We start from the raw sequence: 72,089 nt of genomic DNA, 5'->3' as shown, positions 1-72,089 counted from the left end.
GCTGTTCTGTAATAACATCTTAAATACTGTGTGAATACAGCACAAGTACTGGTTTGAATGCAATACTGGATGAAGTTCCTGAAGTCACCAAGTAATGCCAAGGAATATCTTTGTTTTAGACTATGAGACAATCAGAGTTTAAAGAACTGATCACAGCACTGGTCTCTAGTGGCTGTTACCTAATGCATTAGAGAGAATCCTGAGGTGTCCAAAGTATTTTTTTCTCTACCCTTATGTAACTCCCTGAAACACTGAGCGTCTCACTGATCAACCTGAGTTTGTTAGGTGCCCCAGGTTAGCTTGCAGACATCCTCAGAAACACCCAGAATGGAAATTTTGGTGCTTAATCTCTTGCCTTGGCTACTTTCTGTTGCAAACGTGTACAAAGACACCTAAGTCCCCAAAGAAGAATTTTCATTCTCTCTCTCCCAAAAACAAAATCAAAACAATTTGCAAGAACATTCTACTCTCCCTGATGAAACCCTAATAATTAAGTTGAACTCCTTCACCCTCTTGCCATCCCACTTACTAGACCCACGTAGTTGTAGTCCTGTCCCAGCATCAGGAAGACAGATGAAGAACATGGCTACTGAGGTGACCTCAGGATGTAATATTAAGGCACTACCCTGAGATGTGGGTGCTCTGGGTTTAAAGCTTGTTAGAGTCTCCTCATCCTTGTGGGAGTGCTGTGAGCACTGTAGAAATAGAAGAGAGAAAGCCTTCACTTGTGTTTCAGAGTGAATGTTGTCTGAATCTATGTTGTTTCATTTTTTGACTGATGTGGTGTGAGCAGGAGGCCTCCTCACGGTCTGCTGGGTGCCACTTCTCCAAAATCGGCTCTGCACTCTGGTACCACAGCGGAGCGACATGGCTAATGTGCAGTGCAGAGGTGGGGCCTTCCACCTACAGATGCGGGTGGGAGCTCAGACAGATCTCTGTTTCTACTGCAGCCATGGATGGCTCCCTCCTCAGAATGTAGGCTTTGGAGATCAGCTTTCTTCCTCCCACTGAATTCATAGGCATCCTATGAATCCTATGCCTGCAGCACCTAACTGGGTGGATTTGGGTCCCTCTTTTTCATGCCAGCTACCTGCAATTGCAGCACTTCACTGTAGGATCTTACCGTTTGTGTTCCCATAGGAGGATATATGAACTCTCTTCCTCAGTGATGCCTTTGTTGCTGGTTTTCTGACAATTACATTATTTTCCATTAGAAAGATGAAGCCAAATAGACACATACAAAGAGAGTACATCTTACACTATGTCCATCTTACACTATGTATGGGAGTACTTTGGGGAGAGATCTTGGGCCTCTTGGGTGATGCAGAACTGGCTGGTGTGCCCTCTGCCCTCGGATAACCCTGCCTGGAATAGCCTAGCCCAGGTGTCTGCCAGGACCTCTGTGGCTCTGAGACATCACTGTTCCTAGATATTTGTCCATTTTTGTAGACTTTCAGTGTAAAGTGCTAGAAATCATCAGGTGCTGGGTCAGAGCCTGCTAGAGAGGAACATCCTAGGATTACACTGGCTAAATGTATTGTGTGACATAGGAGGGGGCATGACGACATGTGGACGCCAAGTTGTGCAAGGATGTCTGGGAGAGTTTTATAGGATGATCCAAGGCAGAGTGAACCAAGCTTGGTGAAGCCCACACCCAAATGTTTATTTGTTGTGTATCTCACAGCAAACTACCCCATCAACTCTGCTCAGCTCTCCCTCCACAGGAAAACAGTTGACTGTTGCAGGGAATTGAGTGTGAACTAGTATGTGTGCAACAGGGATGATGAAGAAGAGCACGTTCAGGGAGTAAAACTAGACTAGTGATGTGGACACAGCCTTAGTTGTAGAGTTAATCCTGGTTCCTACACTCCTCAACCCTCCCACCCATCCTCCTGCATTTGATGGTGCTTTCAACTCAGGCTGATAAAGGTTAAAGCCTAGCTTCACTTTCCCTTCAGCTGATGATCAGCCTACTCTGCAGTGAGAAAGGACGTTAGGAAGTACCATCACCTGACGCTGATGCTCTTCTAACATTTCATGGCAATTATTCTGTGTGTTACAGAGAAAAGAATCATGGAGAGGGTCAAATTTTTGTAGCAAAAAGAACAGTGTTCACTCAGAAGTCCTAATGGTAAGAGCAGCTGCAAACCAGTGAAGACACTGTGACACAAATACGTCTGTGCAGCACAGTTATGTACACCCTGAGTCAGCTAGCTAGGTACATCAACCTGGCGAGAGCAGGCTTTAAGAAAGCCAGGGACCATCAAGTGAGGGCAAGTCTCACAGCCAAGACATGTTGGTATTTATGAAAACTGTGATAAAGAACAGCGTTTTTGAGACCAATTAGCTGTAGTTTATGTTTACAGTAACATTTTTTAGAAAGAAAGGTATCAAATTAGGTGCATGGATACTGTATTTTCTGTCTTCAACATTTTGGGATCACAACATGCAGTTACCGTGTAAATGAGCAGTGAAATAACAGATCCTTTTACACTATTTTTTTAAATAGCCAGGATTACAGCTCAGACTGCGTTGTGAAACAAAGAATAGCTCCACAGGAGCCATGACTCTTTCTATGAATCATTCTCCCCCCCGTCCCCTTTCCATATATCCTTTCTTTTTGTATTTTTTCTTAAAGGTAAACGTTTTCTAGATGGGAATGCCATACTAACTGGATGGGTAGACTTAAAAATGGTTAAAGTTGCCTGTTTACTAGCTACAATTTTGTTTAATAAGTAGTGACTGATAATGGTTATTTGCCTTCCTACTTCGAGACAGAAAATGTATTTTAAACATAAGCACATACATTGTCAAAATTATAAACACACCTTTCCCTTAAACTACCAAATAGAAATAAAAGTCATAATACACCTCCAATATCTGAAGAGAAATTGGGGTGGAGGGCCTGGAGAGATGGGGTATATGTTTTTTCCTGAGTAATAGTATGTTAACAACAGCTATGAATGAAGAGAAATTACATATGGAGCCATGCTGACATTTACAGGAGCTGTTGTAAAGAACCTGAAATATACAACAGAGGAAAAAAAGTGATTTGGAGTTAAAAGGATACATCTCTTTTAGAAATCAAAGGAAATCAATGTTGTGCTTCAGGATAATACACACGGAGAAAGGATTACAGGTGCATGTACGGACTGCTTGGAGAGCATTAAAGAACATTGTTTCCCTCTAACTTTCAAAGGGTAATTTGTAAAACACTCCCTGATGTATTCTTGAAGTGAGCGTTTCTTTACTTTTCTTTCTTTGAGTGCTTCTTTACTTTACTCTTTTTACCTCTTTACTTTACTCTTTCTTTGAGTACTGCTTTACTTTTCATCCAAGGTGCTCTATTCAAATCTCCAATGCGCTACCATCCAGGTTTGGGATACATCAGGCGCTTCCTTGGCGTCACAGTGGCAGGCCATCTGCTTACGGCATTTCCAGTGGGTCAGGAAGTTCTCCTCTGGGGACACCAGTGAGCGACACCACCTAGCAGGGAGCAGGAGTGCTGTGCGCTCCTGTGAAGTAGCAATGGGCACTACCTGAGACGGTGGGAGAGGAAAGAGGAGGAGGACGGGCAGAAGGCTGTGGGAAAGAGAAAAAAGCATAAACCTGCTGTATACACCGAGAACTTGTGCTGAACGTTTCCAGAACAGCTGCTGCATGTCTGGGAGAGCATTACATGCTGTAATGGCACAGTCACGTACTTTCCATCAAATCACAGTAGAAAAGTATACACATTTTCCCCGTCATCTTTGGTCCATAGGAGCAGTTTTTTGTAACACTCTTTGCTGCTCTACAAATGGTAAAACTCACTTCCTCCACTTGTAACAGCTGCACCTTCACATAGTCAGCAGCAAAGAGGTGAGGGCACATATGAACCTTCCCAGTGCTTTTCTGTCATTCAGACCTAGGGCTAGTTTTGCCCCCTGGAACAAGGGGAGAGCAACTGCCAGTCTGCCCTGACTTACCCTGTTTGGAGTAGCCTTTTTGGACTCTAATATCCAGCAATTGCAACATAAAGTAACCACAAAATCTTATTTTCCATGTCCCCCTAGCCTGCCCTGCCCTGCCGTGGGAATAGGGAGAAAACAGTCAGACCAGCAATACAGCACAGAAGATTTTTCTACCTGAGATCAATACTATCTAGTTGCTGAAGCCCACTGTTTCTCTCTCCTGCAGTTTTCAATGGCTGGCCAAGATTTGGACTGAAGCATTTTCACTTACTGCAACACTTACTAATATTATGTGTCATCTGCTGCTTCACAGTAATTTCCTATATTCAGCAAAAATTTTACTAATATTTTCTTTCTAGTCTCCAAAAGTGTTTAAGTACCAAAATTTGATTTTTCATGCATGTAAGTAGTCTTGAGGAGCTGTGACACTTGGTACAAAAGCTTCAGGAGCTCACTGTCGGACAAATATGTAGTATAACTATTATTTCTGGGTTTGTGCACATTAAAATGTGAAATGTTAGCATTTCAATACACACATGTCCTATATATCTTTCTGTGAAAACATTTAGCAATTTTTTTTTACTGACATTGAGACTTACACTGTTGACTTACAAATCAGCAACAAACAGGTGGACAAATTCCTAGGAAAACAGAAGAAGCAGAAGACAGGAAAAGGAGAAGAGAAAGGTATCAAACGCACAGAAGAACAGACATCAGCCTTAAAACTGCATAAGGACTGGTTGAACATAAACCACTAATTGGGTATGGCTTTATGTAAAACATACATACAGTCATAAACAAGACACTAAACTCCTTAAAAGACATTTCTGAGAAAACAGCATTCTCCTTTTACTAAGTACATAGCGCATCAAGGCTGATAAATTCGTTAATGGGAATGTTAGGGAGAAGAGAGATTATACCAACGAAAATTCTGACATGCAAATTAATGGATTTCTAATAGACTAAAAGAATACAGTAAAATGGTGTGTGCCTAACTTTATAGACAAAATCTGTATGATTTTGGAGGTGCTTTGTGATTACATAATTAAAGCTGTGGCAGTACGAGCACATCCAGATCAGAATGAGTTTTGGAACTCCTCATTTTGTAAATGTACACTTAGCTAAACTAACAGTTGTAGGAATACTGTTTTCCTGGATGTACAGGATATAAGCTTCACCATTATATAACTTTAAACTGTTTTGCAAAGAAAATCCAGTTAATTTCAGTGAGGATTTGGCACAGAAGAATTGCAGAATTTAGCCCAAATAGTAGTAATCTTTGGGTCCCTGGTCAATTAAGACCCATTTTGTTATAGTAGCAGAAATAGCATTAGACAAAAAAAAGACAGTTCTTGCCTTGAAGAGTATGCACTCCTATTATTATTTTATTTGCATTATTCCTCCTTAAAATTAGTCACTGCTTATAATACAGCCACTATAAATCCAAACAGTGGGCTGGAGACAGAGATTGACTAAGTGAAACCTGCCCTAAGTGTGCACCCAAGAGATCAACAGAAATCAATTGTCTTGCAGAGGTAGGTGGTTATACATAAAAGCTGAGAAAAATCATACTGGAAGCCACGGGAACACTTTCAAGTGGGAAAATTGGGGGTTGCCTACTGCATATGCCCTTGCTACTGGAGAGTGTGTGTATGTGTGTGCATGTGAGTCACAGAGAGATAGATGAAGAGACAGAACAAGAAAAAGAGGAAAAAGAGGAAAAAGGAGAAAGAGAAAAAAGAGAACAAAGATAAATCAGTAGAGACATGCAGATGCAAAAGCATAATGGTTGTATTAAACAAATTATTTTGAGCTTTTTGTACAGCTTACATAATTTTCAAGTAGAAGAAAATAAAGCCATAATTTATGCACAGTTCTCCCTAGCAAGTGAAAAAAAAAACGAAGTTATTTTTACAACCCCCTATATTGATCGTATTTTTAGAACACTTTCTAAAATAAGTGGAGAATTCAATCCTACTCTCTGAGGCATGTCAATTTGTGCCCACATAGTGGATGGAAAGATTGAACCCTAAGTGCAGATCATGACATTCTGCTGTGATAAAAGCTGTTTCTGTTTGCTTTAACACTCATGCATAGTGGTAAATGCCACCTGTGACACATTGGGATAAGTATAACTATCTATATTGCATCCAGAGATTGCAATACACTGAAAGTTATTTCTGAAAGTTATCTGATTCTCTCTGCTTGGATAAGTTAATTTTCTTAAAGTTTTTTAAGATAGGGGAAGGCAGTAGAGCTATAAATGCAAATGAATTTCGCTTACCTGGAACTTCAGAACATAATACCAATTAATAGAAAATAATAAATGCCTTTACAGAAAAGCAGACTGTGATTTATCTAACGCTTAGACTTGTGTACAGCCTGATTCAGGAAAAGCCTTGAACTCTTGCTTAGGTGCTTCTTAATGGTGTCTGTAGGCATTGCTTAATCAGAGCTATAATATCCATTCCTCCAACTACTTCCGCTGCCTCTGTATTTATGTGTGTAACAGCATATATATGTTGATAAGACCTGGGCAGAAGAGTATCCTTCAACCTACCCTACTCCAAATAAGTCCGCTATTCATTGCCTCCCGGACACCAGCATCTTCTTCTACCATCAGATGAACTTGTTTCCTTTATTGTTTAAGTTACTGTGACTATGAAGGCAGAATCAGAAATTGCCAGAACCATTTATATACGCTTAAACCAATCAAAATCTGATCTGTTAAAAAGATTGAATATGTCTTACACCATTGTCTCCCCAAAGATGAGGAATATAAGATCGTCACACTGCCAGTGCCGTATTTCCTTTAGTATAGCATGGACCATCCGTGGTGGCAGCAAAAGGGGAGACTTTCTTCCCGTGAAAACTTTTGCAGCTTTTCATACCGTCTTTCAATCTTTTAGATGTGTCCCAATTCAGAAAGCTACTCACTACTGCTGACCTCCTATAGAAGGAAGCCTGTTTACACGTTTTTAACTGGCTTCAGTGGCTACTATAATTATTATTTATAAATCGGCTTTTCAGGCAGGGAAGCAGCTATTCTGTTTGCCTACGAACTCGCATGCTGAGGTTCTGGTGCACATTTAGGCCTCCTGACCATAATGATAGCCTATGCATTATGAATAAGAAATAACAAGGCAGGAACCAATTCTCTTCTTCTCTATCTGTGCTGACTGTCCAGGTCATTGTTTGCCATAAAGCTGAAGAACTGTCAGATTCCAGCTCCAGAAATGCTTCCTGCTCCCTCCTCTGTGTTGTAGCTCACATTGGCCTGGTTTTGAAGCACGCTGGATAATGGATGGGAGCATCTGCAAACTCCCTGCAATGTGAAAGACAATGAGCCCTTTCTAATATTAATTTCTAGATGCCCCTCAAGCTCTGTAACAGCTTAATAAATTCAGGGGGTGACTAAAACAAGTAGTGAGTGTTGACAGGACCACTACTAGTGTTAAATAGGTAAAAATGGCTGTCCGTTAACATTTTCCTCGGGAATTAATGTTGTCGTTGAGCAACATTCTGCTACCATGTTTACAAGACTGGGTGTGTTTACTGCTGAACTAGCTATATAGTTATGTAGATATAACAATATATGTGCATGCATGCACTATCTATGTATCTCTTGTTTGCTAAACCTGAAGTAATTTATGTAATTATACACATAATGTATTTTATCCAAATACACAAAGAAGATTTTTTTTAAATGCCATTTAGGATCTGGATTTAACTTAAACCACTACTTAGTCTATCTTCCTTAATAGGATACTAAAAAGGAATTTTATGACAACATTATCAGTAGCATTTTGCTGATAATTAGAATAACAATAATAATACTGAGATTTTTTTTCAGTAATAATGGTGTTATTAATGAGATTTTTATGAAAGACAGACTTCTTTGGTATAATTATGAAAATTGATCTTTTGCATTTTACTTATTCACTGAAATCAGATAAGTGGCTTAACTACATGTATTATTTCTAATAAATATTCAAAAGAATGCATTTAAACAAGGCACCTCTTTCTATTCTTGCTCATATTCCTTGCATTTAAATAAAAGTGTAATTGCTCTGCTTTTTTAAACTGCTAGTTTGGATTAGCTGTCTAACCTGTACAGTGTAGCTGTTTGCTGTTTGCATTTTTAATAGCTTTATTACCATTTGGTGAAGCCTTAATTTCTCACTCCCTTGAAGAGTCCTGCCTTTAAGTCAGCTCTACAATTTAACCAGCAATAATCTGTCAAGATAAGATAAAGACCTACACCAGATGAAATGCAGTATTTTTGTGTAGCGTTCTGTCATTGTTAAAGGAAAGATCTGAGTATGTCAAAATGTAACACCTGAAAGTTTAATAAACTTTGCAGCATAATTTTACAGTTCACATTTTAAAATAAATTGTTCCAGAATACATTAGCTTGTTCACTAGTGAAATCAGTTAAATATGTATATAAATATGTTTGGGTGAAGAGAGCTAGCAGTTTCTCAACAAGGATAAAAGTTCTTTCAGTTTTCAAGCCTCAGATTAAGTCACTTTTAAAAATTCTAGCTTCAATTCAGTCATATTAACTCTGCAGTTTCCTTATAACTCCTTCATAATATTTGGCCATAACATCACTGTAGAGTTCCATTAAATATTGCGAACATTTTTTTTTTTCAGAGTTGCAAATACTAAGGTAATTGAAATGACGCATATTTAACTCCTTACTTTCTAGACTGAGGCTGCTGTTCGAATATTCTTGTTTCTTTTTTATTACTCGCACAATTTTTTTTTTTTAAGAAATATGTAAAGATGAGATCTTAGATCCATATTAGGTCAAAGTAGTAAATGAACTGTTTCAGGTATATACGAACTACTATATTTATATGAACAAAGAACCAAGAATGAGATTCACAGTCCAGAGTCGACTGTTCCACATAAAAACGGACATGAATATCTTTGATCTAACCAGACATGGGCATTGCAAATAACAGACGCATAGGCTCTGTCAGCTACTCCTGAGTCCATGTTAGCAGATACAGACTCAGAGATGTCGCTGAGGAAGCAAGGCCAGAGCGCTGTACATGGCAGTTTTTTGGCAGCTTTCTATCCAGACCCCCTGCTCCTTCTGGGTGGCTCAAACTGCGGGGTGATCTTTCTCTACAATATCCAGAAATGAAGGAAGCTTTAAGATTTTATATCCAAGATTTTGTTTTCTTTGACATTTGAAACTGTTCTGTCCAAAACCAGTAACCTAACCCTTTTTAATACTTCCTTATTTTTAGTAAAGAAGTACAGTAGGAGAAAAAGTCCGTGCTAGTAGTTCAGTGTGCAGGCATTCAGTTTAGCTTGCTCCTTGGAAAGATGGCATTTTCTCTCTGCACAAGGACCAGCATTCCCCTCTTAAACTGGCTAAGTTTTTGTAGGGCAGCTTTTAAAACAGACACACTTTCTCAGAAGATTTCATTTTGATGAACCATCCTTTTCCAATGAAAAAAATGGTTTGCTGCCAGCTTCTCTGATCTGTTTAACCTCTCATCTTCCTGGGCTAGTTCTGTGCAGAACAACACTCATAAGTAGCCCAAAATACTCCTTTGGAGGACTCTGAAGGGTTTGCAAGCCCTGTATTAGTTATAAATACCATAGCACAGTGGATTTCCATTTCTCACAGTCAGTGATTTATGAACTACAGAGACATCGTTGAATGGACTTTGACTTACGAGAACCAGGCTGTGCCTGAAACCGCAAAGGTTGTCAACGATTTAGCTCTGCTTTGACGTATACTTAGTAGTTCAATGGGCCTTGATTATTAGTTATGAGGAAAAGAATCAGATTTTTAGAATAAACAGGAAAGCTATATCAGCAATAAATATGTCCCCTGTGTGCTTCATCAAAAATACTGCTATGAGACTATATATTCAATGTTAAGGCTAAGGCTGTAGGGCTATTCTGTACTGCTTACAGGAGAAAGGGCCATAGGACGTGGCCCTTCCAGGACAAGTGTTGAGATATAGGACTCAAATTTTAAAAGTAGTTTCCTCTAAAATTACACTCCTAAGGGGATTGCTAAGGACTTTAAAAAGAAGCTGATTTAGACCTACAAAGTTCTACTTCATGCCAGCCAAGGAGGTCAGCTGAGAGCACAGCATATTTTAAAACTGGCCACTTCATATAGGGAATGGATATAGGAGCCTAGTGGGAGTTATTATCTCTCTTTCATAAATGGTAGCATGTGCTATGTCAGTAGCAATTCTAACACTGATGGTGTGTCCTGGAGAAGTTTCCCATGTTGTGTGGAGAGCTGACTTGTCAAATAATGCTGATTACTGGCCTTGCTTGTAGCTGCTACAATGCACTAAAAAGAAGCTCAAAAGATATAAATTTTCTAATTTGACCTTTCAGAGTGACCTTTTTTTTTTTTCTGTAGGGATATTAGGCAACTGCAAATGAGAATAAAGACATCTTACAAACAGCGTCATGAGCCCACAGCTATGAGAAAGTCTGAGAAGGCCTGCTGTAGACATAGCCCTTTACAAATACTAAATTTCTGTGCGTTTGCTTGAAATACATTTACTACAAGTATAGGTCCCCATTCCTCAAAGCAATTTGTCACATTTCCAAGTCTACAACTTTGCTTAAGGCCTGATCTGTGTCTCAAGGGCTTTTTGGAATCGCAAACGGACATACCTACGCTGTGGCTCGCTGGCAGATGCAGTTTAGATCAGCGAAAGGGGTTATTTGGAAACCGAATGAAAGCTCACAAGACCACAAAGCACACAGGGACAAAAGAGCTCATCTGCCAGCATCGAGTGCACCTGCACAGGTGTTTCTGCCAGGAGCTCAGCATCTTTGGCAAAGAAGCTTGAGGCTATGTAAACTCTTCCAGCTGTACTAAGTGAAGACAGTACTATGTTGAGATGCAGATCCCTGACCAATAGTGGAGGTTCCTGCTTCAGCAGCTCAGGCTGCATGAACAGTCCTGTAAAATACTTTGGCTGAAAGCAGCCAGGTTAATGTAAACTGCCTAACTTGTCCAGGCTAACCCATGCAGCTTGCCTGCAGATAGTAGCACTAATCTCCAGAAATAGGCTGGTGACACCCTCATGTGACGCTGCTCTTTGAAGAGTAAATAAGGACTTTCATTCTGATTTTCTTCACAGTCTGAGGAGATACGACATCTCTGAAGGGATACAAACATCTCTTCATACTAGTAGCCTAAGTCTACCTTAGCCTGGAGAAATATTTATTTATTCATAAATCAAGAGAGAAGGAAGGGCAGCTAGAGCATCCCACTGAGCAGAAGGAATAACATGCCCAACAGAGGTGAACTCAAAGGGACTTTAAACAAGTCTAAAAGCCTTCCTGAATTGCAGCCTTACAGCTGCAATCTCTAAACAGTCTCAAAACCGGGATCTCACATACAATGCTTTAGAGAATTCTCCTCATGCTGAAACAGCCTAAATCTGAGACTGGTCAAAGCTAGAAAAACACATGCACCTTTTAAGATAATGTGATGAGCTTGTTATCTTTATATTCCATGTCGGTTTTGATTTTGTAAAAGGTAGGAACACTATCTCAGATGTGTGTCATATGAGGGCATGTGTCAATTAAAGGTGTGAAAAGTGACAACAGCAAAAGGCTCCGAGTGGAATAACCACAGAAAAAACAAGAGGCTCACGGATCAATAACAAGTTCATTCAGAAAATCACAAGGCAGTGTGACAGCTGCAGTGAGGAAATACTTGTGGCAATATTTTTTTAAGAATTACATGATAAAAAAATAATAAACATTAACAAGGCTTTTTGTTTTTTTTTTTCCCATGATATAAACAATAGTACTCTGGTCATAAGCCAAAACCTGACAAAGCTCCAAGGTTGAAAAGGGTTTCTTTGAGCCTGTCTTCCTGGTATAATTATTGTAGGTTCAGAGGAACCAGATCTGGAGTGTTGTAAAACTCAACACAATGAACTTGACAGACAGCCAGATTTCTGTTTTCAGCCAGTTTAGGGTTACTATAATCTCATTATTATGCTTGAAAGACGACAAGTAATAGAATCTCAGGTAGCCGTTCTGTCTTTACTCAGCCGCATCTTCTCTTTTATGCCGATTTCCCTTGATTACCTGAACTAGTGAAGCTCGGTTTTCAACCACTTATCTTCCAGAAATAATCATCTGATCAGCCTTACAAGGTTCTCACTGCACTCAATGGTTTTAATGGGTCAAGCGTTAAATTAACCCTTTAACCATATCCCAGGAGAATACAAAACTTATTAAAAAGCAATTTACTTTTCAGTCATTGTTAACTTTGCAAAGGAGAAAGAGTTCCTTAGCCAGCTTTGCTGGCTGTTCCCTCCACTTGTGTCCTGTTTTGCTGCTTCTTTGCCCTCAGTAACATACAAAATCTTTTAAAACTTTCTTCCTAAGGAAACATTCTTCTTGTTTCTTACTTTTAAGAATGTGTAAAATGAAGCCTCAGAAAAAGTGGTGAGTATCTTACATTCTCTTTTAAGGTGACTTTTTACAAAAGTTGAATGAAGTTTTAGTTTCCATGTGTGGAAAAACCTATCTACTAGAAATGTGACTCGTGTCAGCTGATGTTGTACTACATGCAGAATTGTAAGGCTTGTGTAACACTTACAGACCCATCTCTGATAGAAAGGGTTTACAGCTCTCTCAGAAGAGAGGAATTATTTGCATCAGACCCAGCTATAGCAGGAAAGCCCCCAGGTAAAAGGCTACTTTCTTGTATAGACCTCTGTTGCGCACAGAGTACAGTCAGCAGTGGTGCTGCCACTTCTACCCTCCTGAGAAAACTTCGGAGTGCAGAGTCCTCTTTGGGGGGGTGGGGGGCTGGAGGCAGGAGCTTGGACAGTCGTCTTTGGCTTTATCTTTCCTGAGAATAGTGCACAACTAGCAGAATTACCTTCTCCCCTGACTCATGTCAAAGTTGGGGAAACTGAGGGAGGTATGAGAGGAACTGACTCTGAAGAAGTCTTAGCAAAGCTGCTCCTATAGGTCTGCACCATAGCACCTGATTGTGCTATCGGAAGGGGCTTGAACTAGAGGCAGAATACACCATGGGCTAGACTAGACCTTTATTTGCTCTTGTAAAGCCAAGGAAAGAAAATACAAAGAAAACTGTTTTACGAGAGCTATCTCTACCCATCCCACAAAGAGACAAACTCTCCCTTTCAGTCTTCATACTCTAACAGCAGAAAGAGATGAGAGCAGAAATATTTCATGTAAACAAAGGCCAGGAAGAACCCTGGTTTGCTAGCTGTTATGGATGAAGAGCATGATCCATTGTAGCACTGCCTCTTACAACAGCAATCTAACAAAACGCATAGCAGAGATGCCCAGAATGTATATCTAACTCTGCTGTCTTGAGACAATCCTTGCTCACACAAAATTTTCACTGCTGTTCACAGAGGCATTGCCAGGAAATGTCTTGAATGAAAGATGGGGATTTTATAGAGAAAGCTCATACAACACTTTCATCACCTTTAGTTTGTACAATCCCAGGTCTGATCTTTGATGACAACTGGAATTGCTTAAGGAGCTTTAGCAGCTCAGGTCAGTAGCAATCAAAGCAATATGAGTACTGTAAAATCCACTGTGTATGTTACTCATTGTGTGTCTGCACAAAAAAAAATGTGGTGGGTTCACTGTATTTTGGCCCTTTACAATGGAGGAAGGGAAAGAACGAAGAAACAGTGCCTAAAAGTCAGATGGTATAAAAATTTTGGGTATACGGGCTTTGAAGTGGAATATGGAATGAACTCTCAGGCCTGTACATAGAGGAGGAAAGAGTCAGTGCCAAGAAGGACATTCAGCACAGCCGTCGTGCTGGCCCTGCTGATAGTTAGCCAGCAGAAACAGTAAAAGGAGGAACACGTCTTCAGTCTCAGTCCTCTGCAAAACTTAAGGACTTCACTCAAGTTTACAGTGAAGCTCCCTCCTTGTCTCTAGAGTCTAGAGTCCTTACCATCATGAGATACGTTCAATTTTTCTTATAAAAGTATTAAAAGTGATCACTACTTCTCTCTAAAACATAGCCATTAGAGAATATGCTATAGGCACCTTTCTATATCTTTCCTTGTGGCTAGAATATTCCCTGTATCTGGATTCAGTGACTTCCTCAGCTTGCAAGTGCTTAGGTTTAGCTCTCCTACCAGTTCTTTGATCACCAGGCTACACAATGGTATCCTACAAAGAGAGGGGCAGCAGCAGGGAAGTTATGTCAAGCAACTTCTTTTTCTCACTAACTGATAAAAGAACATGTACGTCTGGAGCTTTACATGTGAGTAGTATTTGTGAATTGAATCTTTCAACAGTTTCTGTGCAAGTTCTACTTACAAATCTTTATGACAAACTAAAATTGCACATCATATGCTAAAACACACTGAGGATGGGATTTTACTAAAGAAAAACAATGACAATATTAAATTAAATGTAAAACAAAGAACCAATGACCATATTTCCACAAATAAAACTAAAAAGAAAAGGCAAGATTCAGTTCCTAAACATAGACACGTAGTGCTAGCTTAGGGTATTTCCCCTAGTGTTTGGTCAACTGTTTTAGATATCAATGTTCAGATATTGGCAGACATGTGTCCTCCCGTAGTGGCAGATGGAGGCCACTAAAGAGATGCCCTACATGCCTAACGTAGCACTAAGCACTTCTGCTTTGGCAACTGAATCCTACTCAAATCCTGAATTTTTTATATTAATACCTTTTTTCCTAATATTTTGCATCAATTTCCAGTTAAAAGGGTAATATTTTTGTTGTTTCCTCTTCATCAGTAGTATTGCAGCTGATTCCTGCACAGAAAAATGAATGCATTCCTCTAAGACCAGCAGGAACTGAAGTTTGCATGGAGTCCATGTCAATACATGAGAAAAGATGAAAAGAGAGTAATGTCAAGTTTAAAACAAGTTCTGAAGACAAATGAGGTTCAGTTGACTTTGAGAGAAAAAAAGATAAATTTCATTTATACTCTTGGACATATGAATGATTAATGAGGAGAAAGGACAAATTTAGGACCAAAGTAAAACAAAAAGTGGAAAAAACTCCAGACCTTTATCAAATCATGTTTCTGAATAGCCACACTTCATCACTGTAACAGGGCAATTGAGAAAAATTACATCAGTTTGTTGTCAAAGGACTAACCTCTTTCTGAGCTTTTTGGAAGATTCTTAAGATCATCCTATCCAGTGTGTGTGGGTAATATTCATCTTATTTAAACTCAACAACTACGACTCTTCACCCAAGGCTCCACTTATAGTCAACGGACTAAAACAGACACCTCTAGAGAGCAGTTTCTTTGAACCTTTTTAATATTTGCATTAGATGTCTCATGCCCAAGAAGAACAAGGACTAGGGAGAAAGTCACAAAATATTTGTAAGGCCTTGGTCTTGTCAGCCAACCCGTGTAGTTAGTAATATGTAAACTCTGTTCGAGGGGCCCTTTTAATATCAGTCTGCTTTTCAGGGGTACTACTTTGTAGAGCCAGTGCCTGCTGGAGGACCACTGAGAATATTCAGCTTTCCCAAAGGCACAACATGCTTCAAAGTTGTCAAATGCAAGATTCTTCCCTAAAGGATACTAGAGTATACCTCCGAACCACCTTCAGATTAAAAGCAAACATTGTATTTGCTTTAACTCGAACAAAGGTCCTTGTAAATAAAGAGGAATTGCTTATTGCTAAAGAACAAAAAATGACAGTTAACAGCACCTAAAAACTATTTCTGGAAGTGCAGAAAGGGGTGACTTTCTCATGTACGAGGTAGACACCATATAAAGAAGTGAAATCAGTGCAAAATCTTAAAACATTAGCAAAACAAACATATATTGCAGCAGAAAATGTGTGTCTCAGGCAGGATACTTTTGACTTCTAAAACCACTTCTCAGTATTATGCATACATAGAACTCTCTCCAATTTCATCTCACAAGTTAACAGTGTTTCCTAGGTCTTTAAAGGGGATAAAAACATTTATCTGTATAGCTGAATTGCACTTCACCATGAAAAGCAAAATGGGGCTAAAGGAAGTTGTTACTAAATTTAGTGAAATTCCTGCCACTGTTGTGAGACAAAGAAAGAATAGCCTGACAAAACAAAAAATAATCAGTGAAATTATTTTATGTAAGTGGATAGTGGGGCTGATGCCAAATTCGGCTTAAACTGGTGATTTTTGCAGGATTGGCTCCTGCAAAAATCAAGCCCATGAAACGTTTGTATGCATGTTTGCAGCTCTTTGAGACAGAAATCAGATCAGCGTTTATTTGTATAACATCTACATGCTGGCGATCATGCTGTCATAAAAACAGGTGAAAATAAGGAGAGAAATCTTGGCCCTAGTGAAGTTACGGCATAACTTCCAGTGCATAATTTGTCACGTCAAACCTAGGCTGCCTGCAAATTAGCTGTCTAGTCTAAATTACTTATCTAAATTCTTTCTACAACCATTGAGCCTTAGAAGGCAATTCATCCCATCCTCAAACTGGTGTCTAAAATAGACGGCACTGTCTTTCTTCATTGATTAATAAAGAGGCATAGATAGCTGACTTAGACTGGACATCTAGATTTTGATGTCTTAAGAGAGGAGACCTACCCCTATGAGCGTACAATTCAATATCAACCCAATGCAGGCTGAAAACAATTTCAAAAACCTCCAGCAGAAGTTAGTCTTCCTTTAGCTGAAGCTGGATTTTTTAATGTATTTGGTAGTTTCATATAAATGCAAAAACATGGAAACTTTACACAAGCTTCCCACACTCCACCACACGCAAATACCAAATGGCTCTGCTCACTGAGAGATGGGAATGGAAGTAACAGATGGAGGTTTGCCTAGACTTTAAAGTTGCTTATCCCTAGTAAAGACCTACCAGGCAATGGTCTCAGGAAACAAGTCATGATTTTGGGACACAGGGATGTCAGCTCCACTCCTGCTTCTGCTGCTGACTTCCTGAATGGCCTTGGGCAAACTGCTCCACCATCTGTTTCTTCACTCTGCTTTTGTCTGTGCATGGCGTGACTATAGGGCATTTTACAGCCAGATGCAAGCAAGCTCTCTCCATGCCATAACCAAAAGCAGCATGACCAAGGTAGTGTGGTGCCAAGCCAGGGCCTAAATATCTAGCACCTAGAAAAGGCTCTTCAGCTCCACCTCCGTGCTTTGTTACCAGCAGTAACATATCTTCTGCTTAGCTCATGGCAAAAGCAGAGCATAGGTCTTTGCAGACATATCCATAGCGTTAAGCGCCTTCCAGCAGGAGTCCTGTCTCTTCTTATGTGTATGTAGAGCAGACAGCATAAAGACTCTGGAAAAGGATCTGCCCTAGAGATTAAGAGCACTCATTGCACTTGTGACTCCGCTGATCTGTGTAGCCACCTGGTTCACAGACCCACAGGGCAAGAGTGGATGTTCAGTTAGAATGATGGCATTTCTAATTAAGCCTTCACTTCCTGTAAAGAGAAGGAGATAAGAGAAGATTAACTATGGAGATCAAAGTTAAATTGCAAATATAAAGGGAAAGTGTGTGTGTGTGTGTGTGTGTGTGTGTGTGTGTGTGTTTACACAACATACTTAACCCAATTTCCTTATGTGATGAAACAAGAGGCTTCCTTTCCCCTTTCTTTCCTTCTCGCTCTGCTTTCACTTGAGAATTTTGGTTCAGTCACAAGAGATGCAACCATTTTGTCTCTGAAATTAGTAAGTTCAGTTACTTACTCCCCAGGAGGAAAGAGTCCCAGAGATACTGGAATGTAAAGCACTGCTACAAAAAGATACTTAGTACACAGGAATCTTGTGCTTCTCGGCTATTTTTTCAGCTAGCTGGAAATACTTACAAGGAACCAGCTCAACTTAAAATCCACTAAGTATAGCAGAGTAGCAGACCATTTACCAGCAAAAAAATGGCATATTTGCACAGAAGGGCCTCATCTGACGTACTATTCTTATGCCACACTTCAGGCTTGCAGCCTTCCAACAAAGCTTCAAACATTCAGAGGAGGGTCAAATGGACGCTTCTGGGAAATATTCACAAGTGTGACAAAACCTGAGCTTTAAAAGGTCAGTTTAGAGAAGCTGTTAAAAGACATATCTCTAAAACTTCCTATGAAGACTGGTGCTCTAAAGCTCTTTCCAGCAGGGCACATTCAATTACCCTGTCCCATAAAGTAGATATCTACAAGTGTGAGCTTCCAGCAACAAGTTTCTACTTCATACATGAAGAGCACTTTTTATGTTAGAAATCTGGTCTGATTTTCTAGCTCTTGCAAATGAGAAAAAATCTCCTTACTGACCTGCCTCAGGCTCCTACTTCTGGGGCTTCACACAGTTAGGGCATAACTGAAATGCCAACGTAGGTTCCTATGGTATATGGTATGCCATAACATGGTAGTTGATCTGACAGACACTGTAACTGAATTAGGAGATTGTAGAGAAAAGGGTAAGAGTTTCTGCAGTTTGAAAAAAAAGCTTGAGGGAATGTTTGAAAGCCCATCCCTGGAGTCTGCTACAAAATGAATTCAGTTCTGGCCTACTCCCCCACCCCCCCCCAATGAATATTTGTTCTTCCCAAACGGTGTTTATTTAATAACTGGGCCAGTAAAAATAAGTATAGGCTACAGCTTGACCTAAGACTCCATGCTGACAGATGTATTAAGCATATGATATTAAATTTACTGTCATTTGTCTATTGAGCGAATTATGACTTTGCTTGTTCTTTCCCTTGGAAATGCCTGCAGAGGAAGCACAGGAAAGGAAGACCCTTATAAAAACCAAGTACTCTTCCCAGGAACATCTCTTCTATTGCATTTGTCGAAGACAGTCTAGGAAAAGTATGGAGTCTGATTCTCTTCCTTCGAAGACTCAGCCCTCTCCTTTCCGCCCCAGGACCGACGTGCTATATCTATACCTAAACTGTGGGGTCCAGTAATACTTGCTGGGTACACCCTGAGTATAGGCAGCCAAGACAGACTCCTGCAAGTTCCTGCATTTGAAAAGTGAGAGGCTTGCAGCCCAGCAGGCTGGGTAAACCGTAGAGAGCATACATGTGAAGTTCAGCCCACCCATCGATTTTCTGAGGCTTTGAGGTCTGACCTTGACAGCACAAGGCCTCCTCCAGGGAGCCCTGGCCTTGGGTCTCCCACCAGGCACCCCAGTTGCCTGTACAACAAATAGCTGAGGTTCTCCCAACTTTATATAGACTCAGAATTTTTCTTCCCGGGAGGTTTCTCAACAGAGCAGGGGAGCAGTGCCTCCCCCAACCCCACAATCATAGCTGCACAAGCTGAAGGCGAGGAAGGAACAGCAGAACATCAGACCTGCTTTTCTGTATCACACACACATTTCGTCTCATGAGCCTGGGCAGTCACGTTTGACCAACCCATACCATAGCTGGAGGTGAGATACTATAGGTGAAATAAATGAGAGAAACTGTGGGCAAGTCTACTCTGAAGTCTGGAGGGGTGGGAAAGCACAGCCAAGCAAACTTTAATCCTGCTACCCCAGTTACAAGAGACACTGAAGGCACAGCAGCACAAGCCCAGTGATGCTGTGACTTCATCGCTATCACTAACCAAGCTAGCAAGGTTAAAGCAAAGTTCATCAACATCAGAATCCTATTCATGGTCCACCACTCTTTCGGCATGAATCCCCACATGGAGAAAGAGCCCTTTGAAGAGACTAGGGGATAGTAGTAGGATATTACTCCTCTCCTCTACCGCTGCTTGACTTCTAGAGGGGGAGATTTGTTGCAGGCTCCTAGTTAGTGAGCAAGGCCATGACAAGTACCACCCCACTTTGGGGCAGGTCTTCCTTTCTATACAAGGGGCTGAAAAGGCTTTGCGTCAGGGAGAGCAAAGAGTCCTGGTGAACAGATAAGTCCTCAGACCAAAATAACACCTAACCAGCTGCCACCTACACGTGAGCTGAGCCCTGCATCCCTGCTTGCATCTAGCTGACCGGGTGGTGTTTCATCTTTTGGTGCGGCTGATGGAATGCTCTGGCTGACTTTTCATATAGGAACTGTAGAAAGAGGCCCGAGGCTAACAAAGTGTTGAGCTGAGATATCATTTAGAGCTATCAACTCTATCCCCTGTGGTCAGGATTTGTCTCCTTTTGCATCTGGTCTTACAGCTTCTCGAGTACTAGAGTTTTCTAGAAAACAAAAGACTTCAGAAAAGTCTGATGAGCTTAATCGTTAGGCCTCTCCAGTCCTTCCCCTTTAAAACTCTAGGTTGCTGTGGTGACTGAAATAGTTGTCACTGCTTGGATAAACCAGCATTACAAAAAATCTATAGTCTTGTAAGAGTTAAACTTATGAGATATAGATATATGACATAAAAGTATCTGTGTCACTTTTGTAGGGGTGCTCACACTTTCTGCAAAAGGAAAAAAAAACTTTGCAAAATTTTCACCCCTCTCCCACCATTTCCTGTCAAAACTTTTCTCTGGTAAAAAAATGGGTTATCATCCACACAGCTTTACTCTTGCAAAGTCTACTTGCCAGCAATTAAATTTCATACAAAGAGAGATGAATATTATTTAGTGTTCCATTAAGGATCTGGGATTTCACAGCCTTCAGGCCAACACTTCCACACAGCGTAAATTTGTTTGGAAAATAAGTCCATCTTTTATTTGAAGTAGTTAATTACCTTGATAGAGGAACCAAATGAAATAAAAGATTTATGGATCCCTATTTCTCATAGTGAGGGAGAAAGTGATCTGTTTGCAGGAGTTATATTTTCAGGCACTTTGCTGAGACACCCCAACCCCCCTCGGTTGCTGACTGTAAAATAAGAAAACTATTACCCAGCTGGGGTAACAATAGGCTCCCACAGTGCTTTTCTGCTCAGCCCGCAGCTGCCAGTGAAAGTGGAAACTACAGCAGCAGGATAACATTCTTTTCTTACAGCCTGTTTCTATGGGCAAGGAGCCCTCCCACTGATTCAATGTATTTTCTATGCAAAACTGTAGAAGAAGTGACATTTTAAAAGTTTTGACCTTTGTTTTTTTTTCTTCCCCCCTCCCTTTTTTTTTGCATGAACCGAGGCATACATTTTTTAAAACCTTCTGACAGGGTGCGTGTTAGGAACAGCAATAGCCATTACTACAATAATAAAGTGTTTCAAAATTTGAAAATTCTATATTGAATGTAACATACTGGTAACCTTTGTGCAGAAAATGATAGTGATGAGACATACAGAACTCTTTTGGTTATTGTCACAGGCAAACAGATGATTGCAGTAGATCGCAAGCATCTTTGCAAAATAGCGCCTTTGAATGCCACAGTTTCATTTGCTAATTTCACATTTTTAAAGCTAAATTTTGAAAATATCACATTTTGCAGGTAAAGATTTTTTCCATTGCTCTGCAAGGAAAATGAAATATTAGCCAATTTTATTGAAATTGACTTTTTATTTACAGAGTGTTTATAGGCGAAAAAGCAGTGAACAGAATAATACTAGTGAACACTAATGAGCTAGCTACATATACATGTATCCAAATTATATTGATTTAATTTGATAGGAAATTGGCATAGTTTCCAATTAGATTACAAGTACAACAAAAAAATTACCCTTCTGGTTAACTCATAAAATAACACACTAAGTCTTGGGAAATGATAAAGGATGTTAAAAATGTAAAACATGTTTTCCTAAGCACAAGCAAAATAAATGAAAGCTGTTCAAGCAAGACGGGGAGGGGGAAGGGAAGCACATGAATCATTAAAGTGCATACAGAACAGATTCCAAAAACAAGCCTGGCAGGTTAATCCATGAGAGTCTTTCACTCACTACCAACTCCCTTTGCTAGCTACTACCACTGGCTATCACCAGCTTACCCTTACATTCACCAAGGGCACTTGCCCTGCTGTGGGTCCATCTATATATCTATCTCTCTGAGTCTGACCTCACATTCTTTACATACTCCACTCTCTCCCCCCCCGCCCCCCACTGAATCCAATGGAAATTTGATTAATGCAAATGAGGACAAATAGGCCCAAAGGATAGTAAGAGCAATGTTCTGAAATAAGCAAGTTTGAAAGCTGTTTTCAAATTTAGTAAGATTTAGAAGACAAAGCAGAACATTCCTGTATTTTAAACTGGTAGCCCCACTGGTGAATTGACAAAGACCTACAAACACATCTTGGTAACCTGATTCCTCCATCAGAATAAGATAAAATCATCTCTCGCTCTACAACGCACACAGTGTAACCAAATCCATCATTAGCAAACTACATCAAGCTATCATTCATCATTAGGCAACAATCCACTATAAATTACAATAGGACCATTAAAAGATCACCAAACCCAACAAAAAAACAAAAGTCAAAAAACTTCTCCCAGGAGGGTCTATATCAAGACAGAAAGTTCTTTCAAGTCGCTCTGATCTGTGCCTGAGACACTATAACCTCTCAGAACACCTTTCAGATTTCACATCCTGCGCACGACATCCTGAGGTAAACAGAGTGAAGAAAGTCCTAGTTTCTACCTGAACTGTCTGATTTTTTTGTTCCCCTTGGCTGAACAGCTCCTATAGATCTTCAAAATCAAGTTTCTCTTTCCAGTCTGTAGATCAACAGATTAAAAAAAATTCAGAAATGTTTTCATTGCAAGCTGACCAGCTATGACCAAAGAAACAGTAACAGTTCTGGTGAGGCCGCCAGGGTATTTGTACCTTTTCTGAGTGCTCCATGTGGTTTACGTCACTGGGCTCTGAAGGCCAGTGAGTCATACAGCTATTAGCTGGACACCGCACCCGATGAGGGCAAGACTGGTCTTCACATTGGCTTCAGTGCAGGTGTGATCAGGTCAAATCACATTCTGATTCTGAAAGTGCATCTCTCATCATCTGCTGCATTAATAGTTATTTACATGTTATTTCCTGGTTTCTTTACTATAATATGTGAATGCAGACAGAAGAATTGTAAAGGATTTTTAGGCCCATAGTGCTTTCATTATTCAGGATAATGTGCTATACAAGGGAGTCAGCTATTTGGGATAAATAGCATATCCTTATTTGTCCAAAATTGCCAAATGTCTGGCATGAGTCATGCCAAACAGGCAGCTGCTTAGCAGGAGTATAGTACTGGCATACTAAAAAGCAGAAGGTATTGAAGGGGGGGGGCAAAGAAAGTTAAAGGTAGTACCAAGCTACAGTGACAGAAAATTTGTAGGGTCAGTAATACACAGCTATCACACTCATTAAAACCTTCAGACAATGCCATCGTAAAAGTCAGCATTTGCCTACAGTTTGCACATAACAGTATCCAAGCTATCACTGGTCTCATCAGCGCTTACAATGATAAGTACTTTAAATGATAGATAAGTATCTTAGATGCTACTGCGTGGGAACTGCTGACAGCTATTACTTCTGCAATGCACATATAACAAGGGTGGTATTGCTGCCAGAGAAACACACTGGACACGGACAGAATGTATTATTTTGATATTAGATTTGAAAAGAAAGTCTTTAGAAACAATCCCTTTAGTAAGGGTGCCGCTGTGCCATTTGTATAGCACGCAGCATTTCCTCAATAGTCTGAGGTAACTTCCTGGGAACTATTCAGATTTACAAGGAAAAGGACTGATGTTGCAGGATTGAATGTTGCAGGCAAGAATAAATTTCCAGGTGAGTAAAGGTGTCCATGTCCTTGGCTGGCTGCTGGGTCAAATTGTGCACACACTGTTGGCTTTTAAGCACTGCACATGCCCATAGTTTGCAGAGCCACCATTCTTCCATTCTGAGTTCCAAAGTCCATTTCTCTCACAGCACTTCGTGAATACCTGTGAAGTAGGTAATAAACCTTATTTCACAGATAGAGAAACTGAAGCCATAACATTTGTGCCAAGTCCAACACCACAAAGGAAGTACACTGCAAAGTTTTGAATAAAATCAACTACTGAGAAACAGTCTTATACTACACGAGTATCCTTCATCACAGTTATTGCAGTGCAAGCTCAGCAGATGTCATTCCAAATTCAGTATCTTAGCTATCTACATTTATTTTAAAATAAAAAGAAAACAGTCCCTCGCATGTAGTAAACTGCTTGCCAAACTTAGGAATTTTTAGCTTACACTATCTTTAGCACATTTAAGTGCCAAAAAAATAAAAAATAAAACTGGGTAAATGTGTAGTTAGTCATGCTTGTAAAAATGTCAAAGCTGTCAAAAATATTTGTGTGAAATTCATAAACAAAATCTGCTGCCATGAGAAGTTATTTGGTTCTTAATTATGGCACCAAATGACTTCTTTTTCATGAAGAATTAAAAAAAGAGAGCTACCACTGTGATGGAAATATTGGCACAGCCTTAACTCAGCTGCTTCCCTGGGGTAATAAAGTTGCTCCCGGAAAGAAGAGGATTATAATCTTTGCAGAGTACCTTAAAAAAATCCAGTTAGGAGGCCAGGCTGTCTTAGCATGTTCCTAATAGGATGTAGAATCCTGCACCCCTAAGTATGTTTGGAAGGGTTCAGGTACTTAAGGATGAGAGAGGGTTTGTTAGTCCTTTAATTGGTGTTTTTGAGTGGATTTCTTGAACTGCAACTTTCAGATTTGCACATTTGCTTATGGAGGCTGGATAAGCGTATTTTATAACCTGAAAAAATAAACAAAAGCAATAGGTCACCAGCCCAAATCATGCAGGTCAGTGGAGAGGAATATCTACAGCTATCATACAGTTTGTGTTCACTGACCTGTGGGAACAGTTGGTGGTCCCCCTCCATTTCTGAAGGACAGATGTCCACACCAGCACACTACCACAGGTGGCAACGCTGTGGTTGGCAAACCCCACGGACGTGGCCCAGGAATGAACCCCCACAGAGGGAGTTCACTGGGGCCAGGTACACTGGCAGGGCCTTTGGAGAAATTGTCCTGTCTTCTCCTTCTCTTCTTTGCATCTTTGTAAAAACAGACGCACTCTTACACTTACACTTGTACCTAATCTGGCAACCTTCACTGGTAGTAAAAATTCACAGGAAGTGGAAGTGAGCGTTCAATGGTATGGCCTTTCGGGGACTTGTGTTAAATGGGTTGTCAAACACCAGATGACTGCTGGCAGTCATCTTCTCAGAACAGAATTATGTATGTTTGTGCATGGTTGTAAAGTATAGGGCTCACTAAATTCGTGTCAAAATAGACAGAGAACAAAGGTATTTATTTCTCTTACCCTGAATTGCAAAGGCAACTTGTTGAAATTAGTGTCCAGCTATAATTATATGGTCCCATTCAGCAGCGTTCAGATTTCCCAAGAGTCTGCAGCAACAGCACTGAAAAGTCTGTCACAACACAGTACAAAACAAGTTACTAGTAAGAAGTAAATTCTGAAAAGGGCTACAGAATCTGAAGCAGTATTTCCTGTTGTGCTCTGGTTTCAAAGCCAGTTAGAGAAATTGTTTCCCATGCCTTAATTTCCCCTGGAGTTCAGTACCAACGTGTTATACTGCAAACCTAAAAGATTTTTTGAAACAGAACTAAGATTCATAAAATTCATCTTTTATTATTCTATTTCGTGTCTCTCTCTTGTTATCTTCTCTCCTCATAGAATTACAGATTACTGCTTGAAAAAGGTAAGGAAAAACAATATCATATTAATAGATTTATTCATGGGGGTTTACATTATCCTATTATATAATTGAAAACATTGTTATGAAATCAAGATGCAATCAAAAACTCAAGAGAAAGGTAACATTTTTCATGGTATGAAAGGGACAAAACCCTCAGCAGAAAAATGTGACATTAAATGAACAAAGGCCATGTTATGCTGGCTCGTTTCAATCACATCTACCTCCATTCCTCCAAAGGACTCTGCTGAGAGGGTCTTGATGCCTCCTTCTTGCTATTGCCATGTATGCAAGTTTTTCCTGGGAGGGAAAAAAAGGTGAGGGTCTCTTGTGTACTGTCCTCAATGCTTACTCTTCATCAGACATAGGAATTCCTCAAATACCTCTTGTTTCCCAAAAAAAGAGGTAAAACAGCAGGTGGATAAGTTTGTGCCATCAGTTTCTGGTTTGTCTTGAAAAAAAGGACATTGTTTTAATCTTAAATAAGAGCAGATATGTCAGTCCTCTGTTGCAGCGTTCAGGAAATGTGAGGATTAAGGAGAAAGCAGGTGAGGAACAAATAGATTAAAGATAGTCTTCTAAGCAGGAGAAAAAAATATTGCCTGGACACATTTAAATGCTAAGTGATAGAAGCAGCAAACTGTGGCCTGCCATGCACAAAGGGCAGCAGGAAAATGCAAGGTGCCTTCTGTCTTTGCTGCACTGGTTATCCTTAGATGGGGAGAGAGAGGTATCGAAAGCACTGCCTGCCGGTGAGGACATTCCTCCCGCCAGTGGCTCTGCCAATCCTCTGTACTCCTCTGAGCTCACCAGGAGGCTGCACTGTCGTCGGGCCAGCACAAGAAAAGCCCCCTCTGGAGTAAGGCAGTAAAACTACCATTCTCTGACATACCGTTTACTTCCTGGTCTGTTCCTAGGACAGTGCCACAACACGCTGGCGAAGACTCGTACAAGGGAGTTCCAAAAGGCATCAGAATTATTTGTTTCTCCTGGGATACGGACTTAGTCAGTGCCATCTACTTCTAAGATTCCTTGAGCACAAAAGCAAGCAAAGTAGTTTCCTTTAGACAACAAGCAGTGAGAACTTTGGCTTCATCATCAAAATTTAACCTAAATGTGATAAACTGTCAAGGTTCTTTTCCTGCAGACAGGCTCTTGCCTCTTTGTCCTCAGATTGTTAAGAATCTGAAGAGGGAAGCTGACCTCCTTAGCTCTCTGGGATGTCACTTAATATTACAGCACTTTCCTCCTCCTGTTAATTTCTTTGGAGTCCAGAAAACCTCCGATTTCCCTGTCCTACTCCTTTACTGTTAATATTTCAGGGTCCAGAAGCTGGGTCCTCTCTCCTGGACCTGAGCACAAGGCAATGTCACAAAACCAGAGTTACACTTCGTTCACACTGATGTAAAGGAAAACGGGAGAGAGCATGATGTGGAAATATTTCCTGACGGCAAGAGTCGTAGCCAGCCCACTAGCCCATCCAGTATCCTGATGAGCCCACACGCATGTCTAGGAGTAAAGTTCTTGCTGTCATCTTGTCCCATTCTTATATTGCTGTCTCACTTCCAGGCTGGATATTAGAATGGGTGTCTGCAGACACCTTCAGCCATCTGTAGCCACTTGAAAATCAGGTAGAAGACCCCCATGATCAACCTCAATCCTACTAACTCTCTTCTTCCAGTGCGCTCCTGTGTTACTGGTAAATGCAGATGTCTGCCCCTTTCCTGTGCGAGACAACAGTACTTAAATCTGCACTTGGCTCTGTAACCGTCTAGGTAGATATAGAGCTACCTACCTGGAGTGCAAACAGAGCCATCCTTGTTTTTTATCAGGAGTGCAAAGTGATAATACTGCTGTTTCACTGCTAGAAAGTGCCAGTATCTACTTCCAGGGCAGGCTAAGTTTGAATGAACTCTAAGCAGAGGAATGAACATCTAAAATTAAAATGCTACCATTGTGTGACGGTGTTATAGCGCCTGCATCTCTGGTTTGCAGCATCACTGCTCTTTTCACCAGTTAGTTTACTAGTTTCAGTTTACCTAAAGCACTGTAATGTCAAACATCTACAAAATTTAGACCCCTGCAATGAACAGAACTGTCTTAGGCGCGTCTTAAATGCGAGTCATGTGACCTGCACAGCTATCTACCTTAGTGCGAGCCAAAATCACTCTTGGGAAGTGCTTGCACCTTTTGGTTGACTATAATAGGGAGGAAGGAGAGGTGGACTAGTTCAGATGTCTGCAGTATAGATGTCTTAATTTCAGTCATTCATACCTATATCCGAGTCACTCAATTCCACCACAAGTCTCCTGATGTTGTCAAGGGTTCCCACAAAAAATATATCCTTCACAAATGGCGCAAGCATGAAAGGTAAAACAGTGAGTGAGGGGTGTGCAAATTTTTCGCAGTCATAGGTTTAAGCTCACTTCTGTAACAGTTTAGGATGAAAAGCAATCTCCGACCAAAATGCAGAGGTTGCTTGTTTGGCATAGATTTCCCCCAGTAAGTAACAGATAGAAAATTAGCTAGTGAGGGGGAAAGGAAAAAAATAGATCATTTGCTCTGACTAGCAAAGCTTTTAAAGCATTCAGAACAATGTAAATACTGAGACAGACAGAGACTGTACTCTACAGATGGGCATTGGGCACCTGCAACAAAATACGGTTACGACCCTACATACGAGTCTCTGTGAAGGGCCATTAGATTGGAGACAGCTCATTGTGTGCACATGTGTTTGGAGAAAAATGAGTCACTCCAAACTCTGGATCAAGCAGGTGATGTAAAGGATTGGCAGGAAGAATGATGCAGACAAAGGCCTGGCTTTCTGAAAAGCACTGACTCACGTCCTAGAAAAAAGCATTAAAAAAAGAAGGCAAAACTGGATGCATCGATACCAGCTGAGAGCTGTGAGCACGGACGAGCAACACAACCGCTCTGCTACATAGGACGCACACCTATATAAACCAAGGAGTCTATACTACACTATGTTTTGCAATAGCTTCTGCAGGGCTTTATGGTTGAAACTTCCTGTCTGTACCGTAGCAGTTTGTTTAAGAGCAATCTTTTCATAATTTCACTTGTCAAAGCTCAGGACAACGTAAAGCTTTTCTGGCAAGTATTTTAGGGAGGCAGAAAGTTGCACGTGGAGCTTAGAAACCTGGACGACAAATTCTTCACGGCAGAAACCTGGTGATAGGACTGAAAAGAAGATGTCTGCTGAAACGGAGAACCAGATTCACCATTTTTCCAATTTTTCTCTATCCTTCTTGGCAATATTTCTAAACTGATCTCAGTGCAAACGTAATCAGGAGACATGCCATTGCATTTGCAATATGAGAGACGGACCGTGTGACGTAATGGATCTTCTAGGACTAAAAAAACTATTAATACAGTAAACTCTTAATTCCCCTGCTATGTTTTACCTGGGTCGTAGAGCAGCAAGGAGACAAGTAAGGTTTGTCAGCTCGAGGCTGAGAGCCAGTCCTCCTGGATCTGGGCTGCCTTTGTACTGGACTGCCCAGGTATCCCTCCTGCTATCCTCCCCAGCACCGGTATTATGCTGACATCCTGGGTCCCTTATATTTACTATGGGTGGTGGAGATCGAGACAGTTCAGTTTACTCAGTTAAGAGAACCCAGCTCACACTGTGACACCTTTAAAAGAGCTGGAAACCTCTGAGCTAGAATAGGGGGGGGCAGCCAACCCACTCTAGCTCCACCTTCTTGGGTATTGCAAGGAAGTTAGCTCCAGTTAGCCCTTCAGGGGACCAGCTTCCAAACAGAAGCAGATTCAGAAACTCGATTTCTGAGCTTAGGATCCCTCGGATGACACAGTAGATACCTACCTTTTAGGGCAAAGCCAGAAGAATCCTGCAGGGCAGCTCCTCTATTGTTTTACCAGCTTCTTTCCCTACCCGTATGCAACAGTTGATATGGCAGATGCTCTGGGAGGTAAAAGTGACCAGGAAGATGAATATAGATCAAATTAAAAATTAAACCAAGAAGTGGTGTTCAAGCAGCATAAACTGACTTAGCTATATTTTAAATTTTCCTACATCTCAAGTCCTGTATCCTCAAAATTCTACTCAGTTTTCATTAATACTTCACCAGGCCCTGAGAAGATCTCAGCCTCCTAACTCTGCTTCAGTGAAAGCCATTTTTGTGTATTCTGGGAAACAGACGTAAGTAAGAGATAAATTTGGCACTTGAAGTTTGCCATACACTTGACACTTTCCTGAAAATTCAGAGAGGTACTTGTCACCCGACCCCAGCCTTTGGGAAGAGACATGGGCGAGTTTCAGGACACTGCAGATTTTCTCTGGGCTTTCACAGCTGGCCTTTGAAGCCTTCTGGAGGGACCAGAATAAAGCCCAAGATCAGAGTGTTACACAAGACAATTAACATGTTAGACCTCCCCATCTCTCCCACCCCCCCGCCACTGCACTTTTGTCGGCCTCTCCACGTCTCTTCCCAAAAGAAAGGGGGAAAAACATCCTTTTTGTAGTGGCTGCTCATTATATAAGGCAAATCAAGAGTGAAGGGAGGGAGCAAAGAGATGGCACAGAGCCTGATAAGTGCACCCTTAAATCTATAATTAAAACCAAAGGCAAGTTCCCAATATAGCCAATTCAGTTATATAAGATCTTACAAAAGCTTCACACTGTTTGCTGGGTTTTGCTTTATTACTGTTCCCGCTCGCTGGAGTTCACTTCAGGTCAGTAGCAGATGAGGTTTGTAGTCAGAGTTTATGGCAGGGTAGAATGTAGCAGTGCCCTTTTTGTAAAGATATGCAAGTGTGCACCCAGAAGGGAAAAATAAAAACTGGCTCTACTTGAAAGAGACAAAGTTAATGGTCACTGTGGAGCTCAGTTCAGGCTATCTCTAGCTCTGGAAACTGATTGCTGGTTACTTAGAAATTACGTTAAGTGATGTTCTGAGAGTCTATAAAAGACCCTCCTTGCCCACCAGTCAGAGAAATGTGGTAGAGCTATGTGTAAGACAAGAAATCAGTCTGGATATAGCAGTACTAGTTGGTCAGACCAAGTCATGGGGATACGTAAGTGCCTCAGAAAGCCCATGACAAGCCTATGCGATATTTCTTCATGCCTACTAAAAGCAGCGTGCAGGAGAACACAAATTCAGCTGGCACTTTTGTAAGTGTAGGCAGCTTACTGTTCTATGCAACTGTACTGGGAGCAGCTATCTCTAAGTGGGAGTTAGAATAGGTATTAGAAAAATAGTATGCAACCTAGGTTTCAGAAATATAAATAAAAAGCCATTAGTGATAAAACCCTTCACTGCTGCTTCCTCCTCTTGCATTCTTTGCAGCAGGGGTAGGCAGTAGCATTCCTTGGAAGCGATAGCGTCCTAGGGCCGTACAGAAATTAGGCTATTCCTCCACATAAAAAAACCCCAAGAACACGGTGTTTAAACACAGCAGAAGCACTGAACAGCAACCAGCACTGTGCAGGCTTTCATGTATTTCTAACATACCAGATTTCCAAGGAGGAGGGAATATGGGTGCCAGAGGAGGAAGATACCACTTCCTTTTCCACTTTCTGGTTAAGTTACAATGTGTGGGCACATGTGACAAGTGCAACCTCCAATTTCGTCAGTTAATGCCTTTTGCCAAAGTCCCGTATCCCAAGGTGATATGTGCCCTCCAGAAGACCTTAACTGGAAGAAGCCAGTGATTACTGAATCTAGCACCAACATTCACAAATCTAAATAGCCTGTGGTTCTTACACCCAATTATATTTAGATTAATTTGTCTACAGAAGTAGACCTGAGGGAAAATAGAGCTTTTTCAAAAAAACCTCAAAATACTCCTTTTTTGCACAGTGACATTCACAAGCTTTATCACTTTTGACCAACATGATAGCTAGCACAAAAAAGGGAAGACTTATTTTCAGAAATGTTTGTGAAATCTGTGATCATCTTTTCTTTGAAATGTGAAACTTCAAAGAAATATACCTTTTAAACACTAGAAGGAAGCCAGATCTCTTAAAGTAACACGTTAATTGTTTGAACTGTGCTGCCTCTTTGGGGCCCTGAGAGTTCCCAGCTTGTAAATATCATATGCAAAGTACAGAGAAAATCCCCACAGACGGAATTATTTTGCTCACATAATATAATCAAAATATCATATCTGATTGGATTCAATTCCAGTTCTACTTGCGTGCTTTTATCAGAGGACTTTTGTGACTAATATTTGCCAATTGCAAGCACTAAAATAACCATCCAAACAATATTGTTTAAATTCCACTGGTTAGACAGCAGATACTCAGCTCTGTGAAGGTCTCTGTGGAAGTGCTGAGGGAAGGAGAGGCTGAGGAACTGTGTTTTCCTTGCGCACCTGCTGGCCTCTATGGCAATATGATGCAAGGAAAGCTCCAACCTCACACCAAGTAATTCAAGGCTCTTTGGTTGCTTGATCTTTTCAGTGCAGTGGCTCTACACCTCCCACGCAAACCAGCAGAACTGATGCTATGCCTTTTTATCTATCCTTTCAGAAGCTAACACTCAGGCAGTGCCATGCAGAGACATGCCAAAGGGCATTTGCACACAGCGTAAATAAATTAGTTTCACAAAGTTCTGTGAAGTCATGTCAGATGTACAGGCTGTAAATGAGAAATTGGATCATTAAATTTCATTGGCATGTAATATCAGCCCAGGCTGTATCTGCTGACACCACTCCGACCAACAATCATCACCAGGTAACTCTCCACAAGAAAGCTAACATCTCTAAATTAAAACAGAGGAGAGGAGGCACTAAAAGACAAGGCTTACATTGTTGGTATTTTCTTCATAGGAGTGTTTCATAAGCTGTTGCTTTCTGAGAGGAGTCAATGTTTAGACAAGTTTTGTGATGCTGTAAATCCAGGTTGTCTTCCAGCTGTATATTTAATACGACGATTACCTGCACTTATCTGGCGTTATCCATTTACCAGTTAGTGTTCTCAGAGAAAACTCAATTTTTACCTGGGGAAATAAGAAAAAAGATATGTACGACACAGGCTCATAACACTAGAGCATAGCACTTCTCCCTGTCTTTGGAAGGGTACCACATATTGTCTAACAAGAACCTTTATAAGCGCATAGGCTAACTGTGAAGCAACACTGCCAGTTGCACTTACACACTCTTCTGCTGTGTCTGTTTATCTAGACCATTTAAAACTTTTCCATCAGCACGCTGTCTATGTTCTACATATTCTTACTGACAAAAGCTCGTGAAAAAAAGTGCATCCAGCAACTTATTCAGGTAAAAGTTGGCCAAGAAGTTTTGTGCAAATCTTGTGGAGAAAGATCATTGTTTATGCTAGTCTTCGACTGCTTTCTCATGTTACCTTCATTCTAATTGAAACCAATGGGAAAAAAGCCATTTGATGGTTCAAAGTGTTCGTCAGTTCTGTGGGCTTTTTACCTAACCAAGTCAAGGTAATCAAGCTTTAGTTCTGAAAGCTAATCAAGTTCTGTATGGGATTAGAGATGACTTAGCCTTAATCATTGACTTGAATACAGGATCCCATTTCATTCAACACATTTGATACTCATTACAGTCTATCAGCTAGGTAAAATAACCTCATTGTGTCAACACTAGCATTAATCGACTCGCTTTCCAGGGCTCAGATAGTCTAACAAGTATTTTACTCTTGATACTTGTTTCAAAACTAATTTGCAGTGTCTCACTATGGCATTTTCAGCTTCAGGTACAGTGTCTTCTCCTCGCACGGTATGCTGAAAACTGAGCTTCAGTTCACAATGTTATGCTGACATCTCATTCCCTTTTTCACTTCCTTTTTTAGGTTTTGCATCATAAGGCAGCAGAAATGACTCCAAGAGACCATTCAAATAATGTACATAACATGTACCGCAGATCTGAGGTACGGTATCAGAGGGTAAATGCTATAAAATAGTCTGTTGTTTCTCGTATCTTCATCTCTGAGGTCTCGACATTAGATAGACTAATTGATATATGAGAGACCAAATGGTATATCATCTTCCAGTCTTGCTAGTTTTTTTCCTTAATATTTTCAAGATTATTTTCAGTTATCATGAAAAAATTCTGCACGAAAACTCAGAATGTGTATGTTCAAATTTATGCTTAATATCACTGAAAGTAGAGAACCTTATGGGAAAGATAAAATTCAAAACTCTTTTCAGTTTCTTTTCTGTTCTTCTTTTTCAGAGGTGTAAATTCCAGAAAAACTGTCCATAGTTTTCAAGGCATCTCCTATTCCACCATTTGGAATTATTACCTAATACTTAACCTGCTTCTCGGTGCAGAATCACCCTCAGTTTCTGAAGATGCTTTCCTCTGAATGCTTTAAATTTATGTCAAGTGATTTTTTTCAAAAAGACACTGTGACAAAGTGCCTGGATGCCTTATCTAAGACAAGGGCAGAACAAATAAATTGGTCACCAAGAAAAGTAGCAAGTAATAAACTGCTTCTCTTAAATAAGCCAAGTCAAAATGTTTTATCAAGGGTCACTTTTTACTTCCGGTGCTGCGTACTCTTTTAGAATTGATTTTTCAGTTCTATAGACTTGTGAAGATGGCTATGAACAAATATGTCAGCAATAATCCCTATTACTCGCTTCTCCTGCACATAACATGCTTTAGGAAATAGGCTAGAGATAAGAGATAGTCATGCTCTTCTGACCCTCAGCAATGACAAGAAGTAAAAAGAAAATTCATCTTTGAAGCAAACAAAAACCACAGGAAAAAAAAGGTGATCTTTTTCTTGTCTTCTTTCTAGGGAAACTGTGGTAGATGAGACCCAGCCCATTATGAGGGTTGGTAGGAAAGACTTTTTCTCAGGACTTTGGGATGATTCATTTTTCCTGCTTGTGAGGGCAAAAAAATAGAAAATGCGTGATGGATCATATTCAGATCTCCACTTAGGCGTGGAGACTGCTTCTCTCCACTAACTGTACAGTGAACTATGGTTTGTCAGTAGCAGTCCAAATCACTCAAGATTTTGGATGCTATTGCAGTCAGAAAGTCTAAATCAGGTACCCAAGGTAGTCAGCTGGAGTCTAAAGATGAGGAAAATAAGGGAGACAGAGCACATAAAGTCAGACGGTTGATATTTTTCTATTCCAGGTCTTCAAATCTACCTTAAGCCTATGCTTATGAGTGTAGCAGCACCTTGATTGTTACTTCTGCTGTGGGTAATGAGGCACCTTCTGAGAGCACTCATTAGATTACACAAAATCTGAATGTAGGATGGGATTATGAGCACGTCTCTGGGTTGCTTTAGCATTTCATTTGCAGGCAGCAAGTGTTTTTATCTGCTAGCATACTGTCAGAAATCTGTGTGTTTTTGTGTCCCACAAAAGTTGTGAGATGGGAGAACGCAGCTCCCTAGAACCCCATTTCTTGCAATGAGGGTGCTTCCTGGTAGCAGGCAGATGTATATTATTGGTAGTGCCAGCAACTCTTCTTCTGTCTTAGCCCATCGTGAAAACAATTGCTCAGGGGTCCTGTAAACAAGAGTTCTTCAGTATCATTTTCAAAAAAAAAAAGCCCATCAGTACACAATGAGGTGGCAGTAATTTTCACATTACTCCAGACAGCGTCCCATTCATTGCCTGATAGATCTGTTTTTAATTCAGATTTCCACTTCTGCTTTAGCTCTCCTGTTGCGGGTAGGCAATAGAAGTTAACTGTTTGTGTCCATTACCTAGGGCTTTATTTGCAGCCAAGCTTTTTCAGGAGGATTGCTTTATAGCAAAAGGCACAAACTAGTACTCAGGACTGTCTGTCCTACAGCTAGTGCAGAAATCTGGGAGGAAAAAAAACAGCTGAGAAGACCTGGCAATAGCCAGTGTGAAGCCTACCTCACACACAGGAAATTGATTTTTAAAATACATTTGTCTGACTCATCTCAAGGACACAAGGCAGAAAATAATAAAGAGACTGGAGAGTAATCAACACAGTTCTGAGAAAAACTGCACACCAGTCTAGCACATTTAAGCAATGCTCCCAATGTGATTATTAAATAATGCAAATTATGCCAGAGAGTAGGAACTACTCATTCTTCAATGTGCAGTTTTGTTATCTGCCCAAAATACAACACTTGAAACAGCCATAGCAAGCCTTTGGTCCATTTTCACATGTAACGAGGGTGTATGTTTTGTGGGGGACAGGGAGGCAGAGATGGAGCAAAGGCAAGTTTCTGAGAGTGAAAGTATTGATGTTATGAGCCCTAAGTAGTACTAAAGCAGTTCCTCTGAGGACTGATTGAATGTTTGTCTATACACAGGGAAGGCTGCTAGGAAATCAAAGGCAATGCTAAGACTTGGTAGATTAGAATGAAACCCCCTTTTTAGCTGCCATAAGATCAATGTAGTCTATCTATGTTTGCCCTGACAGCTGTGCTGTAATAAACTTCTGGAGAAGTGTTAACTTCCTGGTATTTTGAAGAAGTGCCTGTGCCTAAGTATTACACGAAAATAATGATCGCGTCTGGCTGAGCTGTTCTCTCTGGATACAAATGCTAGTCGTAGGTTTCCTGAGGTTTTTTCTGCTTCCCACAGCAACTAAGAAACAGGTGTGTTTCTCAAGTAAAACTCCTTCTCAGGATATCCGCAACGCACAGTAATGTCTGTGTGGAAACTGATGTTCCTCGTGCTGGTGTCATCAGACCTGCGTGCCTGGGCAAAATTAGTTTTCAGAGCAATGATTCTGAGGTGCCATCTGCAAAGCACAAGAATGCAGCATACCATGAGAGTACAAAATACATGCGCCTTCATCCAAGATGCTGGTCTATCTCCCCCTGCCACATGCCTCATATGCTAAGCTAAGTTCCCTTTCCTGAGTATGTGCCAAACAGTAAAAACAGCATAACCCCTTGAGTTATATCCAGTAACTCGGGGTTACTGGATCTTCAACTGATGATGATTCAGCGGCTGAAAATTCAAATGAAAATGCAATATTCACGGCTGACAGTGAAAAGTGAAGAGAATTAAAAGTAGGAACAGAAAGAAAGTAACCTGAGATCTGTTTCATCTTTCTTTTTTCTTTTCCTTTTTCTTTTCTCTCTGTTAGACTCCTGTGTCAAACACACAGGGATTAAAGAGCGTAGGCTAACATCAAGTAAGGGTAAGTAGCCGAAACTTTGTTGAATTTAAAGGTATTCCAATTCACTGTTACTTCCTTATTTAAAAAAAAAAAAAAGTTCTGCAGAATTTAGAAATGAAACTGATAGCAATTAACAGAAATTCAGATAATTGAACAATCACTCAGAATTGCTATAGAACTCATTCGAGAAACATCTTTTCCATGAAATTTTTAAGCCGACATCAAGAGAGAATCGAATGGAGAATCACAACCACCCCGTAGCATGCTTTGCTAGTTTTAAAAATCATCTTTCCATTCAGAATGACCAGATTTGAATTTGATTCCATATTTTCAAACCATAAAAACTAAAAGTAAGCCAACAATACCAACTCCAAAGACTTTACTGTGGATTCTCAATCACATTTAATCCAAATTGAATAGTGTGGAATTACACTTTCACTGAAATGAAGGGTTAACAAGCATAAGAAAGAACCTTGGAACAATAGTTACGAAATTACAGAAATGTCATCCCTTTAAGTAGTACTGAACTGTTCCCACAGGAGATTCACAGGAAGACCTTGGTACAAAATAAGTGGAAATCCAGCACCAGTGCTGAGAGATATCAGCCCTGATTCTGTGAACACTTATCAAGGTAAATAATCTCACACAGCAAAAGTTCAAGCTCCGCTGATTTTTACCTGTGCTCATTCCTGCATGAAAGAAACATATTTTCTTCCTTGCTGGAAAAATCCTGCCCTGGTCATCATCCCTGTGGATGCCCCATTTGCAATGGAGCAAAAGGTACCTTCACTGTGGAGAAGTGGGCAACAGGATTCATCGAGGGAAGATATTTGGGTGTTTAGGAGCATTGATGACATGAATTTCAGCTCCACTAGGACCTCCTTCATGCCTTGGACAAAGAAGAATGTAAGGGTACAGGGAGAAGGTAGAGAAGGTAGAGAAGGAACAAATTCAGAAATATTGCTGCTGTTTGAGCCTTCATGCATCTTCCTCTGCTGTTGGCTGCAACTACTGCCATAAAACAGCTACTGGCCATCAACTGCTGAGGAGGCTTCCAGACACCCAGTTTATTTTGCCCAGAGTCCAATGCATGATTATTCCATTGTATTGAATGCTGAGCAGGGAACTAGCTTGTCCCTTGCACATCAGTGATATCCAATTATAAGATAAAATGTTGTATACAGAGCAGTAAAACTTCAGTAATCATTTAGCTTTGATCAACTTATTTTGGAAGAATGTAAAGACTCAACCAGGAGAAATGAGAGGCACTTTTTCCAAGTAAACCTACAAATTACATCATATATTGTCAGCATAAGTTGGTTTTATTCTAGCCACTTGATTTATACTTACTCTGTTTTTAATATATATTTGACATCTCAGACACTGTATTTACATGACTTCTTTTTTCCTTATATCCTTTAGACTTAGATAACATTTGATTTTTTCTCTTAGAGTCTCCAGTCTCTAAGGAGCACCAGTCCTCTCTGCTAATCTATCCTTACCTTGGTGACATGAAGTACATCTCTGATGTCTGCATACAAGCCTGCATAATTACTTGAGTTGCACATATTCCTTGCGCTGCCTGGCAGAACTTGCAGCAGCAAAAACAGGTGTCGCAATCTATACAGCAGCCTCATAGTGACTATTGTAAAATGGGGAAACAGAGGTAAAAGCACTCACAAAAAAAATAAATAAATGAAGATAAAAGCAAGCAAACAAGAATTAGTTACATATATAGTATATAAAGGTTGTTATCAGAGTTGAGGAAGTGTTTTATATAGATGCACCTACTGTTCTTAGTCTTCTTTGGCAATGAACAGTTATTCACTGGGCTATAGATAGTGGATAGAAAATTCTATCTTTTTATTTGTGAAGAGTATTAGTTGTACATTGCTATTTTTACCAGCTGGGTGATATAAAGTTGACCTTTCCTCCATCTCCTAAGAAACCCTCCCGAAATTTTTACGTGATAATGGATGCCGCTATTTCCAGCCACTCCAGAAATCTATTTATACAAAACTCTCTCCTTCAGCAAAAGTCTCCTCACAAGATCATGCCTGGGTACCTCAGTCCAGAACTGGAGCACCTGGAGGTAACCAGAGCTTTAGCAGCATACGTTCTGTATTGGAGGCCATGATTCAGTGCAGCACTCAAGCAGCTGCTTGGCTTTAACCCTATGCACACTTGTATGCTTATTCAGCAAATGCTCGAGGCCAGGCTTACATTTTGGCTTGTCCTTAAATTACACGGAAGCCTGTTGGGCTCAAGCACACGTTTCGGTGCTTTGTGAAATTGGATCCATAGTGATTAGTAACCCAGAAAATATCCTGAGTATAACCATATTCTGACAATTATATTTCACTTGGACTTAATCTGCTTGAGCACAGCACTGCTATAAGTGTTATGAATACAAATGTTTCCAAGATGCTTCTTTGGTCCGAACTTTCTGAGAAAAAAAAATGCTGAATCTGTACATTTTCCCCTTGATACTAGCTTTCCTAATAAGTAGTTAAGAGATACACACCTTTAAATTTTAGACATGAGACCTGTGCTCCAGGAGATGTTCATTAACTTTAAAAAGTCTCTAGAAGGATTCCTGCATTGTTTTGGGAATCAATGCTGATCACTTCTTTTTATCCAGCTGTGCATTTCTTACAGCAGAGACCTGTCTCCAGGTTCTCCACCACCACAGAGACAGTCTTCAAAGGTCATTTAAGAGATCTAGGGAAAAGAAATCCAACCAAGGGCTGATTTCCCTTCAGACAGGCCTAGGACTGAATTAATTTAGTTTGGTTCATTGTGCTATGGATTTTCTTGGTAAAAATTCACTGCTACTGAGAAGCTCAACCAGAAGGCTTGTTCTACAACCTGCTACCGAGATCCTTGGACAAGCTCTCCATTTTATTTATTTTTAAAAAGCCTAGTTTACTTACTATACAAAATATCTATATCAACAACAGCAGAACGTTCTTGTCACTGTGGGAAGTATTTAGGCAGATGAGTGGTCTCCTCAAAAGAATATATAAAAGAAACTCATATACAAGCAAATGATCCTATTTACTGTAAGCATCTCAAACATCCGTGAGCATGTTTCAGAACACATTTGCACAGGGCAGGGACTGCTCATAATAGATTAGTTGGTCTAACTTTAAATTCACAACTTCAGTATGCACACAGGGCTTACTCATGACTAGGAAAAACTGTTCTCGAAAGTACACTGTTGAAAATGCCTACCTGAATAGGCAAAAATGACAGTATATGGAACTAAAGTCTCTGTTCCCCTGCCACCCCAGCCCTCCATCCTTGTAATTTTAAATTTGACTTAAAAGATGGGTAAATGCTGAGGAAGAGTCAAAGGGTCAGTCCTGCCATAGGTAAACAGTGGGGTGTTCAGAAGCTTTCCGCAGGGTTTTGTTCCAGGTTTGTGTTTGTTTTGTAGTGGAGGTTGTTTTGAAGGGGACTCTCCCCCACCACCCCCGGGCATATTTCACAGGAACATACGCAAACATGCTGCCCTCCACAAAACGGTACCACTGCAGACCTTGACTATGATGTTCAAGAGGTCAGTTTTGTTTTATTTATTCAGGACTTTTATGTCCTGTAATGAAGCATCTTTCTTCTCTCTTACTAATACGATTAGAAGGTGTATATTTCCTGTGGAAGGCACATTGATGATGGTGCACGTACCCATTGTTCCCACACTGTCGTAGGTACGTGAGGGAAGAGGGCTCCTTTAAAGGTTCTCCAACTCTTAAATGCTCTAGAATTTTCAGCAGTCATAGAAAATAAATGCAATGCGATATATTCTTTTTACCCATAAAGTAAATTAACCATGAAACACCTTTGTAATTAGGAGATTAACTTAGATTTTCCTGCATGAAAAAAACTTGCTATGGCAATGATTTGAAAAAACAAAATGAAAAACAGTTCAAATCTTATACGTGGAGCAATTTCCCAGAGATTACTCCCAGTAAAGCTTCATAGTTCCTGACTCAATTTCTCTGTTTCAAGATTCTCGCTCTTTTTCTCATACGCACACACACGTTTCAGAGTTTTGCCTGGCATCCATTAAATAACCACTATATATCCTTCCCCCCCACCTCCTCCCCCCTTCTCTTTCTGCTAGGTTCTCTTCTCTTTTTTTCTTCCTTCCCTCTCTTGTTCTCTTGCCTCCAGGACCTCATAGTTACTACTTCATGCCCAATCGCTCCTATTCAGTCTTGTCTCCCTTTCTCTCTATCCACTCGTAAGGAAAACCTACCAGAATGTGTATTCTCCAAGCACTCTTTTCTTTTAAACATGAAGAGGAGTCATCTGAGCCTCTCTCTTAGCAAACAATTGATCATTTCTCAGTTGAAGAAGTTTCTCATCTTTATGTATTTTGTATAACTTTTTAATAAGCTTTTGTTGTCTTATATTTTGGTTGTAAAACAGGAGTTTTGTAGGAAACCAAAAGAGAAATGGTGTCATTCTGTTAAACACAGGTTATAACCAAATGTTCAAGTTCTTAAAACCCCCAACTATTTCTTTAGTCTGTAATTCACCTATTAATAACTGGTTAATCAGAGTTACAGTTCCCAAAATGTGCAGAAATGCTATGCTAGAGCTCTGCGCTGCTTAACTTTCAGACACACTTTCTCTAATGTCACACACAAATTCCCTCCCTCCCTGCTTACATGCATATTCAATGGACCATATGCTTGATCTCAAATATCTCCAGGCATTATGGATCCTATTCATCAAGAAGTGGCTTGTACACTCATGAGCAAGAAAAAAAAGAGGCCTTTTCAAAGAGCATTCAAGAGTTTTCTGAGAAAGAAATCCCAGTACACAGTGACCTGTACGTACTAGGCCGCGGTCCACTTTAAACTAAACCCACATGTTTCTGCCGAAAACACACACACAGGCATTAAGAAATTCTCATTATTTCACCATAAAGGGTGTCTGTATAGAGATCTCATGAGGGATTTAAGCAGGAGCTTATTGACAAATACAAACCTACTGATTCCTTGGAATCCAAAGGGGAGTCAAAAGAAAGCAGTTTGCAGGGTGACAAGGCAGTCCCATCGTCAGCCCCAAATGCATGACAAAAGCAACGGCGGCTCCAAAGCCGACACACCAACTGCCTCTAGATCTACCATGCAGCCAGATGCTGTGTTGGGAATTTTTCCCTGACTCTGTGGCATATGGGCTTTGCATTGCCATTTGAAGAGTGCAAGACAGACAGAAACAATCTGGAAGGGGTGGGAAACTGATGGCACATCAGCCCTTTGCTTATGTTTGCTATTTGGTTGTTAGGCTGTGTTTAAATGCCTCTTTGCCCTTAAGATGAAAAAATCTTCACTCAAACGAAGACCTGACATAACTGTACTAGTTGCAGTGCAGATAGTGGAGGGATTAATTTGTCAACTTGTTTGCTTGGTTTGCTTTGGGTTTTTTTTTTTTTTTTTGTAAGTTCATATCATATTTCCTCCACGTTGTCAGGGAAAGGCAGGAGCAATACAGGATTATATTTAAATAGAAATTATGCCACACACCTTTCTCAAAGCCACAGTAATCTGTTCACTGCCTTGACAAAGCCAGATAAACAAGTCTCTGCAAACCTGTCACTTACTGTAACCTGTTCCAGCTAAAGCTAAGAGGATTCCATGTGGGATTAATTTACAGGTACATATAGGTGTAGGATCTGGCCCTTGCTTCATCAGTAAGAGTCGTCTGCCATTGTACGACTGACCTGTTTTTCAAGTGCATGAAGAAGGCACTATGCAAGCAGCTGACAAACTGCTCAGCACTGCTACTCTAAGGTAGCAGCTCACAGGTAACATGGGATTTCCTGTTCTTCTTTCCTGCAGCCTTTATCCATGAATGTCCAAGCCCTCGACCACAAAGGGTTTGGATTCCTACAAACGAAGGTGCTGTCAGAAAGGAGGAGGTAACTAGGCTGTCTCCATTAAAAACAGCTGCTGCCTGGAGGGAAAGGATCTGGAGTCACCAGCAGGAGTTGAACTGCTGGTGGAAGAAGGTGATGAGGCCAGAGGAGGAGGGGAACCAGATGGCAAGGAAACATGTACAAAGCTAAAAACACCCGGCAGCAGAGGAACATGTGCACAGCAGGAAGAAGAAAGAGAAGAACAGGCATATAAGTAGCACTGCAGAATATTTGGGAGTTTTTTTTTTTTTTTAAGAAAGCTAAATCTCAGGCAAGAAATATAAATGTGCTTGAGTAAGAAAACCGTGATGGGGTATATCAGTGCAGAAGGGAATTCCTACAGATATATGGGAGCTTTTACAGCAACAAACAATGTTCCATGCCTTTTGGTCTTCTTCATCCTTCTCATGAGGGCTTGGTCTGGCAGTTGTTTGCATTCAACCTTTTCTCAACTAAAACCCACCTTGTAATCTTCTTGATGTGAGAACTTTCTTCTTCAACTCTTTTCACTTCTTACCCTTCACCCACACTTAGGCACACCTGCCTTCTAAACCCACAGCCACAGAACATGGATCAGCCCATGAGTCACCCATGAGGCAGGAAAAACTCTGCTCCTGCCACCACAGCTGCTCTGCTAACTCTGGAGCTTGGAAGATCATGACAGTCATTCAAGAACTCATCATATGCTCATTGCCCCAGTTTGCTTAAATGGCAAATAGGAATTCTCCTATCCAGCTATTCCTGACCTAGACAGCACTATGTGAAAGGAGGAATGGAGGAAGGCCATGTTTTTACACCAACTACTCCCAGCATCATTTGCACAAAATGTATCTTTGAAAACAATAGGTTCTACTAAACCTGGTCAAAGAAGTGACGTTCAACTCTATTCCACTGCCCATGCTTGCCCTCAGTATTTGTATGTCACAGTTGTTTTTTTCCACAGCGAGTAAGACTTCTCTCAGTGGTTTAAATGAGCCGGAGAAAAGAAACAAGAAATAAAAATAAAAATAAAAATAAAAATAAGTGAAAAGCAAGGATTAAATTTCTTACCTCATGCATGCATTGGTTGAACTACAAAATGTATACACATGAATCTTGAATGAATGCTTGGCCTTTTCATTGTTTCTTCATTTATTGTTCTTTCTCTTCGATTTCTCACTCTATTCTGCCACATCCGTTTAGATAGTCGCGGTTCAGGCTCTCCCTCCTTTGTCGAATTCTGACTCTGCAATCAGATATTTGCAGAGAAGCTATTACTGTCAGCAGGTCTCTAACAGATTTGGGTGCATGAATGGCCCTGTCTGGAGTAGGGTCCTTGATTTTACTTAAAAAAAAAGAAAAAAAAGACTAATATAATAATACATTTTTAATTAAACCATCCACTACTGCCATGGAAAGCACAAGAAAAATTCTACCCTATCTCCACAGCAGTACTGCATAAAAACAGAAAGCATGTCTTCATACTTGTGGCTTTAATGGTAAGAATCTTACAGATATATACAGTATCATTTAAAACCTGCTGCGCTTATACTTTCACCCTGTGAGTGACTCCTTGTTATAGGGCTTACAATGGATTAGTTTCATCTGAAAATATGAGATAGAAAGATAACTCCTTGAGTATGCTGAGCGAGGTAATGCGATCTTGTTGTGATAAGAACCTGGTATTAGTTGATTGGCATAAAACATCATAGATTTATTTATAGCATATCAAGAGTGACAATGATATGGAACAGATTCTCAAAGGAATTCGGTTCCCAAAGAGATAGTTAAATAAGGTCCATGTTTTCAGAAATGCTTGAGTCTTCAACTTTCTCTCTCAAAAAATCCTGACCTCTGCTTCCTTTTGTCCAGGATACTTAGCCTTAGAAAAAGGTGTATCATTCCACTTGTGCAGTCCCATTTCACAGACAGCCTCAGAGATAAAGCCACCCATGAGGATTTTGCACATCTTTACCTTTCTTTGTAAAAGCATAAATAGTACCGAAGACATTTGTACTTTCAGTTGCAGGTGTGGGTTTGACCTGTGAGCCTATCTACGGGCTTAGAGCAGATCTAAAGCAGTCAGAGGTAAAAGCAACCAAGGGCAGAAGCCTTCAACCCTTTTTTACATGAACTGCAAGCCCCCATCCTACTGAACGAAAGGGAGGTGAATGCAGAGAGGACTAGCAAGTAAATAGCAAGCTAGATCTCCTCACTTCCCTCCTTTTTGCTTTTGCTTCCAGGCCAAGTTCCTCCAGAGAGCAGCATAGGTCTGACACAAGCTGTTGTCATTCAGTTCAGTAATTCAGCTGATATAGAGACTGTTCTAGCTGAATCCAAACACCTACCTTCAGGTGCAGTACAGAAGCAGTACAAAACTTAGAAGAAAAAATGTTTTTGCTCAGTTAGAAGGTTTTTAATCATTCTATCATTTTCTGAGGAGTGTGGAGAAGGAGATCAACATTTTTCAATTCCAGAAGCTGCTTTTTATCTTATTATTTGGACATCATATTATAATATTCCCCATGGGAAAAACTTCATTAAGAAATTTGGGAAAGAACAGAATCCTCACCCAAAACATAGTTCCTTCTGGAAATGTCCTGATGATTTTTGGTACATTAATTTAGTGTTTGATGACAGTTACAGAACCAAGTTGATGAATAAAGCAGCTCTTCCAAATCAGATTTCTAAAACCTTCAGAAATGGGGAAAATAAAATTTAACTGATTGATCAGAAACCAGAAAGACTGTGGCTTACAAAGAGCTAGTGAAAGCCACTCTACAACATTGCTCTAATTCATTGTTAATATAACACCACTGATTGCAGTAGACTTACAAGAGCAGTTCACGAGTTTCACTAAATTGGAAGCAGTCAGAAGTTTAGCAGGTAAAAATACCCATTTCTGTAATAGCACATTCAAAATTTGTTTGAAACTTCTCCTTTTCTCATTTTTTTCTATCAAAAATACACTTAGAAAGGGAAACAGGAGGCATCAAGGTTCTTGCTGTTCCATATCTCAGCTTTGCAGCTCAGTTTTGTCCCACTAATAGTGAATAAAGTCTACATGCCAAACAACTCGTAGTGGAGGAAAAGCAACTGCTTACTGACGTTGCTCCCTGCAGCACACAAATCTCCTACTTTTGCAGAAAGAGAACGAATCCTTGCAAAAAATACACATGGAGTTTGATGCTCAAGGGGTATAAGATTAGGTCTAGTGTATTGACTAATGAAATAGCCTGCAGGCCTTAGGCCAGCAAGGCTGCTTGCCAGTGACTTCATTAGGGTTTTTGCCTATGAAAGGGCTGCCTGTTTGGATCCTGGAAGCTTGCATCAATACGTCATTTTGTGTGACTAAAGTAAGCAGAAAGTATCCAAAGTGCTGGCCAGTTACAGACCTCAATTTGCCTCCGTTTGCAGGCAATGTCACTCTTAGGAAATCAGGTTTTGATTTGATCTGGAGCTCCTTTCAATAGGACTTTCATCACTGACTTCAGCTGACAGGTGCCTCATGCAGAGGTCCCCATTCACTCTTACACAGGTTCTTCCTACAAAAGACACGGGCAGTGATCTCCTTCACAGACTTTGTCCAGGGCTCCCAGAGACCCCCCAGTCTTTGCAAGTCTCAGGCAGCCCTTTGTAGCCTGAGCATGAAAACCCTCCCCATTCTCCACTCTCGCCTCATGGCAGCAGGGCATCCACGAAGCCACAATGCCAGTGACACCCACATCCCCTCTGCAAGCAAGAGAGAAAGCAAGGAGGAGGATGTCATAACAGAGGCAAAAACTATTCACAGCTGGCAATATTAATTTGCATACTTACTTTACAAAATCCTGTGAGATGCAATTCCAGTGGTTCAAGGGGAAAAAATAGGGAGAATCTAGCAAACAACCCCCTGCTCCTTGAGCTTCAATGCTCTCTGATATCAACAAGACAGTAGGAGGAGGGAGAGACTAGTTTGGTGGACAGTGACTTAATAAAATTACTTCTGAAGTTACAAAGTTTGTCAAAGAGCAGATAAAGAAAGCAGAGAAACTAAGGATAAGTATCCCAGCTCCCTGAGTTAGCACTGTACACAGTTACCTACAACTCCCTCACTCATGTAGGATTAAATCAGGAAATGCAAGAATGTAGAATTCTTTGCTGCATACTAAAAAAAAATCAAGCAAGCATTTCACAGTTCTGTACTAAATGATCATTCTTTTTTTTCAGAAAGTGCACTTTTTTCTTCTGTATTCACCTTTTTTGCCTGCAGTTCACTGAAAATATGCATTTTAATTGACCCAGACTCACAACATGAAAGTCTTTGTTAAAGGACAAATTCAAAATAATTATCCTACTAACGGAAATAAAAAGTGGAATTATTTCTGGAGACTTCATCTGCCCTCACTGCAAAGTAGGTCTAATGATTTCTGAGAATTTGTTAAGTATTTGTGTTATTGCAAACATGCTGTAGGTGCCATATACGTATTTTTATTGCCCTGCTGAAGCAAAGTTGATTTCATCAGCTTACCTCTGACATTAACATTCAGAAATTTCTTAGTCATTTCCCCATGATGACCTCACAAAACATGCTCTAAAACAGTGCTGAAGCCATTTGAACAGTTTCTATCCTTTCTTTTGTGCACCCCGGTCCTAAAATCTTATTCCTTTTCCTTTTGCTCTTCTTTCCTATTCTCCCCTGTCTTCCCCATTCTTTTTCCCCCGACCCTGTGCGCTAAAATTTTGAATTAGTTGCGTTTATCAACTTACCTCTTAAAATACATATCCTTGTAGCGAAGCGAAAGGACAAGTGAAAAGCACAAAGTCTATTTTTAGCAGATGGGTTCTAATTATACAAACTTTAGCAGGGGTTATTTCTCTATCCCCCTCCCCTCCTTCCCCCCCCCCCCCCCCCAGTTCCTGGGTTGTGCTCCCTTCAATCTTGTCAGCTGTAAAATGGGTCTCTTTTTAACCTATAATGGATCTGCGAGATTAAAGGTGAAGTCATGAATTAGTAGTAGTGACAGCCCAGCACGATGGCCCCGGCAGCAGGGGGTCTCCCTTTGTGTTCGTCCACTCTGACCTCCAGTGCCACTCTCTGTCTGTGGGAACCGGACAAGAAGAATGTTGGGGTGGAGTCAGCGCGCTCAGAAGTGGCAGCTCCTGCTCCTGGCCAGAGGAGAGCTGACATTCTTTCCCTGCAAATATTCTGACATCACCCCGTCATACCTCCTCAGTCGTTCATTCGTTAACTCTTTTATGCCTTACAACCGAAAAAACAATAGGTTCTGTTACAGGACAGAGGAGGAGGGGAGGGAGGAATCTTTCCCAAGACAACTTTTTCAGATACTGTTTACCTAAGGCACTGTGATTTTTAATATCAGGAGGTCAGTGATTTTCCAGGAGTAGGTCTGTGTTGCTCTAGATTCTAGTGTGAATGACAAATAGAAGTGAAACACATCTGACAATGCACAAAGATTTAGTCAGGTTTTTAAACCTGAATTTCTAAAACAAAAACAAAGAGCAACCCTACCGTAAACTCAATTTGTTTAACGCCTACTTTTTTTCCTAGGAAGTATGTCAAAAAGACCAGTTAAAGCCATCGCAAATGTATCGTGCATTTCCAGTTTTCTCCGTGAAAGGCTAATGTAACACAGCATCCCACACATGCTTGCCAGACTAAACCAGAGAGAGAGGAACAGAAGTAATAGCAGGCTGCTTCTTGAAATTTCCTCTTCTGGGGAATAGCTGACAGCAGAGAGAAAGCTACGTTATCATGCAAATATGAGAGAGGCTGGTCTTCCTGTTCATATTCTCTGAGGTATATTCTATCCTCATTTAAATCTCCTGTGGTCTCAATGCAGTGTTGGCATCAGCCTGTTTTCCTGGATAGGCAAAACTTTCCGTGTTCCTTCCCAGTTAATGCACTAAATAATTTTGTTAAAAAAAACAAGATCCCTCATTATTGCCAATTTACCATGTTGACGAAGAAAGTTTCACATTTCTGAACAGACTTTCTTGACACCTCTAAAGCGCTTCTACTGCGCCTACTATTAGAGCTATTTGAGCGCGTATTGCATCCCTGGGTATATAACATGTGCGCTGAATCTGACTGGAAAGGATGGCCCCAGGAAGTTGACAGATGATCGTCCCTTGAAAATCATCAGAGGATCATTAGAGACGATTTCCATCTCCGGCTCTCCCCCACTTGAGGGTTTATCATTTCTGTGACACTGTAAGTTCTGGTGAGAATTCACTGTCTCTGTGCCTCAAACTTCTCCTCAGGAGCTTGTCAATCTACTCTGTGAGAGTCAAACGGGATTTTGGCCCCTGAAATAGCACATAGACATTTTTCAGATGCCTAAATCCAAAACTGTAATCCCTTCTCAGAGACTGTCTAGCCCTGGAGAATTATTTTCAGGATTGCTCCCATCTTGGTCTAAAAGATCCCAGGTCACTCAACTGGAGCAGTCTTGCAAATGGTTCCTCTTTAAATTCACTTTGCAGGTGGGATATACTTCTGGGATTCATAAGAAGGGAGTCTTGATCTAGGAGGCCTTTGGAGTAGAGGCTAGGGCAGGAAAAGTCTGTGCTGCAGCTTGCTGTTTCCTAGTATGGCCCCATTTTGTCTTGTCTGCTGCTCACCAGCCAAAGAGCCCACTAAGCATAAAACAATCACAGAGAAATTGATGAACGGTCCACATGAATGCAGGGGAAAGACAGGACAGAGCAATAGACTGAAACAGACAAGAAAGCTCATCCCAGACTGGCATCGTCCCTTTTAGCCCTAGCCTTTTTTAGCCTATACCACAGGAGGACTGTGTGTACCATCGTTTCCATGGGAAAGCAACAACTCAGAGGACTTCCAGGAGAAACAATCCTTTCCTCAGCCCTGAGCAGGAGTGGGTACAAAGCTGAAGACTAGAAGGGATCAGTAGGTAAGACGTGCAGATGGCACAGCTTGGAACAGCTTTCTGAGTAGAGATCTGACAGCATTTCCACACTAGCTCGTTTCTGCTGTGCACTATCCAGTCATACTTTCTGCAGATCTGCTGGACTTTTTTCCCAGAATGGGCTCTATCCCTTTCTGGCATCTGTAATTCTGCAATCCATAACGCCACATTTTGAAGACAAAGAGGAAAGTGCATTGAAGTTGTACCTAAGTGGCAAGAGAAGAATGCGGGATTCACATTGCTAAGTGTCGCTTAGCAACATAACATGTGAGGAATATACCAGAGCACAATGAGTGCTGGACCAAATGGGACACTCGTGCTCATGAGTTTCCATTTAAATCACCTTCAATGTAATGCCCTCCAAGCCCGTATCATTCTGAGTTCAGGCAACATCCAGCAAAGGGCTGAGCAAGCTAAGCAAAAGGGGTTGATCCTGAAGATGGCCTGTTTAAGGATACTAAAGATCCTTAAACAGACTGTGGCTGACAAACGCAGGCAGGATCAGGACCCCCGCAAAATGCAGCGTTAGTGTACGTCTAGTATCGATGATGCTTTTCTATGAAAGTCTAGAAGATGGGAAATTTAGGTGCAATATTTCCTCTGCCTGTGAGAAATCAAACTCACATTTCACTCTTCCTAAAGGAGAACCCAACCTCTACATGGCCGTACATACCCAACAGGAAAGGTGGGTGATTTTACAAGGGTGATTTTACTCCCAGAACATTTCCCTGGAATATAAGTCGATTCCAGGTCTCCCCCCTTCTCAGCTGAGGGCACTCACCACTAGGCTGCAGAGTCATGTTCGTTCTGTCTGGCATGCCATGGAAAGCGAATGCCTGCATGCTCTGTGGAAATACTTCAGAAAGCAAGCTCCTAGCTGGGCAGTGAGCACACTCCAGGAATGTGAGATATGCTCACTTCAGTTCCCCCCACAAAGACGAGAGACCAATCGTGGAGCCCCCCAACCCCTGGGCAAGTACTCTGGACACTGGATTCTTCTCTTGCCACTAGACGGCTACAAAGGGTTATATTAAACACTGACTGTGTTTTACATTTAAAAAGTGAACTCAATTTTTTTGGAAGAAAGCTTCTAGCGTCCTACTTTGAGAGGCTGTGGAGTACAAGCAGGCACAGCTGACACCCCTGGGCTCTGGGGAGGGTGCTGAGGGGTGTACCTCGCTCTGTTCCTTCCTATTTTCTAGTGATTACTACAGGCAATGCAGGTCATTTTGGATTCTTCCGTACACTGCTTAGGGACATAGAGGCATGGCATAAACAAAGCTTCGGACCCCATTTGTATGGGAAAATGTGGAAGAATGTCGAGGCGATAGGCGATGGAAGCTAGCCAGACCGTTCTATGGGAAAAGGAGCATCAACAGGGCATGTTGACCCATAGTCACGCGGTTGAGCCCATGCCAGTGTGGTGTAGCACCTGGGCTGTGAATCGGAAGTAGTGATGAGCTCAATATGCTTACTATGCATGTGTGTAGTCCATAAAAACCTCATATAATGCCTGCCCCAGTGTTCCTCGCCATGGACCGAGGCTCAGCAGTGCTAGGGACTCTCCCGCTCTGTTATTGCCTGGATGGGGAAATTGCTGGGGAACCCCAGCAATTGAGGTAATAAACACTCAGTATCGACCCTAGTGTGCCTTGTGCTTGTGTATCTGTCTCTGCCGGGAGACCAGGCGGTGCCCCCGCCTTACCCTTACACCATTATGAGGAGCAGTGGAGAATGGGAAGCCATTCCCCTAGGAGTTCGTTTATTTTCTTAACTTAAAGGCTTCAAAGAACTATCCTGGATTTGGCCCTTGCTGCCTGATTTCCAGGTCTGCTGGACATATGCCTTGAAAGAACCTCTAAAAAGCATACTGCTCCTAATGCTACTAGACCTGTGGGCAATCAGGGCAACCACAAACAAATGTAAAGGGTCCTTAGTAAATAGGTACTGATCAAACGACTGCCCATATGGTGTCAGACCCGAAAACAGATTTACAAAGAACAACATAAGAACAGAGATGTTCATAGCTCTGGGGGATGTTTTCTTCTTTACCAACTGGCTTCCTTTCTGCATAGACCTCAGAATGATTTTTTCCTGAGTTTCTCTTTTGGGAAATAAAGTAAGCCCTGAGGTGAGGAGTGTGAAAAGACCTTGTGTATGTAGTCACTCCCTGCAGACAAGTGTGCAGGTCTGTTTGCAGATTCTTTAAAAAACACAGCACAGCACATTGGAACCATCTAATATATCCTCACCCACACAAAAAAGGCAAAGAACAGCACTGAACTGACAGACCAGTGAGGTCAGCACACCTCATGTTTTGTCAGATATATGGTGTTTCTTAAAGCCTGAGCTCTTGGATTCAGATGGTTCAGTGAGACTCTTAGCTTTAAGGAGGCAAAAAAACCCGATATACTCAGGATTTGGAGAACAGCTTGGAAATAACCACTTTACTAATGGTAATATCGAATGACGAGCAATAGTTAACATGCCAACAATGAGAAGTACTTAAAAATACTGTTTATTAAAGAAGCATTATAAAGATCTTAAAAACAAAAATCCTGTGATTTTAGAGCCCATCTTAAGTTTCGTGGCCCTTGCTGCATATCTGCTGAATGGCAGAGCTTGAGTATCCTGCCCTAGAGCTCTGTGTACTCCCTGTGCAGCCTGGAGCCCCAGGACCTATGCTGCCCTGGGGCCAATCTCTCCCTGGTTGCTCATTAGTAGCTGAAGGGGGGACCCAGAGGAAGGTAATCCAGTCCCAAGTTGTATTAATCTCCAGCTCCATTTCCATGTGAAAATCCCGAGGGGCTGCAGCTTCCCTAATCACTGGTGTTAAAATTACAGAAGTGCACGGGATGGGGCAAGCAGAGTGATTTAGTACTCTGTTGAGCCTCCTGCCTTCAGCCCTCTCCCACACAGCCCCGGAGAGCAGGTGACAGAGCTTCCTGTGTGTGTAAACCCAGTAGGCATAAGATACACAGTTCTTATTCCCCTTTCCACTCTGTTTTCAACAGAGACCACAGCTGTGAATAAGCCAAATAGCCAGAGTCTGCCTTCTTAGCTTTGGGCTGGACAGTTTATAGCAACGTACTGTGTGTGAGGATGAACCACCTTTGCTGGAGCTGCCTGGAAAAGAACCTCACATCCTCTTATATCATCTTCTTTGCTTCTAGCCGTGTCACCCTACAGCAGTTCCTCCATGTGTGTAAGGCATCTCAAGCTCCTTGGACAGATACTCTACAGAGTTATTTCTATTATCTGTCGTTCCCAGCTAGTGCACTGCTGTAGGCAGAGGTGTGTGATGGGTTGGTGCTCTTCCAGCTCCCTCTATGGTTTATCACTTTCTTACACTGCAAAAGGAGAACGTGTGTGCGTGTGTGCGTGTGTGCGTGTGTGCGTGTGTGTGTGTGTGTGTGTGTGTGTACATGCACACATTTGTGTATAAGAGTAAATTCCATGAAATTACTGCTCCCTCTTTCTGAACAGACTGGTTCTCAGTAGACAAGGACATAATTTAGTTCTTCCTCTGTACATAGGCATGGAAGGAGGGGGGTTCATCTGTGCTGGACATAGCCCTAACACAGACTACGTTCATCTCTAGTTTTCCAGTTCCCTGTTTCCTAAAAAAAGAGGGAAACGCAAACCAAACCTGAACCACCTATTAGGTGTGTTCTACCTTAAACAGAGCCTATGGCAAAGCCAAAGTTTAGTACCAGTCTTTTAATCTTTCACTCATGTAGTTTCTGGAGGAAGGATGAGGTTAAAAGTCATTTTAAATTACCAGTACTTATCCACAGACATTTCAGTATCAGTTCATATTCACGAAGAATCCAGCTATGAAAAAACTATTTGCCAAAAAAATTACAAGTCAAAATTTTAAATACTGTGCGTATGCTCATATCTCATATTGCTTACTTAATATATGAACCAATAAAACGTTTTTCCCCCAGTACTAGCCACTGAGAAAATGCTGGAGATACATTGCAACATCAAGCTTTTAGATGACTGTAATTTCTCTCAAACACTGCTAGACCACCAAAAATGTATCAATTTCAAATATTAAAGCACTTTGCAAGCAATCCTTTCCTAGGATGGTTTATTATAGTTCTAAAGTCAACTCCAGCTCTGTTTTTTCAGGTATCCACCAAACTGTATTGTAAGAAAAGTATAAAGAATTTTTATTTCCATTAGATTGTTTTTATTTTAATCACCTACAAATCATTCTTATGGAAATGGGAAAGACAAAAAGATTCCCCAGGAACTGAGAAACTTCACTGATTTGCATCATTAACACTGAAAAGAACTTGCCTGGAAATGGCTTCTTCACATTTTCTTTTATTTACATTTCCAGACAAAAATAAAATTAATTTCAACAAGAAGGTTTCTTCTAGATTCATATCCCATTTTGATTAGTGTATCTATTTAAATATGAGTATAGATTGCTGAGATTTGATGGACTGATTTATTCTTTATTACACTGGGTTTTTTTTCTTTTTTTTAGTTTTTACCCGATTTATAAAGGGTTTGCAACATGGAGACTCTCAGTGATCATTGATTTTATTAGCATTCATAATTAACACCAGTAATTGTTAAGACACTTTTTGAACAATTAACATCTTCAGTACAGAATGAGGTAAAAGTGGCATTCATTTAACTAAACTCTGCAGTTTTCATTTAACAAGCCTGTCCAAGCATAAGCAAAAATGAAAAAACAGAGAACACTAAATATATATTTAAATGCAGACAAATTTCTATGACAAAGTAGTTCTTTCAAGGCTCAAATCAAAATTTTAAACAGTTTACCTTCTTTGTGTCTTCTAAAGAGTTTTATATAACAAACTTTCAGTGTCATCACTAATAGCAGTTCATGCCAAGGATTACTTTCTCAAAACTGCTACTCAAGCCTTGTGATTTGCAGTACACTTCTTATTACAGGATACATTATGCAGAAACTCTCTGCTATGTGATGGGACATGGCAACCCTGCTGTGAGAATGCCTATCAGCGCTTCTTTTAAGGCCCTTTCTCAATTGTCAGCAAAGTATTTTTTAAGGTTAAAAGGTGTAAAATTATTCTGAAATGCTTTTCTGACCTGTCGCCTATCACTGCAAAAAGCTGTGGTTCATTTTTTTTTCTAAAATTGTATTTTTTTAAAATGTGATAATATTATAAGAATAAATCTGGTAAGAGGAATATAGTTTTCTATGCTTTTCAAGACATTTTTTGTATTTTTTAAGTAATGGTACACATTAAGATTGTGGGTCCATTTTCATTTCTGATTTTCCTCATCATGATTCTTCCTTTCCAGTGAGCCAGTTACAATGTTCAATTAATAAGAGACCAGAAATAAATAAAAGAAATCTTTTCATTTATATTTCTGTGGATTGTTCAAGTGAATTCCTAAATCATATTCTCTAATGTAAAAGTCAAATGAAGCATAATCTCATTATACTGGTATATAAAGCTCACAAGAACTGTCATTCTGCAAGTGGTACCTGTACTTTGATTGAAACAACGTTGAATATCAGCAGGAAGACTAGAAGAAGGCTTCTTTTCTCCAGACTGGTAGCTGACTTTTACAGTTTTCCAAGCTACTTAACTCTAAATTTCCCAGGGTACATACGTGATTCAAGATCAATGACCCTATCATTTTAAATCCTATGCAGAAGAGTTTACTGTCTTCCATTATCTGTAGCTTAGAAGTTCCAACTGTAGCTGCTTATATGCTGGTATAATGCAGGAAGAAATTTAAATCACTTTATGCTAACTTAGGAACTGCTCTGTAACATTGTCCTATCAACCTATGTTGGAGAACTCAGTCTTGTAGTAAAGACAGCAACCAGTGTGCAGCAAAAGTGTGTGTCAAACACCAAGGGCCTGATTGTCCCATCCAATATATGCACACAACGATGTAACTTGCAGCTGAAGTCAGGAAGAGAAATACAAAATAGGTGGTGCAGAGGAGAAAAGATATTGTGCTGCCTTTATGCAATGAGCTGTGACCTGCACCAAAACAGTAAAGTATTTATGCCAAGGACTGTAGCAGAGCTATAAAAAAGTGATAGAAGAAGGGAAAAGGCATCATCATATTGCACTCAAATATCTCTGGTGATTTGTGTGTTCATCTTTAGTCCTCTCCAGCACAGACTCACATACTTTTTCTGTGACCCTAGCTATCATTTAGCATCTTCAGTAAGATTTTGTTCCTGCATCGTTCAGTGCTGTTAGTGATAAGAACCAGAGTTCTCCACACATTTTGGGTTTATTGCCTATCAATCAGTCTTCCTACAACCATTCTGAATGCTGGTACAAAAACAGCCATCCCTTACTCATCTCCTTAAAACCTCACTTCTTCCACAAGGGCTTCAAGGAGCTTATAAAGTGAAATCCACCTTTAGCTCTCTCTAAACACTCTGTGCCCTTGAAGAAGGTCATTTCTTATTCATCCTGGGCGTTTTCAGGGCACCTCCAGAATTCTAGGCGTGTTCCAGACATGAGGAAACCAGTCTGCTGCCTGAGGACACAAGCCCTCAGGACTTGGCTTTGCAAAAAATTATCCGCGGGTTTAACTGTAAGTGTGCAAGTACTCCTATTATGACTCTTGGGTGTTCGTTTAAGCACATATATAAAGTGTGTGTATAGCTAATGTCCTAGCTTAGATCCAATGTACAGATGTTACAAAGTCACTTTGGAGGTCTGAAGAAAAAACCAGACTAGTCAACATGATGTTAGGCCGTTCTCTAGGACTGATCTGGGAATTTTTAAAAACTCTTGGTGCTTGCCTGTCTCTCTTCCTAGGGATCTCAAATGGGGTAGGATTCATGTGTTCTAGCATTTAAAAAAAATGCCTGAAACTAGGGTTCCCTTTATCATCTTGGGGAGAAACGTGCACCTCCAGAGGCACTTCATCTCACCCTAAGATAGGCACTTAACGACTGGTGCTAAACCGTGGCCTGTCCCATCTACATGAGAAAACACAATTCACAGAGTTTCAAGACCAGGACTTGGGAAATACATGCAAAAAAGCCATGACTGTTCTTCTGAAGTTCCAAATTCAGTTACTTGTGAACCCAAGCTCCAGCTGTATGACCCCTGGATGAGCAAGGAATAAAAGGCAAGCTTATTGTCATGATGTCTCTTTAACACTGTCTTCGTACCCCTTTCCATGTAGTCATAAATTAAAATTACCGAAAGGGAAATAAGGAATAAGGATAAGAAGCCTAGAAGAAGCAGCAGTCCTCGGAACACTGAGAATGTTTGTTTTTACACCATTTCAGAGAGGTTAGCCAAATACCCATAAAAGAAAGTCCCTACATAAAAGAGGGACCAGCTTTAAAATTCTTATTTCCAAAGAGGCCATTGAAGTCAATGTTCTACATTCTGTGCAGGAAGCATTTGCAAGTCTGAAACATGACCATGGTCTTGATCACAACCAAACAGGATTTCTGCTGTTAATTGCAATGCTGCAGGTTATAGCTCTATAATTATTATCATTTAATATTATAGTAGAATTTAGAGGCCTAAGTCAGGATTGTGACCTATTCATATAAGAGACAGTTCACATCCAGCAGCAAGCCAGCAGCACGAAGTCAAGCCTGCTTTTCAAAGGTGCAATTGCAGTCTATAAACTGTGTCAGGTTGCCTACTGGACAGTCATGAATACCTGTGGGTGAGCACGGCCTTCCTGCGCTATTTTCTGCCAAGGATGCTAGGTGAATTTTGCAGATTAGGCAGGACCTTTTGCTTGTACAGCTTTCACAGTTTATTGTGCCCAGTCTACCTGAGATGCTTAGTACCTGAGCTCAGGTGTGCCTTTAGGTTGCAATGTAGAGAGAGGTTCCAGTTCCTGGTACCATTTTCCAAAGTAGGGCTTCAGTAGGGGAGAAAAGTGACCTATCTCCATGTGTAAGCAGGGGAAAGCAAGTATGAGGAAAAGAAAGAAGAAACTCACAGTCATATTTATTAGCAATATGTCCAAGATTGATATACACAATTATCATTTTTTAATTTAAAGATACAAATTAAACAAATGGTCAAATAATGTAAGCGATGCACAATTCCATTCCAGTAACGAAACAGAGAATTTCAGGATTTAAAAAAGAGCAGAAATACTAGAACAAATTTTCATATTTGATAGTCTAAAATATCAATTTTTTGTGTTTAAAATAGATTGATTTAATACACATGCACTATGAGTACATTATTTTCACTACTTCTGCAAGGCAGTGGATTTTTCTAAGCACTGTACAATATGAAGTAAATACCCCACTTTTCAGTGCCTTGTCTTCCTTTTCTTCCTGAGTCCCCCTTTTCAAAGACTTTCATGCTTTTCAAAAGAATCCCACATTACTGAAAATATAATACATTTTTTGCATAATACACTACAGAGTCACTAAAACAAAAAGCAGTAACTATGTTACTATTGCTCCAAAAAGTTGAACTAAAGCAGAGGGCAAAGAGAAACAAATATTTTGCCTTGGTTTTAAAATCTCAATGGGAATTCAGACGCATATGGACATACACATATAAAACATATATACACATATAAAATACAAAGAAATCAAATGAGGTAATAGCACCCCCTTCTGAGAGTTAGCACCAAAGCTTATATGTTACCCTTACTTTAAAGCAAATCAGGACACTTTTCATGGTCCTTCAGCTGTTCTATACACAGCTCCTACTTAATCTTCCAACCTCCCGTACTAAACTAGAGAGCTGTACACACTATCTACTTGGCATTTATCTGCTCCTTCCTATACCACCGATTTCTGCAAGAACTGCTTAGTTGCAAGGCAGCAATTATAATCCGGAGCTACGAAGTCCATGGAAAATTCTTTTTGTTCAGCATACCTGTTTCAACTAGTCCACGTAGAAATTAGTCCTTGAACTGATTGTTTAAAGTTCGGATGCCAGAGGGAGATGGCCTCAGCTTCTATAGTCAGGAGTGTGATGGAGGGAGCTGTGAAAGGGAGATGTAACTCAGCAGGGCTATTACTCAACTCTTTATCTGACTCAGTGTTCCTGGGAGGTGAAAGTGCAGAGGCAAGTTAACCTTTTTTGAAATGGGAACAGGCTACTCTTTCCATTCCCCATTAGCTTTTTCTCCCCTAGTCTGTGGTTACAGCAGGAAAGGACCAAGATCCCATCTTCCTCTTGCAGCAGCAAGTGTTCAAGAAATAGTATCAGCAGCACCTAATGGGATTATACCCAGAGCCATTCCGGTATTACAAGGGCCGTTGAAAGGCCCTTTATGAGTCTCTCTCACTGTGTACTCGTATCAGGAGACATGGACTTGGTCCTCCTTCCTTTGCCTGGCAAAAAGGTCTTCATACCTATCAAAAGAAGTGCACTTTCTAGACTTTAAAGGAAAAAAAAATAGACCAAGACCATTTTCTACCTCTTTCTTCCTTTCCCAATAGTAAATTTTCCAGCATGTGATTTAATTTACATGAGAATGAGAAGATGTTTCCCCGACTTGCTCAACATAACATGGGGCATAGTATGACCCTGTTATACAGCACAGTATGGGCACAGTTGTTCTTGTAACTCAGCAAAGAGCAGTCATGTGAATGGCTCTGTTCTAACAAACCAAGACTTTAACGGCACTGAACGGTCTGAGCAGCCGACAGCTCGCCAATCCAGAGCCAGAATAAGTCACACCAAATAACAGTTATCATACAACAAAATGCTCACAGACTAATTGAGAAATATAGCCAGCATCAAGAGCCAAGAGGAAAGTATAAGACAGCTTCTCAAATTCCCACCTCTCACTGAAAACTGATTTATTAAATTTCTGAACACACACCCTGGATAAACAGTAGCTTCCACTCACATTGCTGCAAAAAAACTTCTGTAGGGTCTGCAACAAAACAGCTAAAGGAACACAAAAATTAGGTTCACTCCTTTTTGAGCTTCAATAGAAAGAAAAAAGTTTAATGAAAGGTGCTAGACTAGTGAAAATAGAGAAGGAACTCTGCAGCTTAAAACAGAAATCCACACGGCATTGAGCTATATATAATTTGCCATGACAAATCAGTGCCCTAGCAAAAAGAATCACAGCATGGGAAGAAAAAAATTAGCACAAACTGAAGATAAGCTAGACACCATTTTCTGCTTGCAGTCCTAGGGGAAAGAAAAAAAAAAAGCTAAATAAATGGAAATAAAGCCCAGCAATACTGAAAGGGAAAAAAGCACCTCTAGGACATGTATAAAGGAACATACCATAGAAATTCAGTACAGGAATACGACAGCATCTAAAGAAAATATTATGTTTGAAAATACTATTAAAGTCCACAAAAATTTATGTGATGATGAATCTGAAGAAAGAGCGCCCTCAATGTGGGGGGAGGGAGTTCAGCCCCAAAACTGTAGCAAGTAAGATGTCAAGGTAAATATGAATACAGTTGCTGAGGTAGGGACTTATGAACTAATTATAGTACGTAAAAGTGGAAACTCCTGAAGCCCAAATTACAGTCATACTTGTTTTTGGCTCAGCACCAGCAATCAGTTCTGCAGAGTCACCACTAAAGGAAACGGGCATCTGACCACCCACAAAATAACCCATTAAAACAAATAGCATTCTTCCTTGAGGAAAGAATAAGAGGTAAAACGCTTATATTACAAATGGTTCTTAACAGTATGGAAGAGTCAAAACAGGATAATATGTTTGCCTGTCCCATAATTTAAGAAAAATGTTTTGGATTAGATTTAGACTAGAAACCAGACTGGGATCTTGAAAGAATATAGAATTGTAATGAAACATCAAGCTGTCTTGCAAGAAGAGATTCTGTGATTTTGCCTTGGTGCTTTTCTGCATTTCCTTCACTGTTCTCTTAATCCTGCTGGAACAACCTGGAAACTTAACATTTCCACTGACAATTACAAAGACAAAATGTCCATTGAGTCCTGGTGATCTGACTTTTCTACTGCTTACGTGAAAAGGCTGCCAAAGATACAAACATCTCTCAAAAGCTTGGGCTCTGGGGAAAGCTTAAAACCAGTCACAGTGAAAAGTGAAAAAGAGAGGCAAAGACTAAAGATACGCAAAATTACACACCTTTCACTAAAGCCTTCTGGGAGTCTAAGGCTCCAAAAAAGTGTGCAAAATAAAACAAAAAAGAAAAGAAAGTTAATTAATGATTATAAGCCAAACAATTGTATCATATGTGAATGGAACTGAGATCCAGCTTTACTAAGTTATACTGACCAGCGTAGAATTCAGTGTTGTACACGTCTGCAAACCTATTGATGACAAGCTTTTCCGTATCAACTGCAGGACAGAACTATATGCCTCTGCCTGGTAATCAACATAGAAAAATAGCTTGGCACTGGGTGTCATATTAACCAAAGCAACAGATTGCTTCCCTAACTTGAAAACATTAACATCCTAAACATAAATTCAAATGAAAATTCCATTCCGTGTTAGCAATCTCAGTAGGCTGTGTAACACTAGCTTTTGGATTGGGGGATATAAATACTACACCAAATCAAGGAATGATCAAAGTATTGAAGTGGCAAGCACAACACCAATGAATGATCACTGCAACGCGAAACCCAGCACAGAACCGTCACACATGCAGGTGACTGCAGAGGCACAGTGAGGCCAGCCTCACAGCAAATACAGCTTCAGCAGCTGCAAACCAAAGGTGAAAACAGGCAGTGCAACACACCATCTCATTCAAGGCTGGATAGTCAAAGCCAAATGTAAACAAAGTTAGGGCAGCTTAACAAGCTAGTGTCTGTCAGCAGAGACATGGCAACTGTCACAGCACCCCCAAAGTAAGGTAGGTGAAACACTTCACCCTTCAGCAGAAGGAGGGCGAATGCTCACTGTAGGCTGATGTTCTCAATCAAAAGCCTAAGCTGATGCATCTTGGAGGGTAAAGCAATACAGGAGATCGAACTCTTAACCCTTTCTTCTGCGTACTTCCAGGTAGACTAGGAAGGCATGAGGATCACAAAAACACCTCGCTGGACAGACATGAGGAGAAATGATTTCTTCCCCTCTGGCCAGAGGGGAAGAAAGCGCCCTTCTGCCCTGGGATGCTTTCCAGCATCAAGGGGCTCCAGGGCTCTGGGCTCCCTCCTCGTCCTGCTGATATGCTGTCACACCAAGCTCAAGTGGCTCTGCTGGATTCAGCATCTCTTGATAATCAGTGAACATAAGTGTGGCATTGAATCGAGGCACAGCACTGCCTCTTCCACAGCTGGCAGGGCTCTTACTCACTCCAGCCCTCTGCTCAGCACGATGACACATCAGCAGGCCACACTGAGAAGAGAAACAATGTGAGGCACAAAGAAGCAATGCTGACAGAAGCTGGGCGATGTGGGGAAGGAGAGCTGAAAGCTCAGGAGAAAAGACGAGGAGGGAGGAAAAATTAGGATGATGAGCACCAGAATAATGATCTTATGGGAGGAAAAAAAGGCAGTGCATTTCTGTGCTTACACTTTTCCCTTTACACAGGCAAGAGTAAGAAGCAGGAATGCTGCCTTTAATACCATTCATGATGATATTCAGAAAGGAAATGAAAAAGAGATTTAAAGGCAGCGCTTTGAGAGCTCCCGCTCCGAGGCTGCTAGGCCAATAATTTTCAAGCTGCGGTCCATTGTGACATGTACTGCAAGGCTGTGTTTACACTATGACTTAGTGCCAGCGGTACCGCTGGATAAGGCCTTACAGCAGATCAGCATCAAATCCTATTTTCAAAGATTTAAGACAAAAACAACAATAACAACAGCAACAACAACAAAAGACTCATTAAAAAAAATTGCTCTGAACAAAACCTTGATGTGATATTGTACATCCTGGACAATTCCCCCACCAGCTTTTAAATGAGCATGGATTTGGGCATTATAAAATGTCCATTTTGTGTAGATTTTGAATGCATTGTGAAATGTATATGGTTTCAAGGCTAATCAGTTGTTCACCGGGTAAGAAAGTACATCATGTACAGGAACATAAAGAAGGCTCACACAGTCAGAACAATGACATTTAAGTTGGATGAGAAGGAAATTAAAAATTATCAAGGCGTTCTAAAATTCAGCCTCCATCTTCTTTGTGTGCTTTGAAAGAAAGGCAGCTGGGACACTGAAGGATGCAGCCACGAAGCTCAGTATTAGAAGCACAGAGACTGATACTGGAGCAGATAGCCTCTGTTTCTGTTCCATTGCATCACTGATACCTATTACATATCCACAAACTTATCTTGTTTGCATGGATAGAAAAGAGTATTTTAAAATCAATGGAGAATGAAAATTTCTGGTCGCTGTGAACATGAAGAGGGTATCGCAAACTTTGGGACATCCCAGACAATAAATTGGTGATTAAACAGCTAAATGTGAAGATGAAATAGCTGGCTCATAGTGCAATTTTACAGAAAAAAATGGTTAGTTTCCTTTCTGTTGTCTGATGTTTTCTGCCGTAATCATTTCACCAGTTTACTTTGTTTCACTCTGTCAAACTCAATATTTTTGTCTTAACTTTCCTAATTAACCATGTATCTTTGATTGTTCACTCCTTCTGATGTATTTCATCTCATTAATCTTGCCTCCTTTTCCACTAGCATGTCAGCCTTGGTTTTAACTCCTCCCACAGTAACTGCTTTTTACTCCAGAAGACCTCAAAGTGGAAGCCCTTCTCTGACCCAATCCATAAGGCTTATATTTTCTCCTCTTTCAGAACTCCTCTCAAGCCTCTCTCTGCCACAGCAGCTACAGGAAATGAACCGATGTTTAATGGTAGAAATAAAGGAATTCACTTGTGGAATATAAACATTAATCTGTATAATAAAACTGAACCAAGACAAACACAAAGTGTGCAGGAAGGTATATTGCCAGTTTCTATCTCCACATCCATCATTCACCACTCACTTCTCCCCACTCACTTGAAGAGTATATACACAACTTCATTCAGATTCACAGTACCCTTGCAAGTGCGATATATCACATGCACAAATAAAGATCACGTCAATTGCCATTGGCGCAGACGCTCTTCATGAGCATACAATCATACTGTGCAATATTGAAAGATTTTTTTATGACCAAGCATGGTCAAGGACTGAGTTAGTCGCCTCTTTTGAAAGGCCAGCAGCGCAGTATCCTGCAGTACCCATGCACCTCAGAGAGAAGAGCACTCAGAGAACAGCAAATATAATTTCTTCTGAACCAGAAGTGTGCCTTGAGAACACCAGACCTCACAAAACACACCAGAAAGCATTTATCTAAAGAAGTCTGACTGCAAGCAAACTGCTATAGCCACTTACCAAAAGCTTCTAGAATTAGGAACTGCAGCACAAGGATAGTAACAACAATTGATTTCCTACATCTGTGATCTGTAGCTACTTTCAGTTAGCTTGGATGCATGCTGGTGTAGCAGAGCACGTGCAAGTAGCACGGTCCTGAAATGTTCTGCTAGAACTTTCTTGCTGTGAGAACACAGGCAAAACTCAAGGTGTGAAAATCACACGTTTTTGCCCCTTCACTGCTTCTTTTGCCTTCCCCACTCCAGATGCCTTTGTCTTTTCCACAGTCTCTTCCAAATCAAGTAGCAAAGCATGTGTGAGAGTGTGCACATCCATGAACTCTTAAATCTTAAAACAATACTATGGTCTTCTATCTCAAGACTAGGCATGTGAATTCAGCAGGTACATGAGATCTGTTTCCTGCTGGCTTGGGTAAGTAGACTTCTAAGCCTACATTTCTTGCCTGAAGCAGCAGTCACTTTGTTATACAGCCAGCCAGCGTCCTTTTGTTGATCAGTGAAGTTTTGGCACTGCAGATGTGTTAAGAGTAAAAACATTTAAACAATCAGTTAATCTAACAAATATGTTAAATATAACGAGACAATGAGTTTGAATGCCCACTGCTTTCATTTACACTAGACATAAATCTCAGAGAAAATTGCACAGATGCAATCAGATTTGAACATGAGAAGTGTCTGGCACATTTGAGCTCTGCTACCCTGAAGATAAGACTTGAAAAAAGGACAGACTGCCTATCAATACCTTCACAGAGCACACCCTTTTAAGCTCTATAAATACATTACATTCTCACAATACTTTTTTTTTTTTCCTCCGGGGCCGTCTTTAAACATACATGTCCTCATTTCTAACTTCAGATCTGTTTTAAAGCATCCTTCGAATAACATTCCCCAACTTTGAATTATTAGTAAGCCATGTAATGGTAGCTAACACTTACTAACATTAGTCAAAAGTATCTGCTTATACACACAGCTATTTATAAAATAAGTACTTTTAATTAAATATTTATAAAAAGCTGGTTGGCAGCTGTTCATAGGTGCCCCTCACAATCAAGTCTTACTAATGAAAGGTGGGGAGCAACTTCCTTGAGGAGACTACTCTGAGATTTGCAATTAAAGCAAATCTATTTCACACTGTAATGGCTAAACGTTGTCTCTAAATTGAACACAATGACTCTTCAGGGGATAGCTGAATTTTCCAAGCAATTTGTTTAATTAGAAACTCTCCTAACTTTTATAGGTAATTTTTAATTTGCTTTTTGAGAATAGGCCTTATTTTTCACCTCGCATTTTTATGTTCCTCTCATGACAAACCATTTTTCAACTTTTAACATTAAGCAAATATGTTCTTCTCTCATTCAAGATAAGAGCAAGAGACTTTCTCAAAGAAGTTAATTCAAATTAACTTTTTAATGTACTTTAGGTAAAATTTGTTTACCTCCCATGTGGGCTTTCCTATTCAGAATTAAAGTTGCTCTGATTTGAAACCTTTTCAATCGTTGCAGCATAAAAAAAAATGAAACTAAGAACTAAATCCATTTTAATTTTGAATGAGAACATGCACATAGAGTTTTTATATGGTTTAGCTAATCCACTTCAAATCCATGCCTCTGTTGATTCAAATTATCTTTCCTGACTGATCACAATAAGATTATTCTCAAATTATTCCAAAATCCACAACTGGTGTTATCAGTTCCAGTTAAATGGAAAGTTCAGAAGTGGGAGGCCTTCAGCTCTTATAGCTCCAGAAACAGCCCATCTTTGCTTTCGCAGCACCAGTCTCTGTAGTTAGAAGCCAAAGATCTTTCAATATCTATATTGTCGCAACCACATGGTGTACAGGAATCAGTAAATAAAACCACTGGCAATTGTCCTATGTGAAAATATTACACTATTTTGTCTTGAAGTTGCAGTGCTGTCTAAATATCACTTTACGCTTATGGAGTGTTGTATAAATTGATCCATCAAGACAGGCAATTCTGATGTCGGTGTCTCTTTTAACCCATTTTAAAACAATAAAATGATAAAAAATACTCTGGCTTATTTCTATATTGTTGAGCCCAGGAATGCCTTCCAGCTCCTGAGTCTAGCTGTGCACCCCAGCTGCATCTGAATGCAGGACAGGCTGAAGATTTTATGTACGGCATCCTTCTCCCTCCAGTCCTCACTCCTGGTCTTTGCTGACAGAAACAGAGCTCATGGACTGGAAAAGAGTCATGCCATATTCCAGCATTCCCTAATCCAGACAATCTATGTGCCAAAGGACAGGATATGTCACAGAATAGTTGAGGCAAAGTCATGAACACCACCAGGGCTAAGCTGAAGAGATATTTCTCTGATTATGTCTGACAACAAATTCAGCTCCCACAGAAAAGCAGGGCCCCAGGTATAAGAAAGCACTTTTAAAAAACCCTGCCCTGGGGATGGACGAAAAAAGCCATCCTTTTTATAAGGATCTAGCATAAGAGATGGCAGAGGTGAAAATCAGAGTACAGAATCACAGAATCACAGAATGGTTGAGGTTGGAAGGGACCTCTGCAGATCAGCTAGTCCAACCTCCCTGCTCAAGCAGGGTCACCTAGAGCACACTGCCCAGGATCACATCCAGGCGGGTTTTGAATATCTCCAGCGACGGAGACTCCACTACCTCTCCGGGCAACCTGTGCCAGTGCTCTGTCACCCTCACAGGAAAGAAGTTTCTCCTCAGGTTCAGATGGAACTGCCTGTGGTTCAGTTTCCGCCCGTTGCCTCTTGTCCTGTCGCTGGGCACCACAAAGAAGAGACTGGCCTCATCCTCTCGACACCCTCCCTTCAGAGACTTGTACACACTAATGAGATCGCCTCTCAGTCTTCTCTTCTCCAGGCTAAACAGGCCCAGCTTCTTCATACGTCTTTCTTCAGAGGAGAGGTGCTCCAGTCCCCTCATCATCTTTGTAGCCCTCTGCTGGACTCTCTCCAGGAGTGCCATGTCTCTCTTGTACCGGGGAGCCCACAACTGGACACAGTACTCCAGGTGAGGCCTCCCCAGGGCTGAGGAGAGGGGCAGGATCACCTCCCTCGACCTGCTGGCAACGCTCTGCCTAATGCACCCCAGGAGACCATTGGCCTTCTTGGCCACAGGGGCACATTGCTGGCTCTGATTAACTTGTTGTCCACCAGCACTCCCAGGTCCTTCTCTGCACAGCTGCTTTCCCGCAGGTCAACCCCCAGCCTGTCCTGCTGCATGGGGTTATTCCTGCCCAGGTGCAGGACCCTGCACTTGCCTTTGTGGAACTTCAGGAGGTTCCTCTCGGCCCAACTCTCCAGCCTGTCCAGGTCCCTCGGAATGGCAGCACAGCCCCCTGGTGTGTCAGCCACTCCCCCCAGTTTAGTATCCTCAGCAAACTTGCTGAGGGTGCACGCTGTCCCTTCATCCAGGTCGTTGAGGAATACATTGAACAAGACTGGACCCAGGACTGACCCCTGGGGGACACCGCTAGCTACAGGCCTCCAACTAGACTCTGTGCCACTGACCACGACCCTCTGAGCTCTGCCATCTAGCCAGTTCTCAATCCACCTCACTGTCCACTCATCCAACCCACACTTCCTGAGTTTACCTATGAGGATGTGATGGGAGACAGCGTCAATAGCATTGCCTGCCCAGATAGACAACATTCACTGCTCTCCCCTTAGAGAGAGTTAGACTAGTTAGACTAGTAGACTGGTTAGACTAGGTAGCCCAATGGTAAGTGAGGCACATAGTCAGTGACCACACAGACAGTAAAACACTGACATCAGCCAGCCAAGCAGACAGGCTAAGTTAGTGATGCCATGGCAATTTTTCCCCCGTGATCTGACCAGCATGCCAGAGATGTGGAGTATTTGATATCAAAGTATGGAAGGCCTTGACAGGGCCTGGGAAAGTAGACATGCACTGGAGTGAACATGAACTCTTCATCCATGCATGATACTTGGCAATGTAAACTGATCCCAAACATGAAAACAGAGGTTACACTCAGTCACAGACCTGTAGCTATGTAACAATAGCTCTGGCAGCCTGGCGTGGCCACAGTGGACTAAGACCATTGCAGAGGCAATGGAACAGCTTGGAGAAAGGTTTGATTTTTCAGTTGCACCGATATACTTTGAGAGCAAAAGCCTGATGTTGGTGTGGATGTCTCTGCCCACTATCCACAAGCTTCTCTGGTGGGTTACAGACACGCTTGTGATATGACAGCTGGCCTCCTTGGTCTTCATCCCCAGATACGCTAAATAAGTGGATAGTCAGGGAGGAATTATTTGGTATGGGAATTGTAAGGTAGTTATATGACCACCTTTCAAGGAATCTTCCACATACCCAATGCAGGAAACACACCAATTGGAGGTTTGCATTGCTGAAGCAAAACATACCATTGCTGAAGTACCAGGCAATGATGCAATCATTTGGACAGAGCTGGGAGGCTGTCAGTCATGTAAACAGACCCCAGAGCCATTTTGGATATCTGAGGGACACTTGAACATCCAAAGTAGTGAAAAACTGGGAAGCATCATAGCTGACTCCAAGTCCCATCTGGCTTAAGTTTGTTATGAGACTTTCAGGGGTGCAGCACAGTAAGCTGCTCTGCCTTCCAACTCTGGCTTAGCATGAAATAATTTGTATCAGTTTTCAGTCTTCCACTTCCCTTCATTTAGCCTAAAAACACTATCTAGAAAGAAGAAAGGGTCCTAGTCTGTGTTTCAGCTGATACCAAAAGCTCTAAAAGGGTATCCATCTTTTCCCTTGGTTAGATGAAATCGTGAAGATAGGCAGGAAATTTTTCCTAAAGCTTGGTCCACTATGAAAAAATGTTAAGTTTCCAGGGAATCCAGAGCACTTATATTTGACTTTAGGTAGGTAGGCTCAAAAGTAGCCTGAGTAACACAGGTCCAAAAACAGGATAGGTTTAAGGTATCAAAGAGACATTGGGAGATTTCAGCCATAATGGCCTATGGCCGTGCTGGAGACAACAGAACTGCTTGATGAAAGTTTTTATTGCATTCTTCTAGAGCACAATAGAGGTCTAAATATTGCCCTTCAACTTAGCATGTCTGAGGACTGCAAGGCTTGTAATGCAGCAATGTACTCAGGTGCATCGAAAAAGACTTCAGCTAACCCTCACAACATTTCTTTTTTTAAATCTGGCCAGGTTCAGAGAGCTACAGAAAGGGATCAAAACTTGGGGCAAGCATAGTTGTGAATAAAATAAAAACAGCCTGAAAACTCTGGGGAGTTGTTAGATAAGAAACTACAGCCTACTAGCACTTTCCCATCAAATCTGAAATGTGCTGGATAAAATGGCGTGTAATCCCCAAACCATAGATACAGTCTTTTTAAAGTCTATAGGTAATTATAGATTCTGTATACACCTATGTATATGTGGTTGTGCATGCATAGCTTGTGCAGTTACACACAAGTTTCTGTGAGCAGACACAAACATGAAAGTTCACACAATAATCAAATAAATGGAAAGCAGAGCAGCTGGGAAGAGTCCAAAAGCCATGTCTTAGTTACTTAATCACTCTGCAAACACATTTCAGATTATTCTAGTTTTATTAGCTTCATGTTAAAATGCAAATCACATACTGTAGTTTTAGTGAAACAATAAAATAGAAAATAATTTTTGGCATAAAGATCTACTAAATAGATTTTTTTTTTCCCCAAATTGGCTTGTCCGATACATCCTCTGCTCAGTTTTAGTTTCTTCTCTACATTGCAGTTCTTTTGGTAAGATGCCAAAGCCTGTCAATTAACAGTAAGCCTATCCCTTATGAACAGAAGCAGGGACTGTGATCATGTTCAACTAAGATCAAGGATTAGTAAATCAGCATGGCACCAGATTGCAGACACTATTTAAACCCCACAGGCCTACAAGCCAATGCAGCAATATTATATTCCAGCTGGATGTTGAGAACAGAATCTCATAGTTACATAGGAACTCACTTTTTACCTTTCCTGTGCAGGCAATTACAAATCAACTTAAAATAAACACTGATTGAATCATGTTGGTTTTCTTAAATGCCAGTTAGGAAACATCCATATGCTGTCACCGCTGGTATCTTATCAAGGACTTTCTATCAAATTAAATATATTTCATTACACCTAAAATAAATTATAGAAGACTAGATTTTTCACAAGCAAACAAAATATTGCACCAAAGCTGTAACAAAATTTCCTTTAAGAGCTTGAACAACTGCAATGCTATCTCACCTCTTGGCTGGCACACAGGGTTGTTTCAAGGTTATTTCCACCATTTGCTGTAGAATCAGGTGCAGCGCACATGGCAAAACATTCTGTTTGCTTAATAAACAGAGTTTGAGTTCAGGATTTCATTTGCTTTGCGAGAAAATGGATGTCCAGTACAGTAATCATCCCATCTTCCCTATAATCATCCCTTCCTTTTTTTTTTTTTTTTTTTAAGAAGGGAATCGTCTTCTTTCATCCTAGATCAAGTGACAAGGGTAGGAGCTGAGATGTTTACTGGCAGGTAAAACGCAAAGTCATGGTGGTCCAGGGGGACCTCATTCCACAATCCTATTGCCAGGTTGAAAACAAATGATATTATCAGAAAACGATCACAGAAAGCAAGCCTCATTCAAAGAAAAACAGTCTTTTATTAACCTCTCTTTGAAAGAACCTGAAAGCAAAGTCAAAGAACAATGAGTAAGGGTGACCTGTGTCCTTACTGCTCCCTTACCAAACATCTCTGGCTGGTGCAGGGTGTAGTGCACTGCTAGACTGCTAGTGTTAAGCCAATGATAGGCCTGTAAATAGAGAACATACTTGGGCATTTAAGTGGAGTCTTTGCTTTAACACTGCTAAGCAATAGTTTCCTGTATCTGTAAACTGAAACAGGAAGAAACCCGGCTTTCTGCTTTTCAGTCCTGACAGCTGTGACTTCCCTTTTCATGATAAGCATCATGTAAGGAGGGAGTGAGGCCGCCATTTGAGGGGTCCTGACCTAGTGCTAAAGTGACATCTTGGGAACTGAGCTGCAGCCTTTTCAGAAAAGTCACACTGGCTACCTCTGTGCTACGGGACTCAAAATCATGTGTCAGTTCTCCAGTCGCATAGGTTCTGCTGCCGTGTTACCAGTCCATACTGGGATAAGAGCAGTGCACAGACCAGTTGGCTTTCCTCACAGTTCTCTGGTTTCTGCACAAGTGAAAGGCAGACATACAACCCAGATGAGTGCTGAGGCGTTCCCCAAATAGATGTTAATTGGGGCCATCAGAGAACCACCACAACAGGGATGCATCCAGGCACACTGTGTATGTTTGCTTTTTTTGTCTGGGCTTCGTGTCTCCTAACTTGGTAGATGTGTTATTTAAATGTCTGTTTTGTGAGCGAGTCACCATCAGCTGCTTTTACAATCAAGAAAGAGAAAGAAGCATTTTGAAGGTGTGATTCATGCCGTTGTAAAGTAGATGCCTAAAACAGGGTCAAATTCTCTCCAGTGATTATAAAAGGAGCATAAGGAGACTAGCGCAGATAGACATTTATGCTGCAGATGTCTGAACTTAGGAGAGATGAGTTTTCACCTTTGTGGCTCATCAGCATGGACCCATTTCTTAAATACCTGGAGATTACTGGGAAGGGAATGCTTGACTGTCTGTGTCTTGTTAAGGACAGAAATTAACCACAAGGCTCCAAATAATATTCATTAATGGCATTTGTTCACTTTCAAATTGCACATAAGTCCTGGAGCAAAGGATGGACCCTGCAGATTTCTGCACCAACCAGACTCAGCTACCTTTGAACTCACTCAGAAGTACCCCACCAAACCTAGTTTCTTAACAAATGAGATTTCCTCCTGCCTTAGAGTTCTGTGATTCAGAAACCCCTCTCACGCAGGACTTGTCCTGTGGGTCATGTGGCAATCAACAAGAACACTGAGCATCAGTTATCTTTTTGCACATTTGTGCACATTATGTGCTACATAAAGGCATTTCACATCTTTCAATGGTGGAAGAAGAAAGTCCTGTAGGAAGTGCAGGAGAAAGTGCTGTAAACCACCCAATCTCTTTACAGAGAACCTCTTAAATGTTGTCACCAGTGACCCTTAATGGAAGAGCCATTGATATCCCTATGCACAGCCGTGTTTGCTTCTAATCCAGATGGCGCAGGCACAAACTCCTGATCTATAAATACAACTTTCAGCATAAGTTTAAATCCAGGCAGCCAAGGAGCCACTAGCACATTCTTGAGTATTTTGCTGAGAAGATAACCTCTGCAAGTAAGAGAAAAGAGCTGTCCTGCAAATGAATTGTGTCTAGTGAAACTATCAGTTTTGCCTGTTCAATTTGTACTTACAATAAAAATAGGAATTGAAAAAAATAGTTTGTTTTGACTGCTGTTTATGCTATATAATTGCTTAGATGGACATTTGTT

General features: G+C 40.8%; 1 long non-coding RNA gene across 2 annotated transcripts; it reads right to left on the bottom strand.

The window, feature by feature from the left end:
- Positions 1 to 21,368: 21,368 nt before the first annotated feature.
- On the bottom strand, positions 21,369 to 47,363 carry LOC104138635 (uncharacterized). Of its 2 annotated transcripts, XR_011137716.1 has the most exons (10): positions 47,244 to 47,363; positions 43,566 to 43,740; positions 32,290 to 32,481; positions 30,994 to 31,176; positions 29,346 to 29,444; positions 26,394 to 26,532; positions 25,726 to 25,801; positions 25,108 to 25,216; positions 24,322 to 24,537; positions 21,369 to 23,723 (listed from the first exon to the last, which is right to left on the bottom strand). It is a non-coding gene; the product is annotated as an uncharacterized lncRNA (long non-coding RNA). The 2 variants fall into 2 exon arrangements; XR_011137713.1 differs by lacking the exon at positions 25,726 to 25,801.
- Positions 47,364 to 72,089: the final 24,726 nt, after the last annotated feature.

The sequence above is a fragment of the Struthio camelus genome, chromosome 1 (genome assembly GCF_040807025.1).
Source record: "Struthio camelus isolate bStrCam1 chromosome 1, bStrCam1.hap1, whole genome shotgun sequence".
Classification (NCBI taxonomy): domain Eukaryota; kingdom Metazoa; phylum Chordata; class Aves; order Struthioniformes; family Struthionidae; genus Struthio; species Struthio camelus.
Note: the sequence above shows the minus strand (reverse complement) of the source record. Positions and strands in the feature narration are given on the sequence as shown.